Source organism: Bufo bufo, chromosome 2, assembly GCF_905171765.1.
Source record: "Bufo bufo chromosome 2, aBufBuf1.1, whole genome shotgun sequence".
NCBI lineage: Eukaryota > Metazoa > Chordata > Amphibia > Anura > Bufonidae > Bufo > Bufo bufo.
In genome coordinates, this window is record NC_053390.1 from 255,328,374 (window position 1) to 255,400,462 (window position 72,089).

The 72,089-nt window shown below is 45.7% G+C and overlaps 2 protein-coding genes across 2 annotated transcripts; one reads left to right on the forward strand and one right to left on the reverse strand.

Moving 5' to 3' along the window:
- Positions 1-12,173: 12,173 nt before the first annotated feature.
- On the forward strand, positions 12,174-23,438 carry GUCD1 (guanylyl cyclase domain containing 1). The gene is made up of 6 exons (XM_040416417.1): positions 12,174-12,294; positions 14,362-14,446; positions 16,994-17,159; positions 17,694-17,785; positions 22,711-22,952; positions 23,028-23,438. Exons 1-6 carry the CDS (start codon positions 12,228-12,230, stop codon positions 23,117-23,119), a joined length of 744 nt encoding a protein of 247 aa, XP_040272351.1. The 5' UTR covers positions 12,174-12,227; the 3' UTR covers positions 23,120-23,438.
- Positions 23,439-32,077: 8,639 nt separating this feature from the next.
- On the reverse strand, positions 32,078-58,639 carry UPB1 (beta-ureidopropionase 1). Its single transcript, XM_040416416.1, has 10 exons — positions 58,484-58,639; positions 56,115-56,286; positions 50,797-50,884; positions 47,739-47,833; positions 43,293-43,454; positions 41,825-41,994; positions 40,386-40,467; positions 40,225-40,267; positions 38,279-38,433; positions 32,078-32,219 (listed from the first exon to the last, which is right to left on the reverse strand). The coding sequence occupies exons 1-10, from the start codon at positions 58,582-58,584 to the stop codon at positions 32,136-32,138; spliced, it is 1,152 nt and encodes a 383-aa protein (XP_040272350.1). The 5' UTR covers positions 58,585-58,639; the 3' UTR covers positions 32,078-32,135.
- Positions 58,640-72,089: the final 13,450 nt, after the last annotated feature.

The following is a 72,089-nucleotide window of genomic DNA, read 5'->3' on the forward strand; positions in this document are numbered from 1 at the left end:
GGTGGTTGCGCTGCAGACCGAGTGAGTCTCTGTGTCTTTTCTGCTGCCACCATCTTGCCTCTCGGCTGGCGCTCTTCACCCTGTGAGAGACGCGCTGGTGTGTTCGAAATGCCGTCTTTTTTCAGGTACTTCTCCATCCACCTTACTTACAGCTCATGCGGAGGTTAGAAGAGGATAAAATCACCCCTTAAGGGTCTAGTGGTTCGATTTACGGGCTTTGGGTATCGGAGCTCCGGTCTTCCTCACCCTCACATGCGCGCGCCGGAACCGGAAGTCCCCTCCCACCAATTTGGGCGCCTTAGTAACTTTAAGATTAACCTCAATAAAAGTGAAATGCTGAACATCACGTTATCAGAAAGTGAAGCCTTTACTTATACAGTCTAACTTCTCTTTCAAATGGCAGACCACAAGCATTACATACTTGGGTCTACAAATCCTGGCACAACTTCATCTCCACTATCCACTTAACTATCTGCCTCTTCAAAATAGAACGGTAGCAGATTTGGGGAGGTATTCTCTTAAGACTCTATCGTGGTTTGGTAAACGTGATTAAAATGGATATACTCCCAAGATTCCTTTACCTTTTTCAAACCATTCCCATTTGTGTACCCGGGAAATTTTTTATTACCCTGACCAAAGCTATGACACATTTCATATGGGGTTCTAGCAAGTCTAGATTGAGCAATCGGACATTGACTAAAGCCAAACACAGAGGAGGCATGGGCATGCCGGACCTGAAACTTTATCATGCATCGGCATTACTCATGTGGATCCTGAATTGTTCTGAAGGACCAGGTGCAAAGCTTTGGGTTCAATTGGAGTTTGATCTCTCTCCCTTGGATCTAATAACAGCTCCCTGGATAAGGGTTGCAGATAGACCTCAGATGGAGGAATGGCCCTTTTTAGTGCGACATACCCTCACTCAATGGGATAGATGGCTCCTAAATGCTCAATTATCTCATAGACCAGGTCCAATGACTCCTCTTATGGGCAATCCCGCCTTTTCCCCGGCATGTCAAGTGAATAGATTTCTGAATCCGGCAATGTCGGATTTCGATTCCCGTTTTCTCAAACCCGTCACACATGACAAACTGCTCTCACAGCTATACAAAATCTTACTGAAACAATGCAATGATGATTTAGCGCCCCATTTCCAAAAATGGGAAATGGATCTCCGATTGTCCTTCTGACCCGAGGAGGTTGGCAAAATGTGTACTTCTCTCATGGATTGTCCATAGCAACTTCAGCCCAGGAAAAAAACTTCAAGATACTTTCTAGATGGTATTACTGGCCATTGACCCTTCATAAAATGTTTCCTTCTACTTCCAATTTATGTTGGAGATGCAAGGCAGATGAAGGTACTTTGTTACATATTTGGTGGGCCTGCCCAATGATCAAAAACTTCTGGGACAAGGTGCTACAGATCTATAAGAAGTTCTCTGGGAAGGAAGTTGCGAATACTCCCAAAATTACCCTTCTTTCGCTGGTGCCTGGTTCTTTGGCGCAAGTGAAGAAAAACTCACTAAGATTCTTCCTCACGGCAGCTCGCATGACGATCCCGAGACATTGGAAATCTATCAAGAGTACCCTCTCTGTGTGAATGGGCTAAGGAACTTAGGCATTTACTGAGAATGGAAGAACTGATCACTCTTTCGCATGAACAGGGAGAGAGATTTGAACAAAGGTGGTGTTGTCTTTCTGAATTCCTTAGCTCCTCTGAATTCTCAGTGGCACTTGATGATGAGGCAGAGGCTGTCACATAGCTCACGAAACCTTCTCTAACTCTAGATGAGGGTTAGTGCTTCAATATTTGAGATGATTCAATTGAGACTCAGACCATTCTTACAGAATACCTCTTCATTACCTTCCCCTCCCTTCTCTTTACCTTCACCGCCCCCCCCCCCCCCCCTCCTATTTGTCAGTTTATGTGTAAATGCCAGACTATTATGACAGACCAGGCTGATTTGAAAAGTGAGTTTATTATTGTTCGGAGTTCACAGCAATTTTCTTAGTGGTTTCAACTGCAGAAGCTTAAGTTGTGGGGATCCTGCGTGATCCTATAGACTTATCTATACATTTTCAAGAGATTGTCTTGCCCTTTTTGTCATTTTATGAAAATAATAAAAAACAGAGTAAACATAAAAGCAGCGAAATTGAAATGTTTTAAATTGCACATTTTTAAAAATTTTTGGTAAAGTTGATATTTTTTTTATAACTCATGAAGTACAATATGTGATGAGAAAACAATCTCAGAATGGCCTGGATAAGTAAGTTATTACCACATAAAGTGACACATGTCAGATGCTAAAAATGGCCTGGTCCTTAAAGAGTACCTTTCATGGGTCCATACGAAAAATCCCAGCAGCAGTGTCTTCATAAATGTATATACTTTATTCTAGAATAAAGTATATACATTTATAAAGACCCTGCTGCTGGGATTTTTCGCACGGTACTGGTGGGGTTCGCTCCTTTACTTGGCAGCATGCATATACGAGTGAGTGCCGGCTTCGTTATTTATCCTTTCATGGGTCCAAACATTATAAACTAAGTATCAGGATGCGTAGGACATAGTGCAGGGATCTAAAGGCACTTACTATTTTTCCTGAGCAAAGCAGAGAGCGTCACAGCCAGGGAGAAGGTGAGTTTTTTTTCTCCCTGGCTATAACGCTCTGCGATTGGACCGCAGCACAGCCAGGGAGAAGGAGACGCCCACGGAGAAAGACTCAGTCTCCTCCTCATTGCTCTGATGCTAAAATTAGCATGCAAGGCGGGAGAATACAACTGGGGCCACAGCGGGCGAACGGAGCGGCGCCCAGAAAAAGTAGTAAGTGCAGTTAGATCCCTGCACTATGTCCTACGTATCCTGATACTTAGTTTATAATGTCTGGACCTATGAAAGGTCCTTATGGAGTTAAAGAATATGCAGGATTTAGCATTACAGCATTATACATTGATCAGAAAAAAGTTGCTTCCTTTGTAACCATGTCCATCTTAGGCCTTGCGGTATTACCATATATCTGTCTAGCATTACGATATCCCAATGTACTGTACTCTGTAGTCTGGAAACCAAGGGTGTCATTTACTAACAGATATACGCCACTTTTTGGTGTATATGAGTAGCATGTTTATGGCGCAAAGGTTATTTGCGCCGTCATTTGCTACTTTTCCCTGCTTGCGTCAGGTCATTTATCATTTTTTACAGCTGTTTAGCCGTAGAAAATGGTGTAAATCTACGCCAGCTCCCTAGATTTAAACAGGTGGTGGATACACCGAAGTTATGTAGAGGCTGGTGCCTCTACATAAATTTAGCGCATCCACCGTCCGCTAAAGGGGTATTAAGACCAGCGTCTAAGGCTACTTTCACATCTGCGCTTTCCCTTTCCGCTATTGAGATCCGTCATAAGATCTCAATAGCAGGGGAAAACGCTTCAGTTTTGTCTCCATTCATTGTCATTGGGGACAAAACTGAACTGAATGAAACGGAGTGCACCAGAATGCATTCCATTCCGTTTGGTTGCGTTCCCATCGCAGACAGAATAACGCTGCAAGCAGCGTTTTTCTGTCCACAATGTGGTGCGGTACAAGACGGATCCATCATGACTCACAATGTAAGTCAATGGTGGCGGATCCGTTTACTCGGACACCAAAGAAAACAGATCCACCCCCCATTGACTTCCAATGGTTTTAGAGATGGATCCGTCATGGCTATTTTAAAGACAATACCGCCAGATCCGTTCATAACGGATGCAGACGGTTGTATTATCATGACGGAAGCGTTTTTGCTGATCCATGATGTGTCCAGCAAAAACTCTGTTGTGAAAGTAGCCTAAAACACTGGTCTTAAGAAATGACCTCCCCAAGTCTTTACCCTTTGTAAGTCTGGTGTGTCAGGCTTTTCATATATTTTTTGTCCTCATATTGCATCAATCTTTATATTTTGCAACACTGATTCATACTTATAACCCTGTTGTTAGCCCAGCAGTCCGTGCGACTCTGCCTCCCCTACCCGCAGGCGCCGGGCTCCCTCTTTCCCTCCTGCTGCCAGAGTTTACTTCCCGCTGGAGACCTGTACTGTTGTTAGGGCATGCACGGGAGTGTCTTTCCTCCCTTGTGAGGCGTACACGCCCTCTGTCTCACCAGGCTATGGCTGGATCGTAGGAAATATTTAAAAGCGCTTCCTTCCACAGGAAGATGCCTGAGCAACTCATGGTCATTAGCTTGTCTAGTTCCAAGTGTGAAGGTGGTTTTCCAGTTCTGCTTTGCCGTGTACCGGACCCTGCTTTTGGAATTATCGGATTTTGCCTGTTTGCCGCCTGCCTCTGACCTTGGACTTCGTTTACGGACCTTGCTTGTTTGCCGCCTGCCTCTGACCTTGGACTTCGTTTACGGACCTTGCTTGATCTCTGCCTGCCCTGACCACGTACTTCCCCCTCGGTGCTTGCACCAGTATCTCTGACCCCTGGTTAGCTGCCACTGACTCGGGGACTGCTCTGGAGTGGCACCTGGCAACTACCCTAACTGCCCAAGCCTATCCTCACTATCAGAGGCTCTAATGAAGACCAGGTAGTTGCTTAGTCACACCCCTCCAGAGTATAGCCAGTCAGTGTCGCAGTGGATCCACACCTGTTACAATTTAAAAAAAAAAATTCTCAATAAAAACTGTTTGTAAAAAAAATTGCAGGATTTACTGTACTTGGTTTGGGCCCCTTTTGCATCAATTACTGCCTCAATGTGGCGTGGCATTGATGCTATCAACCTAAGGCTATGCTGAGGTGTTATGGAAGACCAGGATGCTTCATTAACAGCCTTCAGCTCTTCTGTATTGTTCGGTCTCATGTCTCTCATCTTTCTCTTGGCAATGCCCCATAGATTCTCTATGGGGTTCAGGTCAGGCGAGTTTGCTGGCCATCTGTAGATATCGGACCGCGCTGCTTTAAATCCACCGGAAGTATTCCTCTTTAGTTTGAAGCCATATGCACCATCAGATATAGAGACCATCCAGAAATAATGCTCTCTTAATCCTTGAGCCACTCTGTAAATTAGCAAGGGAGTCGCACACCGTCAGCCAGGGACTATTATAAAAAGATTTATTATACTCACCAACATATCTGAATTAAAACATCTCATAAAAGATAGAAGTCCTCTTGCTCCACCCGGGTTTCGCTTGACGCTTCGTCAGGGGCGAACATTCATTCCTATTGTGGGCTGTCCTTTTAAATCCACTTAAATCCCACCCCTCCATTACTTGAGGTGACGTAAATATCTATAAAATTCACATAATCAAATATACAAACATAATTCCACCTAAAAACTAAAATACATTTAGAATTACTAGCAGTTATTCCAATCTCCATTCATTCTCCTCTATTCCTCTAACCAGTATTAGCACAACCTCCATTAGCATCACGTGTTATTTCCCAACCTATCAGAGATTACAACCGACTTCATTGATAAATCCTCCCCACGCTCATCTAATACACTTATACCTCATCATACTCCAGCTCTTGTAACACAGCTCTCGACCAACACACTATCTTTCACACTCAAGGCTAATTATATAGAAGGATAAAAATACCATTATAACCAATTCCTCCTAGTTGTTCACTTTGGTACATGTTCACACAGTCGGCAATATAAAACGCATCTCCCATGTGCTATAGTATAACTTCCAATGCAGTTCGACCTTATTAATAATAGTGATTCGCATCACACAACGAGAACCTTCCCATAATATCAATATACAGCTTCCGATCTCAAGTACATATAAATTGTTAGCAACATAACCTCCACCGTTCCCTTATTAGCCCCATAATCACGGACCCAAACATTGCCGCTATATTAGACAAGGTTTTAAATCAAATTCAACATTTAGTCCCTGTGGGTCGAATTGGACCACTGAGCAACAGACCAGTTCTTTTTTTCTTTAGCCCAGACGCTTCTGACATTGTTTATTATTCAGGAGAGGCTTGTTTCAAACAGCAGAGACATGCGGCTAATTAACGTGACCGGGAATAATGCCGATCGCGGTAATTAAATGCTTTAGATGCCGTGACCAAGTGAGATCATGGCATCTAAATGTGCTTTCGGGCTTCCTACTGATGCCCCGTGTGGCCAATTGGGGCAATGGTACTTGCGCTGAACACTTTCAGCCTCGCTGACGAGGCTGAAAGTGTTCATGCTGCAATTCTAATTTGGCCACCAGATGGCAGGCCAGGATAAGAAATGAGCAATATTGAGTTTAAAATGAAAAATGAAAAACCATAATTTATAGGCTCATTTATGAGCCACAAAATTATCACAAAAAATAAAAAAAAATATAAATAAATGTTAAAATATATATAAAAAAAATATATAAAAGTTTAAATCACCCCCCTTTCCCTATAATTAAAAAATAAATACCTAAATAAATAAATATGAACATCATGGGTATCACCGCAACCGAAAACACCCATAATATTAAAATAGAAAAAAAATTCCAATACGGCGAATGGTCTAACGGAATAAAGCGTCAAAATGGCCAATTTGCCATTTTTTCATTGCTTCTCTAAGGCTACTTTCACACTAGCGGCACGGACCTCCGGCAGGCTGTTCCGTCGGATGAACAGCCTGTCGGATCCGTCCTGCCGCTAGTGACCGTGTGCCTCTCCGTCCCCATTGACTATAATGGGGGCGGAGTTCCGGCGAGAGGCTGCCATAATAAAACGACGTCATGTCCGACATTTATTCCGGCAGCCTCTCGCCGTGCCTCATCGGAACTCTGCCCCTGCCCCCATTATAGTCAATGGTGATGGAGCGGCAGTCCGGAGGCACATGGTCACTAGCGGCAGGACGGATCCGACAGGCTGTTCACCCAACGGAACAGCCTGCCGGAGGTCCGTGCCGCTAGTGTGAAAGTAGCCTTACCCCAAAAAAAATTATAAAATGTGATCAAAAAGTCATACACACTCCAAAATGGTATAAAAAAAACTACAGATTGTTCCGCAAAAAAATGAGCCCCTAAACAGCTCAGGGGATATAACTATAAAAAAAGTTATGGGGGTCAGAATATGGTGATGTAAAAAAAAATATATAATGATCAAAGTAAAAAACTAATTTTTACACTATTTAGACATAAAGAACCTATACAGAAATCGTACTGACCCAGAGAATGAAGGGCATGGGTCAATTTTGCCGGAACCAAACCTGTAAAACGGTGGAGGAATTGCGTTTTTTTTCTAATTCCACCCCATTTGGAATATTTTTACCGCTTCCCACTACATTTTATGCCATAATTAAAGGGGTATTCCCATCTCAGACAATGGAGCATATCGCTAGGAGACGAGAATGAAGCGGGGAGCGCTCTGGTCGGTGGACCCTGGATTTCCCGGGCTCCATCCACCACCAAGCGCTGCTCCCATAGAAGTGAATGGGAGCGCACTGCGCATGCACGGCCCATGCTCCCATTCATTTCGATGGGGCAGGCGGCAATAGCCTATTTTCGGCGGCCCCATAGAAATGAATGGAGGGCGACTGCGCATGCGCCCTCTGTTCATTTCCTGGCTCCGTTCTTATTGTAGGAGCGGGTCCTAGCGATATGCCCCCATTGTCTGAGATGGAAAAACCCCTTTAATGGTGGCAATAGAAAGTACAACCTGTCCCGCAAAAAAAAAAGCCCTCATACAGCTATGTGACCGGAAATATAAAAAAGTTATGGCTCAAGGAAAATAGTGAAGAAAAATGAAAAAGCAAAAACGAAAAAACCTTCGGTATCCTAAGGGTTAATGGCTCAGGAACCCTTTGCAGGTATTATGGATTAATTAGCTGACCAGAGTGTGACACTTTGAGCCTAGAATTAGAATATTTTCACAAAATTCTGAGATTGTGACTTTGGGGTTTCATAAACTGTAAGCCATAATCATCCAAATTATACCAAATAAAGGCTTGAAATATCTCGCTTTGCATGTAATGAGTCTCATATGTTAGTTTCACCTTTTAAGTTGCATTACTGAAATAAATGAACTTTGCACGATATTCAAATTTTCCGAGTTTCGCCTGTATTTTGCAGAGTGGATGCATGTTTTCTACCCACCTTGGGCTCTATACCTGCTCCAAGCTTGGTCACCACGCCCAAGGAATTTGGGATGTTTGGACATCAGTCACACTTGAAAGGTTTTTTCAGATGCGGCAATATGCGACGCACTTTGTGCAAACACACACCAAATCAAACGCACACAAAAGAAGAGGGAACATATACAACTTAAGAGTTTTCTGAGCCGCAGTACAAGCTATGCTATATCCTGCATACTGTGCCCTCATGTAGGCTGCACAACTTAAAGGGTTGTCCGGGTTCAGAGCGCCCAGGCAGCCCCCCTGAAATGAGACATACTGCGACAGTCGCACAAAAATCCAACTTGGATCAATTTTTTTGCAACTGTCATGTCGCAGTGTGACACCGTAGACATTACAATAAATGTCATGCAAAATTGGTGCGATATGAATGTCACGTGACACGTCACCGTGTAGCCCTAGCCTTATGATGGGGTGCGCACCTCATCATTTATTAGGCACAGCTCTGGTAATCCTTGCGCCTGCCAAAACATCTACCCCAGCACATGGATGGGGTCGTTTTTTGGCAAATTTTAGGCCCCTTTCACACGGGCGAGATTTCCGCGCGGGTCCAATGCGTGACGTGAACGCATTGCACCCGCACTGAATCCTGACCCATTCATTTCTATGGGGCTGTGCACACGAGCGGTGATTTTCACACATCATTTGTGCGTTCCGTGAAAATCGCAGCATGCTCTATATTCTGCGTTTTTCACGTAACGCAGGCCCCATAGAAGTGAATGGGGCTGCGTGAAAATCGCAAGCATCCGCAAGCAAGTGCGGATGCGGTGCGATTTTCACGTACGGTTGCTAGGAGATGATCGGGATGGAGACCCGATCATTATTATTTTCCCTTATAACATGGTTATAAGGGAAAATAATAGCATTCTGAATACAGAATGCATAGTACAATAGCGCTGGAGGGGTTAAAAAAATAATAATAATTTAACTCGCCTTAATCCACATGATCGCGCAGCCCGGCTTCTCTTCTGTCTTCTTCTTTGCTGTGCATAGGAAAAGGACCTGTGGTGACGTCACTGCGCTCATCACATGGTCCATCACATGATCTTTTACCATGGTGATGGATCATGTGATGACCGGAGTGACGTCACCACAGGTCCTATTCCTCAAAGAAGAAGATAGAAGAGAAGTGGATAAAGGTGAGTTAAATTTTTTTTTATTTTTTTTTAACCCCTCCAGCGCTATTTTACTATGCATTCGGTATGCAGCCATGTTATAAGGGGAAACAATACAGTCTACAGAACACCGAACCCAAACCCGAACTTCTGTGAAGAAGTTCGGGTTTGGGTACCAAACATGCCGATTTTTCTCACGCGCGTGCAAAACGCATTACAATGTTTTGCACTCGCGCGGAAAAATCGCGCATTTTCCCATAACGCACCCGCATCTTATCCGGGCCAAAAACATGACGTCCGTGTGAAAGAGGCCTTACACCTTTTTCCTTTTTTAGTATTTCCCATGATTGATATGCTATGTGCAACAAGGACAAGTTTGGTAACTGAGGTGCAATGTGTCCACCTCCTCTTACATAACGGCCCAAACATTCAAAAATGGCGTGAAGAAAAATAAGGCTACTTTCACATCTACGTCTTCCTTTCCGGTATTGAGATCCAGCATCGGATAACTCTTCAGTTTAGTCCCCATTCATTGTCACGGAACACAGTGCACCAGAACGCGGAATTCTGTTCCATAGCGTTCCCATGACGCACACAAAAGCGCTGCAAGCCGAGCTCTGATTGGTTGCTATGGGCAATGAATACAGATTTATTATCAGACAGTTTGATTTGGAGATATTGAAGGTACAATACTACTGCACTGTGTGACATATCGGGCCTGTACCGCTAATATCACACACCATAGGCTTAGATACAGCGGCTCAGCAGACTGTATCACACATGACAGGCTTAGATACAGCGGCTCAGCAGACTGTATCACACATGACAGGCTTAGATACAGCGGCTCAGCAGACTGTATCACACATGACAGGCTTAGATACAGCGGCTCAGCAGACTGTATCACACATGACAGGCTTAGATACAGCAGCTCAGCAGACTATCACACATGACAGGCTTAGATACAGCGGCTCAGCAGACTATCACACATGACAGGCTTAGATACAGCGGCTCAGCAGACTATCACACATGACAGGCTTAGATACAGCGGCTCAGCAGACAGTATAACATATGACAGGCTTAGATACAGCGGCTCAGAAGACAGTATAACATATGACAGGCTTAGATACAGCGGCTCAGCAGACAGTATCACACATGACAGGCTTAGATACAGCGGCTCAGCAGACAGTATCACATATGACAGGCTTAGATACAGCGGCTCAGCAGACAGTATAATATGACAGGCTTAGATACAGCGGCTCAGCAGACAGTATAATATGACAGGCTTAGATACAGCGGCTAAGCAGACAGTATAATATGACAGGCTTAGATACAGCGGCTAAGCAGACTGTATCACACATGACAGGCTTAGATACAGCGGCTCAGCAGACTGTATCACACATGACAGGCTTAGATACAGCGACTCAGCAGACAGTATCACATATGACAGGCTTAGATACAGCAGCTCAGCAGACTATCACACATGACAGGCTTAGATACAGCGGCTCAGCAGACTGTATCACACATGACAGGCTTAGATACAGCGGCTCAGCAGACTGTATCACACATGACAGGCTTAGATACAGCGACTCAGCAGACAGTATCACATATGACAGGCTTAGATACAGCAGCTCAGCAGACTATCACACATGACAGGCTTAGATACAGCGGCTCAGCAGACTATCACACATGACAGGCTTAGATACAGCGGCTCAGCAGACTATCACACATGACAGGCTTAGATACAGCGGCTCAGCAGACAGTATAACATATGACAGGCTTAGATACAGCGGCTCAGAAGACAGTATAACATATGACAGGCTTAGATACAGCGGCTCAGCAGACAGTATCACACATGACAGGCTTAGATACAGCGGCTCAGCAGACAGTATCACATATGACAGGCTTAGATACAGCGGCTCAGCAGACAGTATAATATGACAGGCTTAGATACAGCGGCTCAGCAGACAGTATAATATGACAGGCTTAGATACAGCGGCTAAGCAGACAGTATAATATGACAGGCTTAGATACAGCGGCTCAGCAGACAGTATAATATGACAGGCTTAGATACAGCGGCTCAGCAGACAGTATAATATGACAGGCTTAGATACAGCGGCACGGCAGACAGTATAACATATGACAGGCTTAGATACAGCGGCTCAGCAGACAGTATCACATATGACAGGCTTAGATACAGCGGCTCAGCAGACAGTATCACATATGACAGGCTTAGATACAGCGGCTCAGCAGACAGTATCACATATGACAGGCTTAGATACAGCGGCTCAGCAGACAGTATCACATATGACAGGCTTAGATACAGCGGCTCAGCAGACAGTATAATATGACAGGCTTAGATACAGCGGCTCAGCAGACAGTATAATATGACAGGCTTAGATACAGCGGCTAAGCAGACAGTATAATATGACAGGCTTAGATACAGCGGCTCAGCAGACAGTATAATATGACAGGCTTAGATACAGCGGCTCAGCAGACAGTATAATATGACAGGCTTAGATACAGCGGCACGGCAGACAGTATAACATATGACAGGCTTAGATACAGCGGCTCAGCAGACAGTATCACATATGACAGGCTTAGATACAGCGGCTCGGCAGACAGTATAACATATGACAGGCTTAGATACAGCGGCTCAGCAGACAGTATAATATGACAGGCTTAGATACAGCGGCTCAGCAGACAGTATAATATGACAGGCTTAGATACAGCGGCACGGCAGACAGTATAACATATGACAGGCTTAGATACAGCGGCTCAGCAGACAGTATCACATATGACAGGCTTAGATACAGCGGCTCGGCAGACAGTAGCTGTGATTCCTGTCACCTCACTGATTCTGTCTTCCATGTAAGGTCATTGGCTGCTCCGGCAGGGGGCGTTGTCTCCCCCGGATGGGGTTCCCTCAGTGTCCGCTCCGCCCCGGATACACAGGGACAGGACGGCGGCTGTAGTCCGGTATGAGGGAACCCCGCCTGCTTCACCGCCATGAAGAGCCCGGGAACCAGTGATACGGAAACCGACAAGACCGCGCTGCAGAGGCGGCCAGACAACCGTTAGTGACGAGCCTGCACAGGCTGTTATGTCTCCATGTAGCTAGAGGGAATGTGGTGGCAGAGTAGGGGACCAGACTCACAACCCCCATCATCCACTGACTGGATATCAGCTTTGTACCCCATGTCCTCTGCTCCTATCTTCAGCTAACTGCATTGTCTTCCTTTATACTCTGTAATATCTACTACTGCCTGCATTATTGTATCTGTACCCCCATCCTCCACTGCCTGCATTATTGTATCTGTACCCCCATCCTCCACTGCCTGCATCATTGTATCTGTACCCCCATCCTCCACTGCCTGCATCATTGTATCTGTACCCCCATCCTCCACTGCCTGCATCATTGTATCTGTACCCCCATCCTCCACTGCCTGCATCATTGTATCTGTACCCCCATCCTCCACTGCCTGCATCATTGTATCTGTACCCCCATCCTCCACTGCCTGCATCATTGTATCTGTACCCCCATCCTCCACTGCCTGCATCATTGTATCTGTACCCCCATCCTCCACTGCCTGCATCATTGTATCTGTACCCCCATCCTCCACTGCCTGCACCATTGTATCTGTACCCCCATCCTCCACTGCCTGCATCATTGTATCTGTACCCCCATCCTCCACTGCCTGCATCATTGTATCTGTACCCCCATCCTCCACTGCCTGCACCATCTTACCCCATTACATCCACTGACTTCACCTTTACATTTATACTCTGATCATCCACTATCACACCCCCATGATGTATAATGCCCTGGAATATTCTGCCCCCGTAGTGCCTCCATAATATTACTTACCAGTGCTGTTTGCGGCTCTCAGCCGTCTCGATGAATTGACTACATTGCACCCGCACCAAGCGCTGACAGCAGTGGTCACAGGGTGAATTGTGGAGCACATAGAACTGGTGGCTGCCCTAAATCCAGGATTGATCTGGGATGGTTGGAAGCCATGCCTATGCTCTCCACTGGCTGCACCTTCGACTTTGTTCAGACTTCAGTGTTTTGCATCAGTGCTTGACATCCAAAACCAGGAGGTGGGCTAAAACCCTGAACCTGGGCAGATCTTGGCATTATACCTTGGTGGAGGATCCACTCCTGGTTTTGGACAGCAATCACTGATGCAGAATGATGTCATGTGAATAAGGCCTATGTCACACGAGTTTTGGTCAGTACTTTCCGTCAGTGATTATGAACCAAAACCAGGAGTGGAACCTACACACAGATGAGGTATATTGGAAAGGTTTGCACCTGTCCTGGATATGGCTCCCAATCACTGATGGAAATCACTGATCAAACTCTGTGTGAACTAGTCCTAAGGCTTCATGAAGTGATCTGTGACGTTTTCCAGGAGCTTTGGCATGCATTTGAGCACTGGGGGAGATTTCTGTAGCCTGATGGGGGATTAGGTAGCATGCCACTGGTTGTACCTGATATTCTTCATCAAACACTTTCTCTCTAGAAAATTAGCTGGAAGCTTTGATAAGGCCTCATGTACACGGCCTTGCCTGTATTGCAGTCTGCAATATCCGGGCACCGACCGTGTGCAAACTTTATCACAGATGCCGACCCATTTACTTGAATGGGTCCGAAATCCGGGAGATATGGTGCGGAACGGAGGCACGGATCGGAAGCCCTACAGAGTGCCTCCGCACCGCAAAAAAGTAGTGACGGTGGTCAGTGCATGTGCATTGCGGACCACAATTTGTGGTCCACAGCGAAGGGCAACGCCGGTACGCGGTCATGTGCATGAGCCCTAAACCAGGTGCCTGCAGAAAGCTCTAAAGGGCACAACACACTTGTGTCGTTGAAGTTGGCAACGGTTTTCATTAATATAATGTGCGGTGCAATCGGCGACCTTTTCACCCTGGTGTCATTTCATGAATGCGTCTCCATTGCTCAACATGAGATGATTTGACCTGTTCCCCTCCGAGTCACTGCGCGCTCCAGTAAATAAGGTCATTTCTACACATAACTACTTGAGAATGTGGCGTGTCAGGATCCCCTGTGCACTGGATGGATTGTTGTAGACGTCTGAGACTAATATAAACGGCTAAAAGTCCTATCATATTATAGGTGATCAAGTCCAGCTGAAAGTGCCTCTCATCCAGCAGTCTTACCACTGGGATTGTGGCCTGGCATGTGCCCGCATGGTATTGCAGTAAGTAGTCCCTGGATGAACCACTTTGGGGGGATTTGGGAGTGAAGCTGATGCTGTACTGGCATATCATGTATTTATGAAGGAATCTGAGCATGCGTGATGTACATTTGATTACTTCATGTTGAAGAATGTATGCTTATTTTCGGTATAGAGCTGAGGACATGGGTTGCTAGATGGCCGCTAGCACATCCGCAATACCCAGTCCCCATAGCTCTGTGTGCTTTTATTGTGTAAAAACAACAATTTGATACATATGCAAATTACCCTGAGATGAGTCCTGTCCCTGACTCATCTCACGTACAGGACTCATCTCAGGATAATTTGCATATGTATCAAATCGTTGTGTTTTATTTCCACGATAAAAGCACACAGAGCTATGGGGACTGGGTATTGTGGATGTGCTAGCGGCCATCTAGCAACCCATGTCCTCAGCTCTATACACAAAATCCCGGTGACAGGTTCCCTTTAAATTAATAGGTGGCTTATTAAAGCGGTAAGGCCCCCTGCACACATAGCGTGCATGCTGCATATTTTCTGCATGTACCGGCCATGTAGATAAGATTTGTCAAACAACTGCAAAGAATTTTGGCAGAGAAATTGCCCTGCAGTGTGAATTTTTAAATCCACAAAATGTAAATTTCTGCTGTGGACTTTCACAGCCTCAGGTGTGTGGAAATCATATCGCCCAACGCCCGGGACATGCAGTTCCGGGCGTCGGGCAGGTAGTTTGTACCAGTAGCTTAGCCCTGCTGCGGGCAAGTAGCAGGGCTGAGATGGCTTTGTTTACCAGAGCAGTGGATCTGCGACGAGCTGGGCGTGGAGAGGCGTTCCCATGGTGATGGGGACGCTTGAAGTTAAAATATACCATCGCATTGGAGAAAACTCCGATCCGATGGTATATTCTAAACCCGAGGTGTTCCCATGGTGATGGGGACGCACCTCTGACGGGGCGCTGCCATCCGCGGCACCTGAGGGGTTAATTGCGCGGACGGCAGCTCCCTGCCTGTTCAACTCTTTTTTTTCAATTGATGTGAAAATTGGCATGAAATCTGCAGCAAAATAATAGATTTGCGGCTGAAAAAGTCCACGCAGTGTGCAGGAGGCCTTAGGCTGGAATCACATTTGAAGTATTTGAGCCAAACTGAGGAGTCAATTAAAAAAAAAGAGGAGTTTTAGACTTTTCAAGAACTGCATCAAGAACTACAAGTGCATTACCAGCACAGGCGCTATACAATGGACGGCGCTGTGCTTGGTGAGCTGCGAGGAGGCCGTGGTGCTCACCGGAGCACTGCAGTCTCTTTGAACAGCTGGGAGCCCGGAGTTAGACCCCCAGAGCAGAGATTGAGCCATCAATATGAAAATCCCAGAAAACCCTTTTAAACTTTTCCCACCTTATCCCATACACATAGCTGTCCCATTTTTAACCCTTTGGCACCATGATGGGTTGCAGAGGCTTCCGCTGAATACTGTTTGCCATCCTGGTACACTTGTCTGCCAGGGCTGGAGATTGTGCACCCAGACATTAAGTAGTAATGCGCTACTGGTACATAACTTATCAATGCTATTGAGAACACTAGAGATGAGCGAATTTCATATTTTGAAATTCGTTCACGCTTCGTTTACTGGTAAGGCTATTTTCACACTAGCGTTTTTGCGGATCCGTCATGGAACTGCAAAAACGCTTCCGTTACAATAATACAACCGCATGCATCCGTCATGAACTGATCCGATTGTATTATGTCTTCTATAGCCAGGACTGATCCGTCTTGAACACAACTGAAAGTCAATGGGGGACGGATCCGTTTTCTATTGTGCAAGATTGTGTCAGAGAAAACTGAACCGTCCCCATTGACTCACATTGTGTGCCAGGACAAATCCGTTTGGCTCCGCTTCGTCAGGCGGACAGCAAAACGATGCAGGCAGTGTTATGGTGTCCGCCTCCAGAGCGGAATGGAGACTGATCGGAGGCAAACTGATGTATTCTGAGCGGATCCTTATCCATTCAGAATGCATTGGGGCTAAACTGATCCGTTTTGGTCTGCTTTTGAGAGCCCAAGACGGATCTCGCAAACGGAAAGCCAAAACGCGAGTGTGAAAGTAGCCTAAAAGGTGAATTGCGTTATGGATTCCGTTACCACGGACTAGAACGCAATTATATGACGGAATGCATAAAGGAATGCCTTTAGAGGCATTCCGTCATAATAGAAGTCTATGGGCTGCAAAACAGATCCGTCCCATTTCCGTTATGCAGAGGAGTCCTCTAAAGGCCTTCCGTTATGCATTCCGTCATACAAATGCGTTATGGTCGTGGTAACTGAATCGATAACGCAATTCACCTTTTACCAGTAAAGGAAGTGTGAACGAATTTCATAACTGGAAATTCGCTCATCTCTATAGAACACTAAATAGAAGGAAAAATAGGATGAAGATTCTCTTAGGAGATGAAGAAATGTTAAATACATCTACACATTATAACCGCTAAAGGTTTGGTAGATGTAGCTGTAAATGACCACCAGCCTTCATTATTTCTTCTATCCTTCCTTGTAGGTACCTCAATCACCTGAATGAAGATGAGTTCCAGAAGGCAATGCGGGAGCTGCGGCTCACCAAAAGTATTTGGACCATTGACCTGGCTTACCTGATGCACCACTTTGGCGTACAGCACCAGTTCTGCACACAGACCTTGGGTGTAGACAAGGGATACAAGAACCAGGTATGACATCTGTACTTTCTGTCATCACAAAGTGATCTGTTAATATAAAGTTTCTATATCAGTTATACCCAACACTGCAGATCCTCTTGTCTGTTACTTCCTGTCTTAAATGTGTAATCGTCCAGTAAGCATTCCATGGCCAAATGTGTAGCTTCATTTTGGTCTTTTTTATGGCATTTTGGTTGCTGTATGAGTGCAATTGTGGTAAATTTTTATGAAAAAAAAAAGCTGTGAGAAGTCCTGGAAATAAACTCTTACAGTTGTTTGTGACCACAGTGGTTTCATGATGGAACATTTTACGCCCCCCTACGGTGCACAGTCATCGCTGTGACGTGAACTAGATAAATGTTGCTGGCTGATATCAGGCATGACTGCACCAATGTAAATTGCCGTCTCTAGATCTGTCAGGGTGTAAACCCTTTTGCATACACATTGCTAAATGTTGTAGATCATTTACAGGTAACCATATAAATGATTTATATTGCTTTGCTACGATGGACAGACCCGCTGATAATAGGCGTTGTTTCTCCATAGTCTTTCTACAGGAAACGTTTTGATGCAGAGGAGAACAGGGTAAACCAGCTATTTGCCCAAGCCAAAGCTCACGGTGTCAATGTAGAAAAAAGGTACATGCATTCTATTTTGAGTGATGATATCCGGATATGTCATCATTCCAGCATGTATAAACATGTCGGTAGCTAAATCGAAATCTTGAATATGCTCTTTATATCAGTGCTCCAGACTAAAAAAAATAACCAGGAGCCATTGGCTCCTAAACTAAAAAATTTAGGAGCCAAATTAAATTTTTTAGTCGCCACATTTAAAATGCATATAATTAAATAAAAAACTTGACGGAGAAGATGAGACACAGGTCACAGTAGTGAGCCAGCACTACCTTTAGAGAATACAGCACCACATACCTCTCACATCCAGGGATATCTTTTGGGGGACAAGGTGACTATAAATGGCGAATTGCGCGGTTTTGATTTTTTTTTCTATTACGGCCTTCACCAGAGCGGAAATATTTTTTAATATATCACACTTTTTCGGATGTGGCGATATGTAATATGTTTATTTTTTATTGTTTGTAAATTTTATATGTAAAATTGGGAAAGGGGGCGATTTAAAGTATTTTGGTGTTTTATTAACTTTTTTTTTTTTTACTTTTTATTTAAATAATTATTTCCTCTCTTAGGGGCTATAACCTGGATCTTTTCATCCCTTGACCTATTCACCCTGATAGAGCTGTATTAGGGTGAATAGAACTTCACACTCTCCCTGCTGCCCCGGGCTTTGTCCACACAGCAGCAGGGAGATTACCTTGGCAGCCAGGACTTCAGTAGCGTCCTGGGCTGCCATGCTAACAGATTGGAGCCCCAGCAGTGTAATCTGCCACTGCCACCAATGGAGGGGAGGGGACCCTGTGGCCACCATATAATAATGAGGGGGGGAGGCTGTGGCCACTGGTCCACCAATGATACTATTAAAGAGGACCTTTTTATGGGTCCAAAGAATATGAACTTATTAGTAGGCTGCATAGAGCGGCGCCCAGGGATCACCCTGCACTTACTATAATTCCTGGGCGCCGCTCCGTTCGCCCGCTGTGGCCCCCGATATTTTCAACATTCAGAGCAAGGAGGAGGAGGGCAGAGCTCAGAGCCAGGGAGAAAAAAAACCTCCCTGGCTCTGAGCTGCGATTGGACAGCGCTGCTGTCAGGGAGAAGGAAAGACACTGGAGTCTCCTCCTCCTTGCTCTGAATGTTGAAAATACCGGGGGCCACAGCAGGTGAACGGAGCGGCGCCCAGGAATAATAGTAAGTGCAGGGTGATTCCTGGGCGCCACTCTATGCAGCCTGCTACTAAGTTCATATTCTTTGGACCCATGAAAGGTCCTATTTAACTCATTTATACAAGTGTCGGCAGCAGTATCACAGACCCGGCCTTAATAACAGGGCATGCGATCCACTGCAATTAACCCCTCAGATGTGGCACCTGAGGGGTTAATTGTCGCGTATCGCATGCCCTGTTATTGAGGACGGGTCTGTGATACCGCTGCCTATACTTGTATTAATATGTTTTACATTCATTGGTGGCGCAGTGGCCACAGCTCCTCCCCTCCTCCATCTCCCCATTGGTGGCAGTGGCGGCCGTGTCACAGTGGGGAGGGAGGGACTCCCTCCTTCTCCACTGTGCTAGTGAAGAGAACATGGTGCGTGCCATGTTCTTTAACTGATACTAGGCTGCACAGCAGCGCGGCGGTCCAGTCGCAAATGGCGACAAGACTAAAAAGTCTTGTCGCCATCTGCAAATTTTAAGGCGCATTGGCGACCATTTTGGTCGCCATCTGGAGCCCTGTATATGCATTAACCAGCTAACTGTTTTGCCCCAGTCCAGCTCCAGCAGTGGGAAAAGTAGCTAACTGGAGGGAGGAGGGCTGCTTTAGATGCTGCTATCTCCTGAATGGTAGCAGCTAGAAACATGCAACTGGTCTTGTCTGAAGGCATTCCAAGCTTTCAGACAATACCAGAATGACAGCAATCTGTTCAGTACAGGGGAAGATATCACTGATAGAAATCGGGATGCTGTGAATGCCTCTGAAACTGAGAGTAAAAGCAGGTTTTACCCACGATTATTCACAAATCGATTTCTAACAGTGATTTCTCCTCTGTTGCTTGGACTTTAGCTGTCATTTTGGTCTTGTATGACCAGTTGCATGTTGCCAGCTGCTACCATTTAGGAGATATCACCATCTAAAGCAGACCTCCCCCTCCAGTTAGCTAAACAGTTAGGTGGTTAAAGGAGATGTCACAAGGAATGAAAGTTTACCAAGACTGGTATTTCCTACTCCGTCTAAAATTTGTGGAATAGAAATGTGCCACACCTCTTAATATATAAGGCTGCTTTCACACTACCGTTCAGAGCGGGTCCGTCTGCTGTCTGCACAGACGGATCCGCTCCTATAATGCAGACGTTTGTATCCGTTCAGAACGGATCCGTCTGCATTATAGCTTAGAAAAAATTCTAAGTGTGAAAGTAGTTCAGACGGATCCGTCCAGACTTTACATTGAAAGTCAATGGGGGACGGATCCGTTTGAAGATTGAGCCATATTGTGTCATCTTCAAACGGATCCGTCCCCATTGACTTACAAGCGGAGGCTGACTTGCTGAGCGGAGGCTGAACGCTGCCAGAATGATACATTCTGAGCGGATCCGCGTCCACTGAGAATGCATTAGGGCTGGACGGCTGCGTTCGGGGCCGCTTGTGAGAGCCTTCAAACGGAGCTCACAAGCGCAGCCCCGAACGCTAGTGTGATCTGATTTATGCCACTTTCTGGCATAAATTACAGTATATCTTTTGGGCTGCTGCTGCCCCCACACCCTTTTCCCATCAGTGAAGTTTAAATATGCAAGCATCATAATTAGCAAAAGCATAAAGCCTTTGATAAAACTGCCCTATTATGTTGATTTAAATACAGCAACAGACTATAACCCCGAGCTCTTTTTGGGGTTTGAGAAAAGGCACCCTCAAATCTCAGGCTTCGTAAAAGCTAGAGATATGGGACTGGTCTTGTTGGAAAGCTGACAGCCAGAATGGCAGTAAGATCTCCTCTACATTTGGAGATATAGCAGTTAGAAATCAGTCGGGAGTGATGGCAGCTGAAAGTGAAAGCCGGTTTCAGCTACTTTCACTCCTGACCCAGCCCTCTCCTCTTCAACTGGCTGTGATCTTGGCAGTGAGGGTGCAGACAGGTTGCAGTGCCGATTTTTACTTATTAAGCTTATGGTATTGTTCTTCTGTGCTCCAAAACAGCATTCTAAACATACCTTTATCAGCTTTTGTGCCAGTTTCTTGCAGAAAGAAAATAATAATATGCAAATTAGGCCCCAAGTGCCCAGGGGGACGTTCTGTATCCTGCATGTCACCAAGCCCACCTGTCCTAAATGTACATAGCTTCTCCCTTCTCCCTGCAATGTTATTCATCCCCCTCCATGAAATGCTGCCCAGCACCTGCGCATTACAAACGCCACTGTGGGCGTCAGCTCCACAGCTCTTTCTTCTTGCTTGACGGTGAATCCTCATTAAAAACTGGTACCATTTTGGGATTTATACAACTTCTTGATCACTTTTTATTCTTTTTTTTGGGGGGGGGGGGGGGCAACAAAGTGAACAAAAATTTTGAAGCACAGGTATTTTTTTTTTTCTGCGCTTACACCACGCTGGAAAAATATTTTTATATTTTAATTGCTCAGACATTATTGGTACAATTGGGAGTCTTTCAATTTAAAGGGAGTCTTTCACTGAGATTTCAGACGGAGAGGGGGTAATCAGATTAAACAAGGGCGGGCCAGAGGGGTGAAAGAGGAGGGGTTTGGTAAGCAAAGCGCAAAGGGGCCTGGGCACCGGCCGCATGAACGCCGCCCCTGTTCACCTTCAGAACCTAATTACCATATGTTATAAAAGTGTTTTTTGGAGCAAATCGGCGATGGACTGTAATATGAAAGGTACCATAGTAATCTGGGGAAAGTAATGGAGAACCTGATCTGAGTGGTTTGTAATGGCCATATTTGGTGAAATACTCCCTTTGCATTTTTTTTTAATTTTTTTTTTACTTTGACAGTCATTTTTAGTCCTCAACTCCAGTCCTCAGGGTCCACCTGCCGATCATGTTTTTGGGATTTCCTTAGTATTGAGCAGGTGATATAATTGGTGTCCATGCATCAGGACTCATCACAGGTATTCATTCTGTGGGATATTCCCAAATTACGGGTGCAGTGTCCAAGTACGGTAAAAGGTGCTTACCCACTTTATAGAAGACAAAAATCGGACTGCACTCCAAGCGACTCTTCAGAAAATGTGTTTTATTCACCCATATGGTGGCAAAAGCGACGTTTCGGCTCAAGCATGAGCCTTTCTTTTCGCTTTTGCCACCATATGGGTGAATAAAACACATTTTCTGAAGAGTCGCTTGGAGTGCAGTCCGATTTTTGTATATATATATATATATATATATATATATATAACAGTTTTATATATTTTGTAGCATGACTATTGGTAGGATTATGAAAAGACATGGAGGGAGACAAGTGCCAGGGATATGTGAATTGGAATCTGGTTTATTTAGGTAATCACACTGGGGCTACATGGTGGCATTGACCACAGCACAGTGTAGCGCTGCAGCATTGCAACGGATAAAAGTGAATGGTGTTGCGTAGCGACCTGTAATTCACAGCAGACCGAAAGCTGGAAGAAATAGCAGGTTTGGATTTCTTGTGACTGTTGGGTCATGAATGCACTTTCATTATTTGTGATGCTGCCATCTTTGGCAATGCAACATGTGTCGCAGACAAAGTCGCCGTGTAGCTCCAGCTTGACTCTAATTTTTGTTTTGTTTCAGTGATAAATCAACCCCCGTTGTTTTTTTTAACAATCATTGTACTCATGCCCATACCTCATCATCATACATTGAGCAGCTAGTATGAAATCAGTATGCTATAATATTGAATGTGTTTATTACAGTATTGGCATTCTGTATGTCCTCTATACTTGCAGAAGTGTAACAATACAAGAACTACAGGATCATCTTTCCCAGGGGCACGTGGCCATCGTACTGGTAAATGCGGTTCTGCTCCTGTGTGACCTCTGTCCTAGCCGTGTGAAATACTGCTGTTTTCTTCCTATTGGACAAAAGTGCTTCTGCAAAAGCAGCGAATATCAGGGCCATTTTATTGTGCTTTGTGGCTATAACAAATCCTCTGGAAGCCTTTTCTATAATAATCCTGGATATGCAGATAGTGAGTACCTCTATTTTAACTCTAATTGCGGCCCGTTACCTTGCAATATATATCTAACAGTTCCTTTTTACCTAGGGTTGTGTCGGACAAGCATCACCAACTTTGAAGAAGCCCGTAGTAGTTATGGTACAGATGAGGATATGCTCTTTATCTATGTGGACAGCTGACCTCAGAATGGAACTTGTGAAGAAGCAGATATTCCTTGTGTGCAGACCAATTTCGGCAGACCATGCACTATAGAGACATTTCTATGTATAGAGTTTGCAGTAAAAAGAAAAATATGGATGATGGGTGCATTCACTCGCCATCTAGAGAGGACACTGTCCACTACCAGAAGGACCTATACTTAGTATATTAGGCTGTGCAGTGACTTTGGTCATTGAGATGTTGGCCTTATTACATTCAGGTGAAGGTATGTTTGGACATGTCGACTATATGGTAAAAGGAAAATGTGAACACATCTCATTTAAAAATCATGGGTTTATGGAGCTGGTCCCTCATTTTGCTATTATGATAGCTTCCACTGTTCTGGGAATGCTTTCCACTAGATTTTTGAAAATAGGTGTGTATTGGCCTCCGTTCAGCTGCAAGAGCCTTAGTAAGGTCAGGCACTGGTGTTGGACAGTAAGGTTTACTGCAGAGTTTTCATCTCAGATGCTTACAATAAGGGCTCATGCACACGACCGTATGTATTTTGCGGAACAGAACAGCTGGCCCCTCATAGAACAGTACTATCCTTGTCTGTAATGCGGACAATAATAGGACATGTTCTATTTTTTTGCGAACCTATTGAAATGAATGGTTCCGCGTATGGTCTGCAAAAAAAAATGGAACTGACACGGAAAGAAAATACGTTTGTGTGCATGAGCCCTAAAGTAGAGGTCAGAGCTCTGTGTGGGCTTTGTGTCAAGTTCTTCCACCCTACACTTGGCAAACCCTTTTGTAAAGATCTTATTTTCATATTGAAACAGAAGGACTTAACTCAGTTTGCGCTACTCATCCTCTAAATCCAGATTAGTCCTCCAAACTAGCAGTTGATGGTGAATTTTTCTCATCACTCCTCCTTGCCATTGTGCGTGGTGGTCTCATGTTTGGGTTGGGGTAACACACAGTCTATGAAGCTTCTCACTAACCGTTCTAGTGCTATAGCTTCCAGACGTGGTTTGGGAATCGGTGGTGTTGCAGATGTTTGTCCTATCACTACGAGGCTCACCTTCTTCTGCTCCTAAACATTTCCACTTCACAGTTGACTAGAGCAGATCTACATACATGCAGTGTAACCTGCACTATGTTTATTCCTTGGATAATCCTACAACGGTGCTGACAAGGAGGCCATGGGCTCATCTGTGGTACGGATGTTTGGTAAATGGTAGTGGGTCATTTTTTTTACTACTTCGTCCATCTGAGGACTAGATTGCATAAATAGGAACGATGTGTATATTAGGAGAATCGACCAGTAAGGAACAGTATTGAGTAAAGGGCATTTACCTTTTGTCTCTTTGCTCCGTATTTTAAGAGCAGCGGCCAGAGGGTCATCACTAGTGAAACAAAAGCTTTTATCCACCTGTAATAGATATTTCATCAGCCAGTTCACTGCCCGAGTCTTCTCTGCTGGCACTGCCGGGCATGTATACTATTCATATCACTTTCCATTGTTCTGTGACTAGCAGTTCATGACACCTTTGCATACTGGATGAACTTGCCCCTCAACGTTTGTACCCCAGTATGCAGTGTCTTCGTTTTTATTTATTTGAATTATTCATACATTCAGCTGCAAATAAATCTTATTTTAAAGATTTCTGGTGTTTTGTTCTTATACGTACACAAACATCTATGGGAAAATTACCGGTTTCATTTTTGTCTGCATAATCATATTGTGTTCGCTGTATCAATATTTCTCACTCAAGCTGTACTACTTGTTTAGGCCCTCCACTCCTGCCCCCCATAAAAGAGGAGGGGGGGGGGACTTAAAGGGGTTGGCGAATTTAGACAGAAATTTCTCAAAATGCCAAAAAGAGTCATGTATGCTCAATGCAAGCATCTATGACTTTGTACTGCCTTCCTCCTAGCTGTTCTAGTATCAGTGGTATAAAGACCAGGCATCTGCCATGTCCATAGCCTACAGGATGGTGGCGCTTCCTTGGGTGTTGTTGGCCTCCAGTAATTTAGCACAGTTGCTCATTGGCAAGTGGATGTGTCCAGCACGTGTGCAGATACAGGCCAGTATCTGCACATGCGCCACTTGCATTCAGCTCCTGGGTAGAACTACTAGAGGCCAGGAACAGTCTTAGGAAGCAGTCACGTGAACAAGTCACATAACCACTGCCATCTTGCAGCCTATGGCCGCAGAGGATGCCCAGTCTGTATGTTTACACTGCTGATGCCGGCCGGGGGCCATCACTATCGCAGCTAGGGGACAGTACACATTTATATCTGCTTGCATGTGAGCATACATGACCATTTATGGTATTTTTAGAAAGTCTAAATTGGCCAACTCGACAATAGAAGTGACCAGGAGCATACATCTGTTTACCATGAAGAAGGGGTAATAAGGCACAAGCTGACGTCTCTGCCAGAAGCTTATCTCCTGCAGTACCAAGGAATCGGGCATGCAATATCCCTGATCCTTCCTTCAACTGACATCCGCCTACTGGGGAGAGGTGGCCAGTCCCACATGGTTTAATTCCCTTACAATGGATTGTCCAACTGTAAAAAAAAATAAAAAATATTTGTTTAAAAGGGTAAGAATGGCCTAAAAAAATTTAAAAAAAAGTCAGCTCACCGATTCCCCTCAGTCCCTACTTCCTGGTCCTTCTTGACAATGTGACAGTTCAGCTCATCACTGAGAGGGGTCAATGTTGCCCCCAGTGTTTGGCTTTGTGGTCACATTTCTTGTTTATTCTTCCTTTAGGTTTTTGTGTAAAATGTTTTTATTACTTATTTCTCACTGGGTGCGACAAGTGCACAAAGGTAGCTGCTTATGTTTCTCGCCCATATTCCTTGGGGGACACAGGAAACCATGGGTATAGCTCTGCTCCCTAGGAGGCGTGACACTAAGCGAAAGCTGTAAGCCCCTCCTCCATCAGCTATACCCTTCAGCCTGGAGAAGAGACTGCCAGTTTTTGCTTAGTGTCCAAGGAGGCAAGACACCCCCTGCTTATGCAGGGTTGTTATCCTATGATTTTTATTTTTTACGTATTTGTTATTTTTAACTCGGTTTTTTTCTACCTACAGGGACAACAGAGGCGCATTGGACCCCTCTGTTTCTCCCGGGGTTGAGTTGCGCCAGTGCCGGTAATTCCGCACTGCCGCCTCCCCCACAGAAGACAAGGTGGACCAGGGCAGCCTCGCTCCCCTGCGTCCCGCCAGCTCAGGGTCGCCCGCACGCCAAGTCCCTCCCCCGGCTTCCTGCCACCGCGGTGCCAGGAGCTGAAGGGGCGACCCCCGCTGGATGGACTGAGGGCGAAGACAGCGTATGGTGAGAGTGGCTGCTCCAGCCTCCCCTTCCTCCCTCCCACCGCTGCTACCAACATGGCCACTGTTACATGACCACTACTACACCCCCCGCCCCCCCCCCCCCCCCCCCCCCCGCATATCGGGACGTTACCGGGCATAGTGGAGGGCAGTCTATCTGGGCAGGTCCTAGAACGCTGCCTTACAGGGGACGGCTGCAGACATGCAAGCCGTCTGCTACATCTAGGCGCGGTGGGAGCCGTTTTTCCTGGCATGAACGGTGCCATGTCATGGCCGGCACTTCAACATCCTTGGGGGTTAAAATCATTTTGCCGCGCGCGCGGCTCTGCTCGGCTTCAGCGCGGCAGAGGGGGGGCGGAGCTTCCTTACACATTCAGCTCCGTGCTGCTGCGCTCCGCTACTTCCGGGTTCATCTCTCTGCCGTGCGATACTGAAGCCTTTCAGCTCCGTGCTGCTGCCTCTCCTCCACAGCCTCCTCAGTCTGTTCCCCTTACAGCTGCCGCTTGTATCATCGGGTCTGGTAGGACTGTTTAACCCCCTCCGTGCCACAGTACTGTTGCTTTAAAGTGCAACATCTTTCCACCATGTCAGACCCTTCTGCAGCCGCCAAGCCATGGTACCATGCCTGTACCGCTTGTAGGGAACCCTTTCCCCGGGGGCAGTCTGATCCGCACTGTACTGCATGCCGAGCTCCACCGCAGCCTCAGTCGCCCGCTGTGTCGCTCCCTGCTTCCTCTGACCCGCCTGACTGGGCTAGATCCCTGTCCCAGGCCGTGGAAAGCCTCACTCATGTCGTGGGCCGCCTAATAGACAGGCCACCTACCCCGCAGGACGCCACTCTGACTGTCGCGCCCTCCGGGTCCACTGCTTCTGCCGCTGCAGCGGGTTCATCCTCTCCTAGTGACCCCTCCCGAGCTAGGCACTCTCAGAAGCGTATTAGAGTAGAGCGAGCCTCCTCCTCGGATGCCTCCCTCTCCCCGCCACGCGTGCGCACCCAGACGAGCCTCTCCTCTCCAAAGGATTCGCTCTCTGAAGGTGAATTGGCGGCTTCAGATTTGGAAATGGACTCGGCCCTGCCGTCCAAGCTAGCCTCAGCGATGGGTCAACTCATCTCTGATATACGTGACACCTTTAAGGTGCAGGATGACCCCCCTAGCTCGGACGCAGCTAGCGTCTCCTTTATCAGACCCAGGCAGGCCTCAAAAGTCTTTCCAATCCACTCTGATTTCTCCTCCGTGGTGTCTAAGGCTTGGGCTCGCCCGGACGCCCGTTTTGTCAACCCAAAGAAGCTGGACATTTGCTATCCTTTTCCAGCCGATGTCGTGGCCACCTGGTCTTCCCCACCCAAGGTAGACCCCCCTGTGGCCCGGCTGTCAAAGAACACGGCCATCCCTGTTCCCGACGGGTCCTCTCTTCAGTCAGCGGAGGACCGTCGCATGGAGACCCTGTCCAAGGGCATTTTTGCTGCCTCCGGTTCTGCCCTCAGACCGGTTTTTGCCTCTGCTTGGGCAGGGAAAGCAATCTCTGCTTGGGGTACGCAGCTGGAACAGGAGTTGGACTCGGACATCCCCATCCAGGACCTACGTTCCTTGGCCCAGCTTATTATTCGGGCCGGGAATTTTGTCTGTGAGGCCTCCCTTGATGCGGGAGCCCTTATTGCGCGCTCCTCCGCCCTGGCAGTTGCCGTCAGGAGGGAGCTCTGGCTGAAGGTCTGGAAAGCGGACGCTGCCTCCAAACGTTCCTTGGCGGGGCTACCGTTTGCGGGTTCCCGCCTCTTCGGGGTCCGCTTAGACGAACTTATTTCAGAGGCCACGGGTGGTAAAAGCACCCATCTTCCTCAACCCTAAGCCAGGGGCGCCCCCCGCGGACGCCCTGGTGCGTCTCGTTTTCGGTCCTCCCGCAGGGCCTCTGGGGCTCCCACCACAGCTGCCGCTTCGGCTCCTCCCCAGGACAAGCGTAGGAAGCCGTTTTTTTCGGGCGCAGCCCTCCTGGCGCAAGCCGCAGGCTGCCCGCACACCCGCAGCAAAACAGTCCTCTGCCTGAAGGCGCGCCCCCACCCACCCGGGTGGGGGGCCGGCTCCTCCTTTTCAAGGACGTCTGGATGGCTCACGTCTCCGACGCCTGGGCCCTCGAAATTGTGTCCTCCGGATACAAAATCGAATTTGCATCCTTCCCTCCGGATCGGTTCTTTCGCTCCCGCCCCACGCGAGACCCGAAAGACGCGGCCGCGTTCTCCGCGGCCGTTCAAGCTTTATTGGACAGGGGGGTGATTACCCCCGTTCCTCTAGAGGAAAGATTCCAAGGGTTCTACTCGAACCTCTTTGTAGTTCCCAAGAAGGGAGGTTCGGTGCGGCCCATTTTGGACCTCAAAAAGCTCAACCGTTTTCTCCTCCTTCGACGGTTTCGGATGGAGTCCCTCCGCTCCGCGGTGGCTTCCCTGGAGCAGGGAGATTTCATGTCTTCCATCGATATACAGGATGCCTACCTCCATGTTCCGGTAGCCCAGTGTCACCATCGCTTCCTTCGATTCGCCGTGGGGGACCTCCACTTCCAATTTGTCGCCCTTCCCTTTGGACTGGCAACAGCCCCCCGGGTGTTCACCAAGGTCCTGGCCCCGGTTTTAGCCTTACTCCGTTCCAGGGGTGTTTTTCTGCTACCGTACTTGGACGATATCCTCATCAAGGCTCCGTCCCTTTCTCAAGCGGTTGCCAGCGTGGATCTCACTCTAGAGACTCTGGCGAGGTTTGGTTGGGTCATCAACTTCCCCAAGTCCTCCCTTCCCCCCTCCAGACAACTGGTCTTCCTGGGGATGCTTTTAGACACGGGAGCGGCGGAGGTACGTCTTCCCTCGGAAAAACGTCTGATCCTCCGTGGGGCGGTTCGGGGTCTCCTTCTCCACCGTCGACCGTCCTTCCGCTTCTGCATGCGGGTATTGGGGCAGATGGTTGCCTGCTTCGAGGCGATCCCATTTGCGCAGTTTCACTCCCGCCCTCTCCAACGGGCGATCCTCTCCTCCTGGGACAAATCGCCGCAGTCTCTGGATCATCCCTTCCATCTGTCGCCTCCGGTGCGGTCATCTCTCCGCTGGTGGTTACAGTCCCCTCTTCTGGGCAGGTCCTTTCTGCCACTCAACTGGTTGGTGGTTACAACCGATGCCAGTCTCTCGGGCTGGGGAGGCGTGTTTCCTCCCCGATCCGTCCAGGGCATTTGGTCTCCATCGGAGTCCAAACTCTCGATCAATGTCCTGGAACTGAGAGCGGCCCTTCTGTCTCTACGACACTGGACTCATCTGCTGAAGGGTCATCCAGTTCGTGTACAATCAGACAACGCCACGGCCGTGGCGTACATAAACCACCAGGGGGGCACTCGCAGCGCTGCAGCGATGCGGGAGGTCACCAGCATTCTCCGTTGGGCGGAAGCCCACGTCCCGGCCCTATCTGCAATTTTTATTCCAGGGGTGGACAATTGGGCGGCGGACTTCCTCAATCGCACCACCGTCGACCCCGGCGAGTGGTCTCTTCACCCGGAGGTATTCGAGGCCATTTGCCTTCGTTGGGGCATTCCGGACGTGGACCTCATGGCCTCAAAATTCAATCACAAGGTCCCCGCCTATCTGTCCAGGGCCAGGGATCCGGGAGCTTGCGGAGCCGACGCCCTCGTTCTTCCTTGGCGAGGCTTCGCGCGCCCATACATATTCCCTCCCATCCCTCTCCTGCCCAAGGTCCTTCGGAAGATCGCGGCGGAAGGCGTCTCGGTGATTCTGGTCGCTCCGGACTGGCCCCGCCGGTCTTGGTATGCCGACCTCATGCTGCTCCTGGCAGACGCGCCCTGGCCACTGCCCGCCAGGGAAGATCTTCTCTCTCAGGGACCGATCTTCCACCCGCGTTTAGGGTCCCTACGTTTGACGGCGTGGTTGTTGAGACCACCGTCCTGACACGTAGGGGTTTTTCTGCGGATGTCGTCCGCACCATGATCCGCGCCCGTAAGCCGTCCTCTTCTAGGATCTATTATAGGACCTGGAGGACTTTTTTGGGGTTCTGTGCCGATCTGGGGATTCCTCCGCTCCGCTTTTCTCTCCCCACCGTTTTGTCCTTCCTGCAGAGCGGACTGGCCCAAGGTCTAGGCCTTAGTTCTTTGAAGGGTCAGGTATCTGCGCTGTCCATTTTGTTTCAGCGCCCACTGGCCCCCCTTGGTCCTGTCAAGACCTTCCTTCAGGGCGTGGCTCACGCGGTTCCCCCGTATCGCCCTCCGGTACCGCCCTGGGACCTGAACCTGGTTCTCTCAGCGCTCCAGGCTTCTCCTTTCGAGCCTCTGCGGACGGTTTCCTTGCGACTTCTGTCCTGCAAGGTTATTTTCCTGGTAGCCATCACCTCTCTTCGGAGGGTGTCCGAATTGGCTGCACTCTCCTGTCTGGAACCTTTCCTAGTGTTCCACCAGGACAAGGTGGTTCTTCGTCCGGTCCCTTCCTTCCTTCCTAAGGTGGTCTCCGCCTTTCATCTGAACGAGGACATCGTTCTCCCCTCTTTGTGTCCTTCCCCTTCCCATCCGCGGGAGAGGAAGCTTCATCGCCTGGACGTTGTCAGGGCGCTCAAGATTTACCTGGAAGTAACCAGCTCTTTCAGGCATACTGACTCGCTCTTTGTGGTCCCGGAAGGGTCGCGCAGAGGGATGGCGGCATCCAAAGTTGCTATCGCTCGTTTTGTCAAGATGGCTGTTACTGAGGCTTATCTCGCCAAGGGCAGGGTTCCTCCCCTTGGTGTTACCGCTCACTCCACTAGAGCGGTCGGGGCTTCCTGGGCTCAGAGAAATCGGGCTTCTTCGGAGCAGATTTGCAAGGCGGCCACTTGGTCCTCCTTGCACACCTTCACCAAGTTCTACAGGATGCATACTCATGCGTCGGCTGACGCTGCTTTAGGCCGTCTGGTGTTGCAGGCGGCAGTTGATTGATGCCTCTGGCGTTGGTTGAGTTTGTTCTGGTCCCTCCCTTCTGGGACTGCTCTGGAACGTCCCATGGTTTCCTGTGTCCCCCAAGGAATATGGGCGAGAAAAGGAGACTTTTGTATTACTTACCAGTAAAGTCTCTTTCTCGCTCTTCCTTGGGGGACACAGCACCCGCCCTTCATTGGGTTACAGTTGTGGTTCCGGCTTGGTTGCCCCCGTTGGGGCGCGACAGTTCTTTTTCCGGTTGGTGGTTATTTTTCACTACTTGGACACGCAACTGGCAGTCTCTTCTCCAGGCTGAAGGGTATAGCTGATGGAGGAGGGGCTTACAGCTTTCGCTTAGTGTCACGCCTCCTAGGGAGCAGAGCTATACCCATGGTTTCCTGTGTCCCCCAAGGAAGAGCGAGAAAGAGACTTTACTGGTAAGTAATACAAAAGTCTCCTTTTTATCCTTTGTAAACTTGTAGTATAGTTAATATCTAACTTTTTATATGAAGCATGGTGTGCCTATAGTATGTAACCTACAGTTATCCAGCGATGTCCTTGTTACATTAGAGAAGAGACTCTGCAGACTGTGTGTGATCTGTACTAAAGAAAGAGACCTGCTGTTTTATACTTTCCCCCTTGTACAGAAATTGTCACTGACTGGAAGAACTGGTGGTCCACTTCCAGCACCCAGAAGGTTACTTCATCATTAACGGGAAGCAGCATACGCTGTGGGCACATTTATTATGATGTATGTATTGTGTGACTACAGGCCACTGTTCTTTACTCCCGTATAATGTTAGGCTGGAAATCTGGTCTCACAGCTTCAGTCAGTTCAGCAGCGTACATTTCATGGCGTCCAGTCATCTGCATGAGGGGGGAAAAAACGAAATCATAAGATTCCAATGTTTTCATGACTTGGAAAAAATCTCAAGAAAAAAACCCCACAATGGAACCGCACTCTGCACACTAAATAAAGTACAATAATGCCATAGTTATAGAAAATATTCTGGTGCTAATTTTGTAAATATGAGATTCTTGGCAAATACATTTTGTACAAAATTATTTGGGCCTGTCTGCCAAATGTAAAGGCGATCTCTGTACGACACTAAATACTACCTGTTATGTGCCATAACGGCCACCATAAAATTCCGGGAATTCAGGTTACACATGCATGCTGTGTCCACTCTATTTCCCATTTTTGGTGCCATAATGGCCTCCATTAACTTCAGGGAATACAGGTACCAACATGCATGCTAAGCCCACTCTATACCTCTACTGGTGCCAAAAGGCTTCCAGGGAGAGCAGGCTACAGCTTTATACTTAGGCCACTTTCACACAAGCGAGAATTCCGCACGGGTGCAATGCGTGAGGTGAACGCACTGCACCCACACTAAATCCGGACCCGTTCACTTCAATGGGGCTGTTCAGATGAGCGGTGATTTTCATGCATCACTTGTGCGTTGCGTGAAAAAAATCGCAGTATGTTCTATATTCTGCGTTTTTCACGGAACACAGGCCCCATAGAAATTAATGGGGATGTGTGAAAATCGCATAGCATCCGCAAGCAAGTGCGGATGCAATGCGATTTTCACGCATGGTTGATAGGAGATGTTATTAAATTGATAAGTCAATTTACTGTATTATTTTCCTTTATAACATGGTTATAAGGGAAAATAATAGCATTCTTAATACAGAATGCTTACTAAAATGTGGCTTGAGGGGTTAAAAGAATTAATAATAATTTAACTCACCTCATCCTCTTGTTCGCGCAGCCGGCATCATCATCTTTCAGGACCTTCAAAAGGACCTTTGATGACGTAATCGCGCTCACCACGTGGTCCTTCTATCTTCATTTAGCAGGACCTACGCTGACGTCACCACGTGGTGAGCGCGATTACGTTATCAAAGGTCCTTTTGCAGGTCCTGAAAGATGTAGAATTTTAAAGGGGATGAAAATCACTCCTGAAAGATGAAGAAAGAAGACTATGCCGGTTGCGCGAAAAAGAGGATGAGGTGAGGTAATAATTTTTTTATTTTTAACCCCTCAAGCCACATTTTTGTAAGCATTCTGTATTAAGAATACTATTATTTTCCTTTATAACCATGTTATAAGGGAAAATAATAAAATCTACAGAATACCAAACCTGAACTTCAGTTGAAGAAGTTCGGGTCTGGGTACCACATTCAGTTTTTTCTCATGTGCGTGCAAAACACATTGCACTCGCGCAGAAAAAAACTGAACATCGGAACACAATCGCAGTCAAAACAAAGGTCCATTGTTGGGTTAAAAATACAAAAAATGTAACTCACCTCATCCACTTGATCGCGCAGCCGGGCTCGTCTTCTTCTTCTTGCACGACCTGGCTGGAAAAGGACCTGCGCTGACGTCATCGCGCTCACCACGTGGTGAGCACGGTGACGTCAGCGCAGGTCCTGCTGAATGAAGATAGAAGAACCTTCTATCTGCAAGAAGAAGAAAGAAAGACGAGTCCAGCTGCGCGATCAAGTGGATGAGATAAGTTACCTTTCTTTTTTTCTTTTTTTTTTAACCCCTCAAGGCACATTTTAGTAAGCATTCTGTATTAAGAACGCTATTATTTTCCTTTATAACCATGTTATAATGGAAAATAATAAAATATACAAAACACCGATCCCAAACCCGAACTTCAGTGAAAAAGTCTGGGTTCGGGTCTGGGTACCACAGTCAGTTTTTTCTCACGCGTGTGCAAAACACATTGCACCCGAGCGATAAAAACTGAACATTGGAACGCAATCGCAGTCAAAACTGATTGCAATTGCGTACCTACTCGCACGATTTTCCCTGATCGCAGACGCAACGCATCCGGACCTCATATCATCTGCAAAAAGATTTACTTTATATTTGAGACCCAATCTTCACACCTGCAATCTTTGAACTGCTCAATAGCTAAAGCAAAAAACGGCAGGGAAAGGGGGCAACCCTGACATGTGCCTTGACTAATGTTAACATCTGTGAGTGACTTAAGATATGCAGTTAGGGTTAAAGGGAACCTGTCACCGGGATTTTGTGTATAGAGCTGAGGACATGAGTTGCTAGATGGCCACTAGCACATCCACAATACCCAGTCCCCATAGCTCTGTGTGCTTTTATTGTGTAAAAAAATCGATTTGATACATATGCAAATTAACATAAAAGAGTCATATCTTGCTTGTGTGACCAGAGAAGAGTCATATTTTCAAGCTCTGACTCATCTCAGGGTAATTTGCACATGTATCAAATCGTTTTTTTTTTACACAACAAAAGCACACAGAGCTATGGGGACTGAGTATTGGGGATGTGCTAGCGGCCATCTAGCAACCCATGTCCTCAGCTCTATACACAAAATCCCGGTGACAGGTTCCCTTTAAATAAAGGGTTTGTTTGGAACATAGAAAAAAGAAAAAAATTCCCATAGTGGTCAATACTCGGTAAAGGTAAGACCAAGAAAGGCTATCAAAAGTGTTCTCGATGTCCAAGGCCAATAAGGAGATTTCATATTACACACCTTCCTCACATTATCCTGTACTTGCTGACCCGGGATAAACCCCACCAAGTCAGAATGTATTAGAGTGGAGAGGTAATGATTAAGGAGATTAGCTGATATGGGCGTAAAAAGTTTTAGGTCAACGTTAACCCCTTCCCGACTGCCCACTGGGTATATACGTCCTATTTGCACATGCTCTGTGCAGATAGCACGTATATAAACGTTAAGGCAGCGCTTTAATCCCAGCTCTGATCAGGAGCAGGTTGGGTCCCGGCTGTGAGACACCGCGGGGACCCTGAGGAGAAGACAAGAGCGGTTTATTACCACTTCTGCCTTCTCCAGTCCCGGAAGGAGATCGATGAAGGAGCGGTGCGAGGAGAGCAGGAAGCCGTCGAGCTGCTTGCTTTGTTAGTCCCGGCGGGGTGTCTGGCGCAGGAGCACAGCTGCAGGGTCTAAGGAGACCCTGATCAGCCCTGCCTATGTGTAATGCTTCCACAGGGGGCTGTTTTCCCCTGTAACTGGGGCTCCTGTGGATGCCCCAGTTACAGTGGAAACAGGGTAAAAAAAAAAAGGTCTTTTAAGGACCTCCTAGGGGACATATGTGCCCAAAAAAATAAAAATATAATAAAAAAATAAAAAATAATAATAAAAAATAAAATAAAATGCAGTTGCTAACAGAAACCGTCACCATAGTCGCCCCGTTCGCTCAAACCTATACATATTACATATGAAAACGATCGTCACAAAATAGGGAACCCATTGCAATAATTCATTTTTGGGTCAGTTTTAATATTTAAGAAATAAAATGCTATAATTAAAAAAAAAAACTTTTTAATAATAATTTGTTTTCTTCCAAACTAAACCTAAAAAAGGGAAAAAAATCTCTAAAAGAACATTCTAATAAAAAGTCCTAAGCGTCAAGTAAACAAATAAAATAAAAATTGCAAAAATTATTTTGGTAGTCAAAGAAATAAAAAAGCTATGGTCACTAAACCACCACGTCAACAAAATCACTAAAAAATGCATGGACATTCAGGCCTTTTTGGGGCCCAGTCATGAAAAGGTTAAGGAGTGAGATGGGATGGCAATTCACAGGAGTGATCCTTATCGGTTTTAGAGATCACTAATTTAAAGCAGTGAGCATGTCTGGAGGCGATGCGCCACCTTGAAGAATATAATTGCATAAGCATTTTAATTAGGGCGCAATATATCCTTAAAGGGGTTTTCCCATCACAGACAATATGGGCGTATGGAGCGGGGAAAGGTGGGGGAAGGCGCACTGCACATGCACAGCCGCCATCCATTCATTTCTATGGGGCCACCAGCACTCGGCTATTTTCGTTGACCCCATAGAAACAAATGGGAGCAGTGGCCGCGCAAGCGCGGTGTGCTCCCATTCACTTGTATGGGGAGAGTGCTTGGCGGTGGCCGGACTCCGGGAAACCCGGGGTCCTCCAGTCACCACTCTGCTCTCGCCATAGGTGCGTGTCCCACCTCTGGGACCCACACCTATCAGACAAATAGAGGCATATCCTAGCGATATGTCCCCATTGTCTGTGATGGGAATACCCTTTAAAAAAAAATTAAATACATTGCTGAAAATCCGTCCAGTCCTCGAGATTTACCGTGAGGACATTATTGCAGAGTCTATTTCCTCAACAGAAATAGCACAATTTAAGAAACTCTGCATCAGATGATGATAATCTCGGAAGACGTGAAGCTTTGAGAACAGATCTTATGTCAGCAATAGGGGGTTGTGAGGCAGTGACAGGTCTCATATATGAAGATGGAAGATGTGTCTCCTAGAATGGTGCAGGAAACCTACTGGAGGAGATGTATGGTATGATTTCCTGTGTTTTCCCCACGATCACCTGGCCTGAGGTGAGGCCAGGTGCGATAATCACTTGGGGATAAAGCAATCCTCAGTGTGTGAGACGAGGCGTTAGGCCCCAGGGAACAGACCTGGAGAAGGCCTTTGTGGTCCCAGCCAGAAGGGCTGGGGGGCCACAGTGCTGAGGAAGCCTGAGTTTGAGGGAATTGAAAAGGAAGCCTGCAGAGGCTGTGTGGTTCCAGCCAGGATGGCTGGGCGGCCACAAGGCTGAGGAAACCTGAGTTTGGAGGGACCCAGCGATGCCTGAAAAATGGCAGGTGTCGCACGGTCAGATTTGGGAGGACTGCTGGACCATATCCCCCCAAGGTATTTTGCTGCTCCCACCAGGAGGACTGGTGGGTTGCACTGGTCACAGCTAGGCGTCTGTCTGACCGAAGCCGAATACCACAGTGTGAACACTGAGCTAGAGGTGAGTTGGGGAGACCTCTGTATAGTGAGTGCCTAGCTGGGTAAGGGTTTATTGTTTTGTGTTGATGTAACATTGTGAGGTGCAGCTGCGACTTCATGGTGCCAAGTGATGCCAAACTTGGAAGTGTGATGTGCTGTGTGACAAATAAAGTACTGTTTGAGCTTGAAAACCCCCTGTTTGATGAGAAGTCTGTCATTGCCGACCCCTGAGAGAGAGCAATCCCTTAAAGGGGGAATATTATTTTTGATAGAAAGCATGAAATTGCTGATACATTTTTACGGGATTTGAAGTAACCTGCCCACTAGCATCCCTAATTTGATAGACCGTATTAGGCCTCATGCACATGACAGTTGTGTTTTGCGATCCGCGGATCCGCAAAACACGGATGGCGTCCGTGTACGTTCCGCAATTTGCGGAACGGCACGGACAGCCATTAATATAACTGCCTATTCTTGTCCGCAAAACGCACACAAGAATAGGACGGGTTATATATATATTTTTTTTTTTGCGGACCACGGAACGGAGCAACGCATGCGGACAGCACACTGAGTGCTGTCCGCATCTTTTGCGGCCCCATTGAAGTGAATGGCTCCGCATCCGAGCCGCCAAAACTGCGGCTCGGATGCGGACCAAAACAACGGCCATGTGCATGAGGCCTTAAGACGTTGAAGCGTGTGCAGTCTAGCAGCAAGCAATTCTAAATCTTTAAAATGCTGTGTGATCCTGTCAGAGGACCGGAGGTCAGGACGCGTATCGTGTTTCTCGCACTGAACTCTCTCGTGTGAGTCTGGCCTAAAGGACAAATAGTACTCTTTTAGTCCAATCCTACCTAATTTTAAAAATACATTGAAAAGCGTAATCAAAAGCTAAGGAAAACCGTATCTTACCTCATATATGCATAGTGGTTGTTGTGCGATTTAATTTTTGCAGCTGAACCATTTAACATTTTTCACCTGTAAAAACCACAACTGCGTAGGCAAAAATGCATGTGTTTTTTCCAATGTGGTTCTAACCACACCTCAACTCCTATGTGTAAATATACCCTCACATGATTGTCTGTAAAGAAATGCTGATATTTATGGGGGCGGTTTTGCATATTTTTGTTACTGCTGGTACTAACCTTGAAATTCCACTTATCGTTAGTTTGTCGACAAAGGTTAAGGTCCATCTCGGCAATCAGAAGGCCATCGCATATCCTGCTTAGCCCAGGAGTACGACTACCATCAGGAGCTGCTACGTAGCTAGATCCATAAAAGTAGCCAAAGTCATTATGGGCTTTAGAAAAGTAAAAAACATTAATTAACATGGTTGTCATAGTAAATGCCATACAGATGAGTAATACAGCAATTACACAAGATGGGTTGCTGTTTTGGGTCACGTAAATAACATCAATTTATGGAGCACAACTTCTCTTTCAGGATATCTAAAAATATAATTTCATAAAACCACTAAGGCTGGCCATACACATTAGATAAAAGTCAGCCATACCCACCACTGTCAGATCATAGGGAAGGGGGAGTAAGATCAGGCTTGTTGGATTTCAACATATTTGATCCTTTGTTTTCGTGGGATATAAGCCACTGCCAGAGGAGTATGACAGTGGCTTATTTGTCAGAAATTTACCCAGAGAAGATACTGTGCATGGATTTGCTGGGAGGGTGGCCATGCTGACCAGCCAAGCATCGGATAGTCAACCTATTAGGTTTCTGGCTCGATGTCCAATCGCAGAGCTAGGTGGGGGATTTAGGTCTGAATCTCTGTGACTGCCATTTTACAGTGACTTTGTACGCTAGCTACTGCGTGTTTTGCTACTCACTACTATTGCATTTGAACGTTTGGTATCTGATTATGGCTTGTTTCTGGATGAACCTCTCATCTACTGATTTGGCTCCTATTGATTCTCCTGGTAATCTGACTGTGGCTTGTTTCTGGATTTACCCCTCGTCCACCGTTTTGGCAGTCTGTCTCTCCTGGTTTTGACCCTGCTTGTATACTACTCTTTGCACCCCGGTCATCCTGGTCGGTCTGCTTCCAGCGAGCTTGCACCAATTTTCTGTTACTTTACATCACAGATATAACAAGGACTCTAGCAACCAAGTCTATCCGGCTTCACAGCAGGCTTTGGGGGTAGGGGTAGCCATAGCTTCCTACCAACCAGAGCGGGTATGAATACTGGTCATTTTTTCTGAATTGTCTGGCCGTGGTTCTGGACGGGGATCATAATATTTCCTTAAATTATACTCCTCTCCTTATTGAGTCATGCTTGGTTAGGCTGAGGTGAAATAGCTGTCAGTTGGACAAGTATTTAGACAGTCGTTGCATGTATATGGCTAACTTTAAAGAGGTTGTCCAAAGATTTACACTTATCACCTATCTGCAGGATAGGAGGTAAGTTTCTGACTGGTAGGTGTGGTCTGACCACTGGGTCAAGCATGCATGCAGCAGCTCCACTCATCTTTATGGGTCTGATCGAGATAACCAAGGACTGTGCTTGGTTTCTGTTTAACAGTACTATAGAGATGAATGGAGTGGCAGGGGAAATGGCTATCTTTATTTGGTGCATCTCGGTTTAGAAAAAACACTCCACCTAACTCAACAGTGGAGAGTGGCTTAGTGGGAAAAGAGCATAGTTTAGTAGAAAAAAGTGCAAGAATTGTACCAAAAATGTCTTGTAATTTCCCCAAAAGTTTTGTTGTGACTTCATGGGGACATACTATGTTAAAAAATATATGCAAATTTTTTTTTTTTTTTTTTTTTAAATGTATAAAATACAAATAATGAAAATAGAAAAGTGCAGAACCGCCCGGTAACTGAAACTATACATATTAAATATAAAACAATAAAATTAAGGAAATTAGGGAATCTATTCTAATAATTCACCCTAGTGTGAATTATCAAATTTGAAAACCCACAAAAATAATTTTGGTAACCTAATAAATAAAAATGATAGCACTCTCTTAAACTACCACGTGAACAAATTTCATTAAGCATTATGATGATAAACGTGTTTCAGTCCCCATTGATTCACACACACAAATGTTAACATCAGTAATCTTATCCTGTCACCTTTCTTGCCATCTCCGGAAGTGAACTCATTTTCAAAGTGTTCCTGAAAACAAATATTCAAAAGGATTTCATCAAAAAATTGTACTTTGTAGTTTCTTTAATACAAAAATGATGAAAGAGAAGAAGAGGCTCAAGAGGATGAGCTAATGTTTTATACTCACATTTCCCACGCGATTGATGGGACAGGTAAAACAATGATTGGCAATGGCGGCATTTCTTGCCTCTATGGGCCACAGAGACTCACTGCAAACAGATTGGGGCCATATAACATTACCTTTGCAATGGGACGTTTGAAAAATTATAATGTAGAAAAAGTAAAACTTGTATTAAAAGCATTCCAACCTGCAGCCACAATAAATATCGCTCTAACCTATGGTAAATTACATCCCAACAAAAGCATGACAAAGGCTTCCTATTGTCCATACAGATAATGGTCTATAGTACTCCTGTACTATAATAGGGTACTATTTACAGTCAGTATCTTTTGCTGTGATTTTTGATTAGTCTTTAAGTAGTGGCACCTTCAGGTGTGAATGCGCTTCTATTTTGTGAGCAGCATTTTTGTGCACTTTTGCCCTGCCTATCCCACGGGCGACCTTGATTAAGGTAGTACATGTAGCTGTGCGTGCTGCTTCTCTCATTGTTGCTGGATACACATAGAGGTGACTAGGAGCAGCACACTATATGTGCAGGGTATGCTCTCCTGAATGTAGATCCATACGGCATAGGTAGGTTTAGAGTAGGACCTGCCTGATTAAGATCACCTTGGCGCTGGTAGGCAGGCACAGATGAGTTTTGATCAAAATATATTGGCTGAGAGTCTCAGATTTTATTAGAGTGAGGGCTTAGTCCATATATTATGTTTGCATCTATTGTTTTAGTGCATTATTCTCTGTGATTTTATGATTTTACTATTACAGTCACACTAGCCACCCAGTGGTCTCTGTACACTCAGCCTCCAGCAATGACAGGCCAACCCCTGTGACCTCTGCAGTAATTATGTGTTGACGCGATAGGTCATCACTGGAGGCGGAGAGACAAAAAACATAGGGAGACCATGGAAGCACCAGGTGTTTGGAAGGTGAAAATATAACTTTTTAAAATTTTAAACGATTTTATGCCCCTGTGGTTTTTGTTATGGATACACCTGTAATTCACAGCAAAATCTTCGAAAATAGTTTTTTAAAGGGAATCTGTCACCCCCAGCAAGTGCTAATCCAGAAATCTCATCTACTTTGCTGCCACTGTATTTCATTACAGATTTCCCCCCCGCAAATCTGCATGGCAAACCCTCAGCAATTCTGGTATGTGTGGACATACCTTTAGGGTATATTCACATAGGACCCTGCAGCAGAAAATCTGCAGTGTTTCTGATGGAAATCCATAGCACAAGAAAAGTGTACCGCATGGTGCATTTTTTTGCTGCAAATTTCATTGTGGAAATGCTGCAGATTTGACACTGATTTCACTCTTTGCATTGCAATAACAATCCTCAGCATAAATTGACATGCTGCAGATTTAAAATCTGCACCACAGGTCAATTTTAATTTCTGCTGTCCATCATTCATTATAATGTAATGTGTCGAAATAGATTGATTACCTGAGCTCTCCAACAGTGGCTGAAGGGTTGAAAATAATTTCTGCTCCATTCATACTATACATTAACCAGTTCAGGGGATGATGTCGTCCATAGCAGATGTTCACAGCAATCTTTCCATATGCAGTTTGAAACACTCTGTGTCCTGTGTTCCCCTCCATGTAATAAGTGGACTTAAATACAAAAAACACTGAAACATCCAATACACTTCAGGGGGTATGTCATTTTTTTGTACAATGACAAGTTATATAATTTCCTAACATATTTTCTGTATCAATTTCTCACAGTTTACAAGATCTCTGCTTGATGTAATTCACTAGGAACCTTCATTGTTTTCTTCCAGTAGATTAAATATGTGTCCTGATGATGTGATGGACACACATAAGCCGTGCAACCATGGAGAATGATGGCAAGCAGAGTTTGTGAAAAAAAAACAAGAAATTGAACTATAAATAATATTAGAAAATCATATAATGTATAGTTTGTCATTGTGTATACATATAGGGTTTTTTTCCCCCTTTCAAAATAGAATAGCCCTTTAAGTGTTTCCATAGCCTGTAAGGGTCCACAAATCAAATGATGTATTCTGTTGCAGAGAACAGGTTATTGTTGGGGTGCCAGATGTCAGACCCCACCTATTGGAATATTAGGAGCCTACAAAATCCCTTTAATGTTGGCATGGGGACATCAAGGGTTCCTTGATGGATGATGTCAGACGAAATATGGATTGACCATGTTGGACCTTTCTCCAGCTACTGAAATATCTCCCTCTCCCCTAAGCTGAACACTAAGCTGAGCTGAACATAAGGCTAGATGAGCGTTAGGCCAACAGCTTTCCTATCTCTATGACCAGAATAAGAAATGTCACTATATAAAAAACAAGGGGGATCAAAAACTTTATGTACTGTAGATCTCAATATGTGGCCATGAAAACAACCCATGTCCCTTCAGGAAAATTTACAGCAACTTAAGTGCCATTTGACGTGTATATGTGTTGTCCTGTGTCCCTGAGTAAATGTACAGGGTTATAAACAAATAGTCATTGTTAACGCACCAGAGCTCTTATTTTGTTTGGCTGCGTTCACATCGGCTGGACCAATAACCACTGCAGGCAACAGTTTTTGTCCAGCCAAAACCTGCAATTTATGCCGGAAAGCAGCCGTATCCCACTATAGTCCATAGGGATCCGGTGAACTCAGGCAGGCTGTTCTTTGCCGGAACCGTTCACCAAAGATGTGAACATGGCCTCAGCCAGGGAAAGAAAGTCACTAGTGACCACCAAGTCTCTCCATGTCAGATATGGACAGCTGAAACGGCTCTCCATTCTGGAGATCCCAGCTTTAAATGACATTGCCTTGCAAGCTTTCGGATTCAGATGACTGGATATAATAAATAAACCAGTATTACACATTTCTTCTGTTTTTATAGCTTCCAGATTTTTTAAGCAGATGTTACTAAACTGTTCTCTCACCTCATTGAAATCTCCCACCCTTGGGATGTGGTTTTTGCGGCTCTTGCCAAGGACAGCTCCTGTATTTGATATGACCACAGCTGTGTTCCACAGCGTTTCTCCGTGCAACTCATCCCTCTCCAAGATTGGAGATACAATTACCATGTTATACTTCTTTGCAAGCTGAAAAAAAGTCAAAGGGAAAAGGGATTACATAAAACGTAATAAAAAAGTATCACTTGGCCTCAGCCCCATGAATGAGCCCTACCTGTCAGTTTGCTACTCCCATGTGAAAGGGGTTTGTCAGGGATTAGAAGGGTCTGTCTATGGCTTGTGTCTGGTTTGGCAAGTTTTGGAAGGGGATCAACTGAAATACCAGATGCCAAATACCAGGGTTGCCACCATTTCTACCTAGGATCACAAGAAAGCTGCTGACTGCTCCTGCCAAACTTAAGTCTGAAGTCCCCATATGAAAAGGAAACTGCCCACATACTGTCCCTGATTTATCATAGACTGGCAGCATACACCGGTCCATGATAACCCCAAGCGCTGCAGGAGGCCGCGCCTAATTTCTGACGCAGCATACGGCCCTGGCTCTGTTAGAAGATTAATGCAGATTCAGACTTTTGTGATTAGTCCCACTGACTTTTATATGCTAATTACTAGCAATTAATACTGCTGATAAATTAACCAGAGGCACCAGACCTCTAGAATTAATGCCGGTTAAACTAATAATTTACCACTCAGGTACCAATCCTAGGCAAAACCCAGGCAAAAGCAGACCCTTTTTTTTGTAATCCTGGACAGCCCCTTTATTTAACTATATCAGATGAGAAGGCAGGTGTGTCTCAGACTACCTCAGACTCCCTGTAAGCACACCTCTGCTCTAGGAAGAAGATTGAATGTGCCACTGTAGCACATATGACCGCTGAGGCCAGTGATTGGTAGCAGCAGTCATAGAATGTCACCCGTATTGGTATATAGTTGCATACATTGCATACCAAAAGTAAAGCAGCACATGCGCAGTCAGCATCCGTACTACTACATTAGCAGCTGCAGAGCCTCTGTGCTTGTGCCGCCACTTGGAGCAATGGTGCAGGCACGAGACTGACAGGGCCAGGTGAGATGTCTGGTGCTGTCAATCAAGTGGGTGGCAGGAGCCTCTTAAGCAATGAGGCCAGCCCCTTGCTGCTCAACAAATTAGTTTGATGAAGGAATCGACTTGTACAAATCCATCCGCTCATCTCTAAAGGCAACTCTGTGATCAAACACAGTGTGAACTTAGGGTCCATTCACACGTCCGTAGAATGGGTCCAGATCTGTTCCGCAACGTTGCGGAACGAATCCGGACCCATTCATTCTCTATGGGGCTGGAAGAGATGCGGACAGCACACAATGTGCTCTCCACATCCGCATTTCCGGAGCGCGGCCCCGATCTTCCAGTCCGCGGCTCCCGAAAAAAATTGATGTTCTATTCTTGTCCGCAATTGCGGACAAGAATAGGCATTTCTATGGGGGTGCCAGCCGGGTGTATTGCGGATCCGCAATACACTACGGACGTGTGAATGGACCTTTAGCCTAAATGAAACAATCAGTATTCCAGTCAGTATTCCACCATTTTGAATCTTTATGCCAAGTTTTGAGAACCTTTAAAAGACCTCCCTGGCAAATAAAATGTAAGGTGAAGATACACAAGCTATAATGATATGTTGGAGAATTATGGGGCATTCACATGTGGCAGATTTTAATGCAGAAATTTCTGCGAAAGAAATTCAGTTCCATTCATCTTAATGGGGTTGTTTTGGCGGCAAGCGCGTTGCTTTCTGCAAGTCCCATTCAGATGAATGGAGCTCATTTTTAGTCACAGAAATGTCTGCGCCAAAATCTGCCGAGTGTAAAGGCACCCTTAGATAACACAGCAAAACTATTGCGTTTATTCACAGGTTTATGAATGGAGTGGACCTGTTCCCACAGATCCACATTGCTGCCCTACTGTCAGATAGCTCCAGCTCATACATGAAGTGACTCAGAGAATACACATATATTAGAAAACTGCTATGTATACAGTTCCTGAATAGGTAAGTGAACGCTGGGGTTAGGTTCACCAGATATCAGGCTAGGTTCACATCTGTAGTTTCAGTAGTTTGTTCTGGCAGCGGAGTAGACTACCAGAATTATCCGGCGCTGTTAGATACTGCCGGCTCTCATTCACTATAATGGGATCGGTCAGGTTTCCGGCATTAATAACGGCTTCCTACTGGAAGAATACCACTGCATGCAGAGGTATTTTTTTCAGCAGAAAGTTGGCATTCATGCTGGAAACCTGACGGATCCCATTATAGTGAATGGGTATCCAGTGGCCCGGCGGTGTCTGGCTATGCCACATATGGTAATTCCAGTAGTCTGCTCCTTTGCCGGAACAGATTACCAGAATACCGAAACACAGATGTGGACGTGGCCTTACTTGTGTCTGACACCGAGAAGTGGGGTCACTTGAATGTTAAAGGGGTTGTCTCATCTCAGACCATGGAGGTATATTGCTAGGTTATGCCCCAATTGTCTTATAGGTGCACGTCCCACCTCTGGGTCCCGCACCTATATCGGGAACAAAGCCCTGCAAAGTGGTGGCTGGAGGACTCCGGTCCGGCCACCATCAAGAGCTCTCCCCAAAGAATGGGAGCGGACCACACATGACCGGCCACCGCTCCCATCCACTTCTATGGGTCTGACGGAAATAGCCACAAGCTTGGCTACTTTCGGCGGCCCCATAGAAAATGAATGGAGGGTGGCTGCGCATGCACAGTGCCTCCACCACTTTCAGGGCTCCGGTCTCGATATAGGTGCAGGTCCCAGCGGTGGGACCCGCACCTATCAGACAATGAGCACATATCCTAGCGATATGCCCCCGCTGTCTGAGAAGAGACAACCCCTTTAATGTGCCTGGTGCTACAATTCAGTGAAATGAAATGCAAACCATCTTTAATATACACTGCTCAAAAAAATAAAGGGAACACTTAAACAACACAATGTAACTCCAAGTCAATCACACTTCTGTGAAATCAAACTGTCCACTTAGGAAGCAACACTGAGTGACAATCAACACAAGTGGCTCAGGTAGAGCAGCTTATCCAGGATGGCACATCAATGCGAGCTGTGGCAAGAAGGTTTGCTGTGTCTGTCAGCGTAGTGTCCAGAGCATGGAGGCGCTACCAGAAGACAGGCCAGTACATCAGGAGACGTGGAGGAGGCCGTAGGAGGGCAACAACCCAGCAGCAGGACCGCTACCTCCGCCTTTGTGCAAGGAGGAACAGGAGGTGCACTGCCAGAGCCCTGCAAAATGACCTCCAGGAGGCCACAAATGTGCATGTGTCTGCTCAAACGGTCAGAAACAGACTCCATGAGGGCCCGACGTCCACAGGTGGGGGTTGTGCTTACAGCCCAACACCGTGCAGGACGTTTGGCATTTGCCAGAGAACACCAAGATTGGCAAATTCGCCACTGGCGCCCTGTGCTCTTCACAGATGAAAGCAGGTTCACACTGAGCATGTGACAGACGTGACAGAGTCTTGAGACGCCGTGGAGAACGTTCTGCTGCCTGCAACATCCTCCAGCATGACAGGTTTGGTATTGGGTCAGTAATGGTGTGGGGTGGCATTTCTTTGGAGGGCCGCACAGCCCTCCATGTGCTCGCCAGAGGTAGCCTGACTGCCATTAGGTACCGAGATGAGATCCTCAGACCCCTTGTGAGACCATATGCTGGTGCGGTTGGCCCTGGGTTCCTCCGAATGCAAGACAATGCTAGACCTCATGTGGCTGGAGTGTGTCAGCAGTTCCTGCAAGACGAAGGGATTGATGCTATGGACTGGCCCGCCCGTTCCCCAGACCTGAATCCAATTGAGCACATCTGGGACATCATGTCTCGCTCTATCCACCAACGTCACGTTGCACCACAGACTGTCCAGGAGTTGGCAGATGCTTTAGTCCAGGTCTGGGAGGAGATCCCTCAGGAGACCGTCCGCCACCTCATCAGAAGCATGCACAGGCGTTGTAGGGAGGTCATACAGGCACGTTGAGGCCACACACACTACTGAGCCTCATTTTGACTTGTTTTAAGGACAATACATCAAAGTTGGATCAGCCTGTAGTGTGTTTTTCCACTTTAATTTTGAGTGTGACTCCAAATCCAGACCTCCATGGGTTAAAAAATTTGATTTCTTATTTTTTTATTTTTGTGTGATTTTGTTGTCAGCACATTCAACTATGTAAAGAACAAAGTATTTCAGAAAAATATTTAATTAATTCAGATCTAGGATGTGTTATTTTTGTGTTCCCTTTATTTTTTTGAGCAGTGTACTCCAAATATATGAAATGTTACAATTTGGCATTATCACTTTGAGAAAAAAATTGAATAAAAACGTGACCTCTATAAAACATCCAATGCATGCATCTGGTTAGTAACATTTGTACCTCCTGGCAGAACTTAGTAGTGACTCCATTTTCAGCCGATTCTGCAAACTCTGTCCATGGCAATCGCTCTCTTGTACAGAAAGCAAAAGGCATCGCTGAAAGGATATCATGGGAGAATTTAGGACAAGCCAACTGAGCAAAAGTGAGAATTCTTACTTAATAATGAATTTATGCTTCCACGATTATCTTGGAATTACCCAGAAGGATTTAGCTACTGAGTTAGGCCTCATGCACACGATCCGCAAAACACCGAAGCCGCCCGTGTGCCTTCCGCAATTTTTGTAACGGAACAGGCGGCCCATTGTAAAAAATGCTTCTTGTCCGCAAAACGGACAAGTATAGGACATGTTATATTTTTTTGCGGGGCCACGGAACGGAGCAACGGATGCGGACAGCACACGGAGGGCTGTCCGCATCTTTTGCAGCCCCTCTGAAGTGAATGGAGCCGCAAAAACTGTGGCTCGGATGCAGACCAGAACAACGGTCATGTGCATGAGGCCTTACTTAGTTGTTGATTAAGAACTTGTTTCAGGTTTTTTCTCATTTGACATTGATCTGTGGATTTCAAGTGGTTCATGGTCAACTATATTATTGGCGCAGACTATAATATGTATTTCTATGGAACTAACGGGTATTTGGGGTCATTCAAAAAGAAATGAGCCCTCGAAGCTGTATCAGGCAAGTTTCACATGCACACAATGCAGTCACATTTTAGCATTAGCAGTTCTGCTGTGGCTGAACTTAGATAACCATAGGATGTGATTTACTGGATGCGGTTATCTCAACAAACAGGCTTTTGTCCTGACCATGTGTCTTAAAATTTACTCTGAATTCACTAAATCTTAAGGCTGTATTACACAGCCCGACGTGGCAGACTATTGTCAGGAGCGTTCCTTCCCGGCAATCTCCGGGAGGAGTGACCGCTATGCTGTTGCTCGACCCTATGCTCTATAGTGGTTTGCCGGCAGCAGATCCGGATTAGATGCCATAATCTGCCGCCTGCAAACAATCATTTTTCAACAAGTTAAAAGATTTGGATTGGTCGATGATCAAGCGTTTGCTCGTTCATCGGGGAATCGCGGCGGTATTACACTGGAAGATGATTGCTAACGAGCGTTCATGCGAATGCTTGTTAGCAATCATCTGCCAAAAAATCGGGCAGAGTAATACAGGCTTTACTCAGTCTGCTAAATCAGCTCACTGAGGGATCAGGTTATATGCTGCCCATTGATGTCTATGAAGAGGGAAGGGGGAGGAGGGAGCACGAGCTGCAGAGTGAGAGAAAGAGGCTCTGAGATGCTGCTGCTGGCTTTAATAAGTGTTATATCTGACCCCATTGCAGCATTCACTGCCACACTGCTGAGTACTACTGCATAATGTCATTCATGCTGCTGCTGTGGGACTGCTTCAGAGAGACAGGGGAGCAGGATCTTCTCTGTGTGTGCAGTGTATGGGAGACATCATATCAGGCAGATGCTGCCCACTTGTTATAGCAGAGGCCAATGGCTGCCACACTTGTCATCTCCCCCGGCACCTCTGGGCAGCTCAGACCCATTGGCCTCTATTGCATCGTTCCTGTTGGGCCCGGCCGCTGGACTAGCTCTGTCCCTCCAGTCTATTGTGTCTATGGCCCATGGAGGCTGCTGTAAAGCATAGCTCTAAATGCTGTTAAGAACAGCTCAGCCAAGATGGCTGCCTCCATAATCCTGTCCAGGAAACAGAATAAAAAATTATAATCAGAAAATAAAATCAGATTATAAAAAATTAAGTATACGTTTTGCTATCTGTTTTTAACTGGCAGAAAAAAATAGGTGACACATTCCCTTTAAGGAGAGCCTGTTTCATTCAGCAGCAGTTTCTGCGGACATAACAAGCACATAACTATCTGCAGGACGTGCCTCCTTGACCCTTTGCACCCAGTAGGTTTACTCTGTTACAGAATAACTCCACGTTACACATTCACTTCACAGCAATCCCTCTAACCTGCATACCACAGATTGCTCAAGAGAAAAGTTAAAGGGGTTGTCTCATTTCAGCAAATTGCTTTTATCATGTAGAGATTCATTTTTCCATTACATTATAGACGGCTCGTATCCATGGTTACGACTAGGGATGAGCGAATCGACTTCGGATGAAACATCCGAAGTCGATTCGCATAAAACTTTGTTTGAATACTCCATCCGTACAGTATTAGAATGTATTGGCTCCGATGAGCCGAAGTTATTACTTCGCGAAGTCTTGCGAGACTTTTTAACTTCAGAAATTGATTTATACTGTAAAAAAACATTTCCCGAACTCGGGTTCTGTTCCAAGGTACCACTTGAGGTATTAACTTCGGCTCATCTGAGCCAATACATTCTAATACTGTATGGAGCGCTCGCTCCGTACAGTATTCAAACGAAGTTTAATGCGAATCGACTTTGGATGTTTAATTCGCTCATCCCTAGTTACGACCACCCTGAAATCCAGCAATTGTGGCCGTGCTTGCACACTAAAGGAAAAAGCGTTGGGGTCTCTGGTGGCCGGGACTGCAGAAGTGTGTATATGATGGTGATTTTTCCTGTAGTGTGCAAGCACGGCCACCATTGCTGGATTTCAGGGTGGTCATAACCATGAATATTGCTGTAATGGCTAACCTCCCGCACTCCAGCTGTAGTAAAACTACAACTCCCAAGATGTACACTTGCAGGGCTGGTCTCAGAACTCCATAGAAATGAATAGAGCATGCTGGGAGTTGTAGTTGCACTGGTAATGTGATGGAAAAATGAATCAGTTCAGCAAAGTAAGCAATATGGACAATCACAATACATTAGTAAGTGCCTTGTATTGACTTTCTCTACATGATAAATGTCACTTGCTGAAGTGAGACAACAACTTTAACTATCATAAAAGTTATATTTCTTCCAGAAGTCAGAAATTCCAAAAAGTTTCTGGGATGTGACTGAGCGATGTCCTGCAAGGTGTTTGGTTTATCAGTTTACTAGCTGACGTCACCCATGAAGCATTTACATAGCACGAGGCATAGACAGCAGAGATATACATGGGGTTTGATACTTACTCCATGCCTCCTGAAAACATATAATATTCACATCACACAGAGCCGCTACTTCCACAATGTCTGCAATGCGCCTGTGAATGGCATTCACCTGTTGAAGCAAGTATAACATACAGGATGTAAGAGGACACCTATATGTCAGAGACAAGTAATGGCAACAGTCTTAACACCATAGAAGATAATTGCCCCTTTTGTACAACATATAGCATGTGCAGCGTGCTCTCCATTCATCGCTATGGGAGTTATTAAAATAGCTGAGCGAGTGCGCTGTGAATAGAAAACACACTGCACAAGCGCGGCCACCACTCCATTCACTGCTATAGGACTACAGGAAATAGCCGCGCCATTGCTCAGCTGTTTTGGAACTGCCATAGCGGTGAATGGAAGGTGGCCGTGAATGCGCGGCTGCTCTTTGTTCACTTCGAGGGAGTGGGGGGCGAGGGCCCTGTTGTGGAGACAGGGGCAGGTCCATGTCTAGGACCCGCTCCCATCTGAAATTGATGGCGAAACGCCATCAATGTCCCCGATGGAAATACCCCTATAAATCTTCCACCCATGGATAAACCCTTATAACTGTACATTTCAGATCACCAGTGCAAGATCTGCACAGATAGTGAACATGTAGGAGATGCTGGCAGACAGACGTTGCACTGCATTTTCTCCAGGAGAGAAAATTGCATTTTAGAGGAGTATTTTCAGCCAAGGAGGAGTATGAAATAAGACACTGCATGGCTGTTTTTTTTCTGGCCGTAACTTTTTTAAAAAAAATTCTGTCATTGTAGCCATAAGAGGGCTAGTTTTTTTTTTGTGGGGTGAATTGTATTTTTAGTGACACCGTTTTTGGGGTACATATAATTTGTTTTTTGGAGTGGGAATGGGGAAAAAGCAGTTCTGCCATTATCTTTGTTGGAGGGGCAGTCAATAGCAGGCTGCGACAGGAACGAGCCTCCCTAGCATCGCGGGCGACGCTAGGGAGGCATGTTCCCGACACGGTCTGCTATTGAAATATAGCGGGAAAAATTGTAAAAAAATATATAAAAATGTAGCACTATCATCATCGTAGTGACCGACATAATAAACGCCGTAAATAAATTCCACAACATAATATTAAACATGCAGGTTTTTTTTTTCCCCCACTAAAAATAAAATAATAAAAGGTATTTGATACACTATATATACCCCAAAATGGTTCCTAAAAAAAACCTACAACTAATCCAGCAAAATAAAAAAGAATTTAGAAGAAATAATTAAAAAGTTATGACTGTTGGAACACAAAGGGGGAAAAATATTATTGGTCCTTAAATAGTTATCTCACTAAGGAGTTAAAAATGCAATAGTGTCCCCTGAGTTGTGCGCCAACAAGATTTACTGCAGACACACATTAAAAATCTACAACAAAAAAAAGTTACATTTTTGGGAGGGTTTTTGCAATTTTAATGTGACTGTTACGCTGGGTTCACACCTGAGAAGATTTTATCGGGCGTTTACAGACGCGGCTCCGGCAACAAGCAAACGCCCATTGTCGCGCGTTCCCGGAAGTCTATGTACGTGAACGCGTAACCATACGCCCCAAAGAAGCTCCTGTACTTCTTGGGGCGTAGGGCGTTTTGCAGCACGTTCGTACGCGCTGTAAAACGCTCAGGTGAGAACCATGCCCATAGGGGATCATTGGTTCTTGCCTGTTGAGCGTTTTACAGCACGTAGGAACGCACTGTAAAACGCTCAGGTGTGAACCCAGCATCGCGGGAAAAGGTGCGGGTGCATTGCGGGAACATGCACGATTTTTCCACGCGAGTGCAAAACATTGTAATGCGTTTTGCACTCGCGTGACAAAAATCGCGCATGTTTGGTACCCAAACCCGAACTTCTTCACAGAAGTTCGGGCTTGGGATCGGTGTTCTGTAGATTGTATTATTTTCCCTTATAACATGGTTATAAGGGAAAATAATAGCATTCTGAATACAGAATGCATAGTAAAATAGCACTGGAGGGGTTAAAAATTTTTAATAAAAATTAAACTCACCTTAATCCACTTGCTCGCGCAGCCCGGCATCTCTTCTGTCTTCATCTGTGCTGTGAGCAATGGGACCTTTGATGACGTCACTACGCTCATCACATGATCCATCACCATGGTGATGGATCATGTGATGGACCATGTGATGAACGCAGTGACGTCATCAAAGGTCCTATTGCTCACAGATGAAGACAGAAGAGATGCCGGCTGCACGAGCAAGTGGATTAAGGTGAGTTTAATTTTTTTAAAAATTTTTTAACCCCTCCAGCCCTATTTTACTACGTATTCTGTATTCAGAATGCTATTATTTTCCCTTATAACCATGTTATAAGGGAAAATAATAATGATCGGGTCCCCATCCCGATAGTCACCTAGCAACCGCGCGTGAAAATCGCACCGCATCCGCACTTGCTTGCGGATGCTTGCGATTTTCACGCAGTCCCATTCACTTCTATGGGGCCTGCGTTGCGTGAAAAACGCAGAATATAGAACATGCTGCGATTTTCACGCAGCGTACAAGTGATGCATGAAAATCACCGCTCATGTGCACAGCCCCATAGAAAATAATGGGTCAACTTACGCATCGCATCCGCGCGGAATACTCGCCCGTGTAAAAGGGGCCTTAGGAGGTTAAGGGGTATTCCAGTCATGTAAAGGTACCATATCTCCTACCTATTGGATTGGTGGAGCCCTCCAAAATGAATGAAACAGCTGGTCAGGTATGCGTGCAGCCGCTCCATTGATTTCTAAGGGAGATCTGGGGGTAGATGAGTTATTTCTGGGGGCTCCCGTGGATAATGGATGACTTTACAGAACAGGAATAGGCATATTTAGAAATGATTCACCTACTCATCAGGACCATGACCAGAACAAATAGAGGCACTGGCGTAACCCGATCCATGTCATGACCTGCACAGAGGATGGTAGCTCCCTCCTGCTCTACAAATATCTAGCAGGTCAAGGGCAGCACAGTTCTGCAATATTGAGGAACTTGCATACACCATGTAAAGTCATTTGGGAAACCTGCTGCAAAACCACGGCATACAGGGGGGGCGGGGGGTTCATCCATAATGTGCATGATTTTTCGTTAGCGATCAGCTTGCAGTGTAATACTGATGCCTATTGCCCAATGAACGAGCATCGGTATTATTAACCCTTTCTACCCTGGGCCAGTTTTCACCCTCCTGCCCAGGCCATTTTCTGCAAATCCGCCATGTCACTTTATGTGGTGATAACTTTGGAACACTTTTACTTATCCAAGTCATTCTGAGACTGTTTTCTCGTGACACATTGTACTTCGCGACAGTGCTAAATTTGAGTCAATATATTTTTCCTTTATTTATAAAAAAAATCCCAAATTTACCAAAAATTTGGAAAAATTCACAATTTTCTAAATTTTAATTTCTCTACTTTTAAGACAGATAGTAATGCCTCATAAAATAGTTATCAATCAACATTCCCAATATGTCTGCTTTATGTTGGCATCATTTTGTAAATGTCATTTTATTTTTTTAGGACGTTAGAAGGCTTAGAAGTTTAGAAGCCATTTTTTTAATTTTCAACAATTTCCAAAACCATTTTTTTAAGCACCAATTCAGTTATAAAGTGATTTTGAGGGGCTTACATAATGGAAACCAAAAATAAATGACCCCATTTTAGAAACTACACCCCTCAAATTATTCAAAACTGATGTTACAAACTTTGTTAATCGATTTTACCATTTTAGGGTTTTTGATCGCTTGGTATTACACTTTTTGTGAGGCAAGGTGAAAAAAGGCTGTTTTGGCATAGTTTTTTATTTTATTTATTTTTTTACAGTATTCACCTGAGGGGATATCTCATGTAATATTTTTATAGAGCAGGTTGTTACGGACGTGACGATACCTAATATGACTATCATTTTTATTTTTGTTAAGTGTTACACAGTAAATGCATTTTTGAACAGAATTAAATCTTTTAGTGTTGCCATTTTCTAAGAGCCATATTTTTTTATTTTTTGGGCGATTGTCTTAGGTAGGGTCTAATTTTTTGTGGGATGAGATTTTGGGCTAAATACACCTTTTTGATCGCTTGTTTTTTTTGTTTTAATTTTTTACTGCATTCATCTGACAGGGTGGATCATGTGATATTTTTATAGAGCCGGTCGATACGGACACGGCAATACCTAATATGTATACTTTTATTTATTTTTTCTTTTTAAAAAAAATAAAAAATTGATTACTTAATTATGGGAAAAGAACACTTTTTTTTACTTGAAACTTTAATTTTTTTTATTATCCAAAACTTTATTTTAACTTTTTTTTTTTCCACAACTTTTGGGGGTCTGATCCCCTGTACAATGATTTTACAATACTTCTGTATTGTAATGCATTGGCTGTAAGTGTATTACACACTGTAATACACTTACAGCCTTCCTGGGGCTGCATCTCACAGGCTTATATGGAAGGCAGCCCTGATGCCTGCGGAAGACATCGGGCTGCCTTCCCTGCCATCGGGTCCCCGTCACAGCAGTGCGGAGACCCGATGGGGAAGGGGAGGGTGCTTCCACCCTCCACACACCCCGCACATGCTGCGGTCAGCGTGGACCGCGGCAAAGTGAGGGTTAATATGCCGGCGCATACAGCAGGGGTCTTGCTAACAGATCGGGCGGGCGCAGCTCCTGCACCCGCTCGATCAGCGTGCCATGGTATTACGGCGCTGGTCGGGAAGGGGTTAAGAATGCTTAAACATCATTGTTTTCCAGCGGCAGATCATGGTGTCTAATTACAATCTGCCGCTGGAAAACCACTAGACAGCATGGGGACGAGTGATGGCATAACAATATGTGGAGGAGTTTGCTGCATGTAATAGCAGAGGTCTCCTCCGCTAGCTAGCAGGCGATTGCCAGAAGGGAACGCTTCCCTCGCTACAATCGCTTGCTCAATCGGCCTGAGTAATACACACTTCAGGGCAACCCGGTGGCTCAGTGGTCAGCACTGGTGCCTTGCAGCACTGGGGTCCTAGGTTTGAATCCAAGGACAACATCTGCATGGAGTTTGTATGTTCTCCCCGTGTTTGCATGGGTTTCCTCCGGGTACTCAGGTTTCCTCCCACACTCCAAAGACATATTGATAGATTGTGAGCCCCATTGGGGACATTGTGATGCAGAATATAGTAGTGCTATATGTGAGTGTAATAAATAAATACATTTAGGCTGTTATGGAATGTAAAGGTGGCCATATCCATGACAGGAGAATGAATGGCTGCTCGTATTCATGGCTCTCTCCACCCCTGCTCTGGAATAGCAGGGCACACATAATTACCATACCTGCTCTGCCACCGGACTTGTAGTTGGCAGCTGGATTTTATTCTGGATTAATCCCACTCGGACTACCCGAGGCTTTCGGAGTTGTTCACTCGCAGCATCAAACGCATATCCCTTTAACTCAAATCTGTGATGTGAGGCAGAATCCACAGCACGACCGGGGAGCTCTAAAGATCTGGAAATAACGGATCCCTAACATCACATAACGGAATGAAATCCTGCACATGTATGAACACAACACTCCAACTACACGTGTGGAAACTTCTGTGACCGACACAAATGGAATAGAAAGACAGGTGGATGAGAGAGAGAGAGAGAGAGATGAGGTATATGATTGATAGATAGATAGATAGATAGATAGATAGATAGATAGATAGATAGAAAAGATGTAACAAACAAAAGGATGAGGAGGTAGACCAATGTCCAAAAATAAAAAAAAGTAAAAAGGCATCATTCTCCAAAATGAATAAAAAGTGAAAAAGTTTATTCACCTATGTGGACGCGATGTTTCGGCTCAAACACTAGTGGCTTTAGTGTGAAACATCGCGTCCACATAGGTGAATACATTTTTCAATTTTTATTCATTTTGGAGAATGCTGCCTATTTACTTTTTTAGATAGACAGACATACAGTAAGTAGATTAGACAGACATACAGTAAGTAGATTAGACAGACATACAGTAAGTAGACAGACAGACATACAGTAAGTAGACAGACATACAGTCAGTAGACAGACGTCCAGTAAGTAGATTAAATAGATATACAGTAAGTAGATTAGACAGAAATACAGTAAGTAGATTAGACAGACATACAGTAAGTAGACAGATGTCCAGTAAGTAGATAGACAGACATACAGTCAGTAGATTAGACAGACATACAGTAAGTAGACAGACATACAGTCAGTAGACAGACGTCCAGTAAGTAGATTAAATAGATATACAGTAAGTAGATTAGACAGACATACAGTAAGTAGACAGACAGACATACAGTAAGTAGACAGACATACAGTCAGTAGACAGACGTCTAGTAAGTAGATAGACAGACATACAGTAAGTAGACAGACATACAGTCAGTAGACAGACGTCCAGTAAGTAGATTAAATAGATATACAGTAAGTAGATTAGACAGACATACAGTAAGTAGACAGACAGACATAGAGTAAGTAGACAGACGTCCAGTAAGTAGATAGACAGACATACAGTCAGTAGATTAGACAGACATACAGTAAGTAGACAGACAGACATACAGTAAGTAGACAGACATACAGTCAGTAGACAGACGTCCAGTCAGTAGATTAAATAGATATACAGTAAGTAGATTAGACAGAAATACAGTAAGTAGATTAAATAGATATACAGTAAGTAGATTAGACAGACATACAGTAAGTAGACAGACAGACATACAGTAGACAGACAGACATACAGTCAGTAGACAGACGTCTAGTAAGTAGATAGACAGACATACAGTAAGTAGACAGACAGACATACAGTAAGTAGACAGACATACAGTAAGTAGATTAGACAGAAATACAGTAAGTAGATTAGACAGACATACAGTAAGTAGACAGACAGACATAGAGTAAGTAGACAGACGTCCAGTAAGTAGATAGACAGACATACAGTAAGTAGACAGACAGACATACAGTAAGTAGACAGACATACAGTCAGTAGACAGACAGACATACAGTAAGTAGACAGACGTACAGTAAGTAGACAGACATACAGTAAGTAGATAGACAGACATACAGTAAGTAGACAGACGTCCAGTAAGTAGACAGACATACAGTCAGTAGACAGACATACAGTCAGTAGACAGACGTCCAGTAAGTAGACAGACATACAGTAAGTAGATAGACAGACATACAGTAAGTAGACAGACGTCCAGTAAGTAGACAGACATACAGTCAGTAGACAGACAGACATACAGTCAGTAGACAGACGTCCAGTAAGTAGACAGACATACAGTCAGTAGACAGACATACAGTCAGTAGACAGACGTCCAGTAAGTAGACAGACATACAGTCAGTAGACAGACATACAGTCAGTAGACAGACGTCCAGTAAGTAGACAGACATACAGTCAGTAGACAGACAGACATACAGTCAGTAGACAGACATCCAGTAAGTAGACAGACGTCCAGTAAGTAGACAGACATACAGTCAGTAGACAGACATACAGTCAGTAGACAGACAGACATACAGTCAGTAGACAGACGTCCAGTAAGTAGACAGACGTCCAGTAAGTAGACAGACATACAGTCAGTAGACAGACATACAGTAAGTAGATAGACAGACATACAGTAAGTAGACAGACATACAGTCAGTAGACAGACGGACATACAGTCAGTAAGTAGCCTTAGGCTGTCTGCTCTCACCTCAGCTCCCTCCCGTACAGCAGCCTCCACACCTCCGGCAGCTCCGGGGCAGGAATGCGTTTCTCCAGCACATGCTCCAGGGACTGCAGCTCTCCGGACATGGTGCTCCTTACTGACCGAGCTCCGGAGAAGTGCGGGTGGGGCGGAACTGGAGGGACAGGCCCCTTCTCAGCCCACTCCCAGAATGTAGGACCCACCCGGGACACGTCTATTATAGACTTTCTGCTCCTGTAGTATAGAGTATAATAATGGCTAGCCCTTAGCCTGCTCTGTCCACGAACGGCCATACACCAAATGCAAGGTTTAGCAGTAGTTTTTTTTACATATATTTTATTAGTTTTGCCAAGCATCCTTAAACAGGACGTTCACATGGGTCATATATTCTGCAGATTTTAGGGTACTTTCACACGTGAGAGATTTTGATGCAGAACTTTCTGTAGCTGAAAATCTGTTTCATTCAATTGAATGGGATGTTTTGGTGGCAAAATCCTAGATCTCTGCAAGCCCCATCCAATTTTCAGTTGCAGAAATTTCTACAGTAAAATCTGCTGCGTGTGAAAGTATTATAATAAGGCCTCATGCACACGACCGTATGTATTTTGCGGTCTGCAAAAAACGTATCCGGAAAAAATACGGATGACATACGTGTGCATTCTGTAATTTGCAGAACGGAACAGCTGACCCCTAATAGAACAGTATTATCCTTGTCCGTAATGCGGACAATAATAGGACATGTTCTATTTTTTTGCGGAACGGAAATACGGACATACGGAAACGGAATGCACACGGAGTACCTTCCTTTTTTTGGCGGACCCATAGAAATGAATGGTTCCGTATACGGTCCGCAACGTTCCCAAAACGGAACGGACGCGGAATGAAAATATGTTTGTGTGCATGAGACCTAACAGCGACAAACCTCTGCACAGAATCAGCGTGGACATGGACATGCGGTGCAGAGAATCCATAGTGTCAATCTATGGCAGGGGTCAGCAACCTTCGGCACTCCAGCTGTTGTGAAACTACAACTCCCAGCATGTTCCATTCTCTTCTATGTGATTTTTTTTTTGTTTTTAGAACAGCTGAGCAAGTGTGCATGCTGGGCAGGGGAGGGCTGGCAGCCTTAGTCCTGGGGGGCAAATCCAGTCAAGTGGCCCATTTTTATTTAGCAGACTTTTATTTTATTTTATACAGGAACACATTGCATTTACTGCCCCCCAATGTGGCACGTGTAGCGCGCTGTGCCAATTCTTTTGCCCGCCCATTTTTCAAAGTCCCCTTCATATTAAAAATTCGGCACGCGTAGTGTGCTGCGCCGAATCTTTTGCCTGGCCATCTCTAAAAGCCCTGTAGGAATGGAAAAAACCTGTAAAATGTTTAGCCCCGCCCATTATTAAAAGCCCCGCCTATATATAATAGGCCACTCCCAGCAAACACTGTACAGCTGACATTCTATAGTTGAGGCCTGTCTACACATCATACGGAGAGGGGAGGGTCTGTCCTGGCTGCACTGCCTGCTTATACAACAAGCTACAGCCAGGAAGCTCCTCCGCTCTCCTCCCTCCCCAGATCCTACTCAAGGCCTGTGGTTCCCCCTACCATCTGCCACCCGCCCGTGGCCTGCTGCCCCCTTTGGACGTCCTCATCCAGCTCTGAATCCTCCTTCTGCAAATGGCAGGGGAAGGAGCCGGAGCATCTCCTCTCCTACATAGCGCCCCATACCTCTTACATCCAGTGATGTCACCTTTTGTTCTAGACGTTCTCTTTCTTTATCTTCTCCATTCAGACCAGACCGCCATGATGATTTTTTTAACCATCTCCTGTCTTTGCAGACATTGACAAACAGACATTAGTTTCCCACATTTCCATCATCTTCACATCTTCTGAACACCCTTTTCTGCCACCCCCAATACTATACTGCAGAAACAGTCCCCTTGGAAATACTACTACCACAACGGATAGTGCCTGTCACGAGGGTGTCAAGAGCCACGTCTGACTCCGTTATACCCGGGGTCAGGAAGTCGCAGCAGGTGGCTGCGCGCTCTATGTATAAAGATAGTGCTGTTTCTTAATGGTAGCTTTCTGGGTTTGCCTTGTAACCCTTTTTGGCTCACTCAGTGATCCGTAGCTTCTTCTCCTCAGCTGTTTCTTGTCCAGCACTCCCAACCTCCTTATATTCCCCTCTCCCACTTCTCTGGTTGCCAGATATAGAGCATCCTGCCTGGACTTCTGTACTGACCCACTGGAGCTGAGTAGCTGTGATCCCTGGTTGTTGTTCCAGAACGTTACCCTCCGGATCCCTGTTGGGCTTTTGTTGTCTGCTGTTTTCGCCCACCTGGGATTATATGTTTGTCTGTATTGTCTGTCCTCTCCTTGGTGTTTTCCTTTAGTGTCAGTGGTGCGGACTAGTGTTCCCACCGCCCTATTCACTACGTAGGGCGCATCTCAGGGAAAGCCAGGATTTAGGCACATGATCGGCGTACGGGTGAGGAAGGCGTCTAGGGACGTCAGGGCAGTCAGGTGCCAGCCTCAAGGTGAGTCAGGGGTCACCACCTTTCCCTCTCCCTTGGACAGGGCCTTCCCTTTTCCCTCCCTTTGCGTGACGTCGGTCATAACATTATATCTGGCCCTTATTTTGTGTAGGTAGGGAAAAAAAAAAAACTACTTTTTTCTTTCTCTGCCTATTTAGAATCCAGTATGGATCCAATTGCTGCTTTGACAAAGCAACTTCAAGGCCTGTCTTTGGAGGTGGCAGGATTGAAGGCGTCGGTCCTCCAGCAACAGCAGCAATTGCAATAGACCGCAAGCCCAGCGGTTGCTACGGGTAACCAGGTTGTTGCGGAACCCAAGGTTGTACTTCCTGACAGATTTTCTGGGGGAAGGGACAAATTTGTGACGTTCCGTGAGGCCTGTAAGTTATATTTTAAGCTGCGCCCTTACTCCTCTGGTAATGAAGAACAGCGGGTGGGGGTTGTTATTTCCCTGCTGCAGGGGGACCCGCAGTCCTGGGCGTTCTCTTTACCTACTGATTCCCAGGCTCTTCGGTCAGGAGTTTTTCGGGGCCTTGGGTCTCATATATGATGACCCTGACCGAGTCGCTCTGGCTGAATCAAAATTACAGAGACTCCTACAGGGAGAGCGGCCAGTAGAGGAGTATTGCTCAGAGTTCCGTAGGTGGGCTACGGATACCCAGTGGAACGACCCGGCTCTCAGGAGTCAGTTCTGCTCTGGGTTATCCGAAAGGGTTAAGGATGCGCTTGCGCTGTATGAGACTCCCTTTTCCCTTGATGCTGTTATGTCCCTTCCTATCAGAATAGATAGACGTCTGAGGGACAGATTGAAAAATCCTGAGTAATTGGTAACCCCTCCCAAGCAGCAGTTAGTCTGTACGGACTTAGACGAGCCTATGCAGCTAGGAGGAACTACTCGTCAGGTCCGTCCTCCTGAGGCTCGCCGTAGGCGTGGGGTTTCTTTTTTTCTGTGGGGGGAGGGGTCATTTCATTAATGTCTGTCCTTCCTTTCTCAAAAACAAGAGACCGTCAGAAAACTACTAACCCCAGGCTGCAGGGGCGTAGCTATGGGCTCACGGGCCCTGGTGCTAGAGTTCAGCTTGGGGCCCCCCCATTCCCTCAGTGCTTTGTGGCCAGGGGCAGGGAAGCACATAGCCTTCGTGCTGCCTGAGGCAAAAACCTTACCCTCACCCCTGACATGCCAAATTCTTGGCCTAACCCCTTCCCTCCAGCCAGAGGGGTAACTTGACCAGCATGCACTTTCTATAATGCCAGAGTCTTTTTATGTGGCATAAGGGTCTTTGGGCCCATTCAGGCTCCTGGGCCCGGTAGCGACTGCTACCTCTGCACCCCCTATAGCTACGCCCCTGCCAGGCTGTGTGGAGGATGTCAGCCGGGGGGTATACGTTTCCTCCATACGAACATCTCAATTTGTGTTGCCAGCGGTTGTTGTTTTTGGTGTTAAGACGGAGACTATTTCTTTCTTTCTAGACAGTGGAGCAGGAGTAAATTTGATAGATGCCCATTTTTCCCACACTATGGGTTTGTCTCTATGTACGCTACAGAGACCTATTCCCATATTCGCTATTGATTCTGCTCCTCTGTCTCAGAGAAACCTCACTCACATTGTCCATAACTTACACCTTCGGGTAGGGGACCACCATAATGAGTGTCTTTCATGTTATGTTCTGGAGGGGCTTCCCACTCCTGTGGTATTGGGTCTTCCCTGGTTGGTAGCGCACAATCCAGTGGTGGATTGGCAGGCCAGGGAGATATTGGAGTGGAGTGAGCATTGCAGAGAAAATTGCTTAAATAGCAATTGCTTAGTCGCCTCCATAGCTACTCTACCTAAATTTGTTTCGGACTTTGAGGAAGTTTTTTCTGAAAAGGGTTGCCAGAAGTTACCACCTCACCGTCCTTATGATTGCCCGGTTAATCTGATTCCCGGTGCAAAATTACCCAAGACCAGGTTATATAATCTTCCGGGTCCCGAGAGACAAGCCATGAAAGATTATATCTCCGAGAGCTTGGCTAAGGGACACATCAGACCCTCTTCTTCACCCGTGGCTGCAGGGTTTTTCTTCGTTAAAAAGAAAGATGGGGGTCTGCGTCCTTGCCTAGATTTCCGCGAACTAAACCGGATAACCATCCGAGACCCTTACCCTCTTCCTCTCATTCCTGACCTGTTTAATCAGATTGCGGGTGCTAGGTGGTTCTCCAAACTTGATCTTAGGGGGGCCTACAATCTGATTCGTATCAAGGAAGGGGATGAGTGGAAGACAGCTTTTAACACCCCTGAGGGGCATTATGAAAATCTAGTCATGCCTTTCGGTCTGACCAATGCTCCTGCTGTCTTCCAACATTTCGTTAATTACATTTTTAGTCATCTTATCGGCAGGTTTGTGGTGATATACCTAGATGATATTTTAATTTATTCGTCTGATCTGAAAACACATGAGGTGCATGTCAGACAGGTACTGCAGGTCCTACGGACGAATAAATTATATGCGAAAATTGAAAAGTGTGTCTTCGCCGTTCAGGAAATACAGTTCCTAGGTTATTTATTATCTGCTTCAGATTTCCGTATGGATCCTAGGAAGGTCCAGGCAATTTTAGATTGGGATCTTCCTGAGAACCTCAAAGCACTGCAACGGTTCTTGGGCTTCGCAAATTTCTACAGAAAGTTCATTAAAAATTATTCGGTGATTGTCAAACCCCTTACTGACATGACTAGGAAGGGGACTGATTTTTCTAAATGGTCTGACGCCGCTAAAATTGCTTTTTCCTCTCTAAAAGAGAGGTTTACCTCGGCACCTATACTAATCCAACCTGATGTCTCCCAGCCTTTTATTGTTGAAGTAGATGCGTCAGAGGTGGGAGTGGGGGCTGTACTGTCTCAGGGTCCGTCTCTTGGCAAATGGCGTCCTTGTGCTTTCTTTTCTAAAAAACTATCTGCAGCGGAGAAGAACTATGATATTGGCAATAGGGAACTATTAGCTATTAAACTAGCGTTTGAAGAATGGCGTCACTTTTTAGAGGGGGCAATCCACCCCGTCACGGTGATTACAGACCACAAAAACCTTCTGTACCTCGAATCAGCTAAGCGTCTCACCCCTAGACAAGCTAGGTGGTCGCTATTTTTTACCAGGTTTAACTTTTTTATTACATATCGTCCTGGGGCAAAAAATACCAAGGCAGATGCATTATCGCGTTGTTTTCCCTGGACGGGGGAATGTGAGTGATCCGGTACCCATTCTACAAAGAGGAGTGGTTGTCTCTGCGGTACACTCTGTTCTGGAGGGGAAGGTGTTAGAGACCCAGGGGGACGCCCCGGTCTCTTGCCCCTCAGAGAAATTGTTTGTACCGTTAAACCTGCGTCTCGAATTATTAAAGGAACATCATAATTCGGCACTTGCTGGGCACCCGGGTAGTAAAGCAACCTTGGAACTATTGTCTCGTCGTTTTTGGTGGCCAAGGTTGCGTCAGGATGTAATGGATTTTGTGTTCTACTTGTGCGCGCGCGAAAGTCTCTCATACACGTCCTGCAGGGTCTTTATTGCCACTTGTCATTCCCAATAGGCCATGGACACATCTGTCAATGGATTTTATTACTGACTTACCTTTGTCTGCGGGTAAAACAGTTATCTTGGTAGTAGTAGACAGGTTTAGCAAGATGGTACACTTCATTGCGTTACCCGCACTACCTAATGCTAAGACTCTTGCTCAGGTATTCATCAGTGAAATCGTGAAGCTTCATGGGGTCCCTTCCGATGTTGTTTCGGATCGGGGAACCCAGTTTATTTCTAAGTTTTGGAAAGCTTTTTGTTCCCGTTTGGGGGTACACTTGTCCTTTTCCTCAGCTTTCCATCCTCAGTCGAATGGACAGACTGAGCGTACCAACCAAAACCTTGAGACATATCTAAGGTGTTTTGTGTCTGAAAACCAAGAGGTGTGGTCATCATATTTACCGTTAGCCGAGTTTGCCATAAATAATCGCCGTCAGGAATCCACTGGCAAGTCACCATTTCTTGGTGCATATGGTTTTCATCCCCAATTCTGTACTTTCAAAGAGGGGGGGTCTTCTGGGGTACCCGAAGAGGAACGGTTTTCGTCATCTCTTTCATCTGTATGGCAGAAAGTGCAAGTTAATTTGAAAAATATGGGAGGTAAATATAAATTCATGGCTGATAAGAAACGGTCGCTAGGTCCGGACCTAGGTGTGAATGACTGTGTGGTTATCTACTAGGAATATTAAATTAAAGGTTCCCTCTTGGAAACTGGGTCCTAGGTTCATTAACCCCGTGGCTTTTTGCCTGGAGCTACCTCAGACTTTTAAAATTCATAATGTCTTCCATAAGTCGTTACTCAAAAAGTATGTTCCACCTCTAGAACCATCACCGCTGCCACCCCCTCCTGTTATTGTGGATGGTAATCTAGAGTTTCAAATATCCAAAATTGTTGATTCTCGTCGGGTCCGCCGCTCTCTTCAATATCTGGTTCATTGGAGGGGTTATGGTCCCGAGGAAAGAATGTGGGTTCCAGCGTCTGAGGTAAACGCCGACAGGTTAGTTCGGGCTTTTCATGCCTATCATCCTGAGAGACCTAGTCCTGAGTGTCCGGAGGCCCCTCATGGAAAGGGGGGTACTGTCACGAGGGTGTCAAGAGCCACGTCTGACTCCGTTATACCCGGGGTCAGGAAGTCGCAGCGGGTGGCTGCGCGCTCTATGTATAAAGATAGTGCTGTTTCTTAATGGTAGCTTTCTGGGTTTGCCTTGCAACCCTTTTTGGCTCACTCAGGGATCCGTAGCTTCTTCTCCTCAGCTGTTTCTTGTCCAGCACTCCCAACCTCCTTATATTCCCCTCTCCCACTTCTCTGGTTGCCAGATATAGAGCTTCCTGCCTGGACTTCTATACTGACCCACTGGAGCTGAGTAGCTGTGATCCCTGGTTGTTGTTCCAGAGCGTTACCCTCCGGATCCCTGTTGGGCTTTTGTTGTCTGCTGTTTTCGCCCACCTGGGATTATATGTTTTGTCTGTATTGTCTGTCCTCTCCTTGGTGTTTTCCTTTAGTGTCAGTGGTGCGGACTAGTGATCCCACCGCCCTGTTCACTACGTAGGGCTCATCTTAGGGAAAGCCAGGGTTTAGGCACGTGATCGGCGTACGGGTGAGGAACCCGTCTAGGGACGTCAGGGCAGTCAGGTGCCAACCTTAAGGTGAGTCAGGGGTCACCACCTTTCCCTCTCCCTTGGAGAGGGCCTTCCCATTTCCCTCCCTTTGCGTGACGCCGGTCATGACAGTGCCCCTTTCAACAATTGGCACACAGTGCTCTAAAAAATAACTGCGCCCAGACACTAATAGTATAAAGATAATGTCCCCCAAAAATAATTGTGCTAAGCTGATACTGTGCCAGGGTGCCCCCCAAAGTAACAGTGCTCCCCAAAATCCCACCAATAGAAATAATTCTCTGCCAGAGCACACTTAGTAGTAATAATGCCCCTATTGTGCCCATACTAGTAATCATGTTCCTCATAGCCCCCCAGTAGTAGTAAAGCTCTGCATAATACCCCCTAGTAGTAATAATTCTCCCTATAATATGACAGTACATGAAATACCCCCGCTTAGTGCCCGCAGTTGAGCTAATGTCCCCATAATGTATGCCAGTATAAAATACCCCTATATAGTGCCCCAGTAAATGCCCTCATAGTGCTCCTCTCTCCCTTCCCCATAGTGTCCCCCATAATATGCCAGTAAAAAAATGCCTCTTCTTAGTGCCCCCAGCAGATGCCCCTATAGTGCTCCTCTCCCCCATAATGTTCCAGTAAAAAATGCCCCTTCTTAGTGCCACCAGATGCCCCAATAGTGCTCCACTCCCTTATAGTGCCCCCAAATAATGCCCCATAGGGCCGCTCTCCCCTATAGTGCCTCCCATAATGTGCCAGTAAAAAATGCCCCCTTAGTGCCACCAGATGCCATAGTGCCCCGCATAATGTGCCAATAAAACAAGGCCCCTTTAGAGCTCCCACTTCCCCATAGTGCCCCAAAATAATGCCCATATAGTGCCAACAGATGCCCCATAGTGCCGCTCTCCCCTATAGTGCCCCTCATAGTGTGGCAATAAAAAAAAAGCCCCTTTAGAGCCTCCAGATGCCCCCATAGGGCTCCTATCCCCAACGCCCCCATTACTCCTAGAGGCTCATTTGCATATATTAAACCATCATTTTTCTCCGCAATGCAGGCACATATGAACATCGAACCAACACAGGTGCCTTCATATGCCAAGCGCACATGTAGCAGGTCAGCCCGTGTGATAGGTGCCCTTTAAGGCCCCTTTCACACGGACTAGTTTTCCGCACGGGTGCAATGCGTGAGTTGAACGCATTGCACCCGCACTGAATCAGAACCCATTCATTTCTATGGGGCTGTTCACATGAGCGGTGATTTTCACGTATCACTTGTGCGTTGCGTGAAAATCGCAGCAAGCTCTATTTTGTGCGTTTTTCACGCAACGCAGGCCCCACAGAAGTGAATAGGTCTGCGTGAAAATCGCAAGCATCCGCAAGCAAGTGCGGATGCGGTGCGATTTTCACGCACGGTTGCTAGGTGACGATCGGGATGGAGACCCGATCATTATTATTTTCTCTTTTAACATGGTTAAAAGGCAAAATAATAGCATTCTTAATACAGAATGCATAGTAAAATAGGGCTGGAGGGGTTAAAAAAATAATAATAATAATTAAACTCACCTTAGTCCACTTGCTCGCGCAGCCCGGCATCTCTTCTGTCTTCATCTTAGCTGTGTGCAGGAAAAGGACCTTTGATGACGTCACTCCGGTCATCACATGATCTTTTACCATGGTGATGGATCATGTGATGGACCATGTGATGACCGGAGTGACGTCACCACAGGTCCCTTTCCTGCAAAGAAGGAGACAGAAGAGAAGCCGGGCTGCGCGATCAAGTGGACTAAGGTGAGTTTAATTGTATTTTTTTTTTTAACCCCTCCAGCGCTATTTTACTATGCATTCTGTGTTCAGAATGCTATTATTTTCCCTTATAACCATGTTATAAGGGAAAATAATACAATCTACAGAACACTGTAAAGAAGTTCGAGTTTGGGTACCAAACATGCACGATTTTTCTCACGCGAGTGCAAAACGCATTACAATGTTTTGCACTCGCGCGGAAAAATCGCGCATGTTCCCGCAACGCACCCGGACCTTTTCCCGCAACGCCCGTGTGAAAGAGGCCTAAAGAACAAGCTATTATGTGACGTGAGCGATTTGTGGATAAAGGTTATTCTGGATCTCTCCCCTCTATTAATAAGTAAAAAAAACAGGAACACAGGCTGATTGTCAGTAAAGAAAAATACAATGGGCAATTGAACTGCCAGTATAAATTTTATTTTATTACTAATTATAACGTTGCACACAAACAGATTAGGGATATTTAATCAAAACACTGGAACATTTTAAAATGTGAGCCCGTATTTAAGGATTGTCTCTTTGTCTCTCCAAATATCACTTTTAGGGCAAAACAGACCCTAAAAATAATCTATTAGCACCAAGTAGTAAGAACATTTCCAGTCGGGGAATTTTACTAATACAACACCAATGGCTTTTCTTTCACATTATGGGGGAACAGTTTAATATTAGGCAGTGTTTGGCTTGCTCCTCTATGTCTGTAATTTAAAGGGGTATTCGGGTAAAGTAACTTAATTTTTGAAAAACTATATTAAGGGTCCATTCACGCGTCCGTAGTGTAATGCGGATCCGCAATACACCCGGCCGGCACCCCCATAGAAATGCCTACTCTTGTCCGCAATTGTCCGGAAAATTGCGGAACAGATGCAGACCCATTCTACGGACGTCTAAATGGAGCCTAAGGCTGCAAGGGCAGTGTCCTGAAACACACTGCTTAAGGGCTCATGCACACAACCGTATGTATTTTGCGGTCCGCTAAAAACGGATCCGCAAAAAATACGGATGACGTCCGTGTGCATTTTGCGGAACGGAACAGCTGGCCCCTAATAGAACAATCCTGTACTTGTCCGTAATGCGGACAATAATAGGACATCTATTTTTTGCGGAACGGAAATATGGAAACGGAATGCACACGGAGTAACTTCATTTTTTTTGCGGACCCATTGAAATGAATTGTTCTGCATAGTGTCCGCAAAAAAAATGGAACAGAAATGTAAACGAAATACCTTCGTGTGCATGAGCCCTAATACTGTGATTGTGTTTCATGTAAATTGTGCTTGTATAGGAGTTCCAATAAAGTTATATAGGGAGGGGGAGGTTCTAACAAGCCTCCCAGGGCTGACTCCGCCCTGCACACAGTACAGAGGAGAAGGAGAAGGAGGTCAGTGTGTGTGTGATGTCTGAGGACAAAGCTGCACCTCAACAGCCATTTTGGAAAAAACTCTATAGTTAATTCCATGCACCAGCTCATAGAAGGGAAAGATTACAGAAGAACCAGGCAACTCAGAGAGGGAGGGAGAATATTGGCAACGGAAGGTAACTGTCGTTTATCAGCCTCTAATCTCGTTTGCATTAGGTGGAGAGATTCGAAGCTACAAGGTGCCCACCATAACCAAGGACAGAAAGGCCATCTGTCAGAACATAGTAATCCTAGAGAGGATACAGAAGTATATGATGATACAGTACAGCAGAGATAGTCCATCCCTCCAGCCTGGAGAAATAAGGGAGAAAGATTGTCATAGAAAACTGCCCCTTATGCAACTTCTGGGAACTAATCTGAATCACTGTGAAAGCTGCTATAAATGTCTCTTGCGCACATTGATGACCTTTGGATCAGCTTCAGTAAAGTACTTGGAGTTTGTTAAGAAACTTGGTCTCCTTATTCCACATCATCTCCTAATTGCACCTTATGGTGATGGCATCATGAACACAGGGGCCCAGCCACCATAGCACCCTAAGCATACCTACTACCATCAAGGGCACCTCAACTTCCATCTGGCTGGTGTTCCCTGCAGTAGAGAGTGCCCCAGAGGATTTAGTGCTGTCTTCCTCATCTCTGCACGCCGACTCTGCAAAACCGTGAATACGACTACTACCCTCATCAGCCCACCATGCACTCACATACTGCCCCTGCGGTCCAGTCCGCTGCACAAGTCTTGACCCAACCAGAACCCATACCTATACATATAACCAGAGTTTCATTTTACCTTGAAATCCATTTGTCTAGCTCCTGTGTTAGCCTGCAACTCACTGAGAGTATCATGGCGTCTGATCTTCCCTCACAAAACTACAATCCCCACAATCCCTAGCTTTCCTGCTGTGAGGCTGCCTGATATACAGTCCACAGTAATCCAAATCAACAGCTCACGGTCCTGTCTCGGCTGCACGGGAAAGGGGAGGAATCTCCACCACGAAATCCAAATCAAAAATTCCCAGCTGCCGTACTTGCTTGAATCTTATATCTTTATTATCAAAAAGTAGTTTCGACACATATAGCCTTCCTCAGCCATATCACAAATGACAATACATTCCATTTTATAGGTATCCAATCACATCACATGCTTATGACATCATTAAATTACCAATCTATTGAACAAATGCAACCTGGCGTGAAACATCACATGACCAAATCATTTCACCTGAACTCTGATTTCATATAGAAACATCATTCCATTATCGTAATGTTGCGGCCTGTGAAGAAAAGACATCATAATAAATATTAAATCCATAAAAGAACCTTAAAGGATAACTGTCACACTTAGACCCTAATTTCAATTTTCATATATGTAGTTACTAATAACATGATATTCCAGAATCAGTTACTATTAGACTGACTTACCCCATATTTAATAAGATTCAGCCCTTAGCAACCAGTCTGCATAAAACTGCAATTTCACTATTCAGTTAAGATGGCCGCCACTGCCCTCACCCTGAGGCTAATCCCGCCTGCCCTCACTAGCCAGTAACAATAGCCCCCCAAAAGTGTCAGTAACCAGAGCCCTCCCCCTAAAGGGTTAATCTCCTGCAGCACAAAGGGGTCCTCTTACCACATGTTGCTTTCATTTATACACTGAGCAGATGGCAGATCTCTCTTCCCTGGTGTGCGCTGCTTCCACTCTGAATTCTCCAGCTCTGCTGAGTGAGGGAGCGTCTGCCAAGCGCAGGGACAGGGAGAAGTGCACACAGCCCAGGCACTGTTATCAGCTGCTGGGGAGGACCTGGCTTTAATCATTTACTTACAGTCCCTGGCTGTCAGTAATCTGACCTAGCACGCGTCCTCCGTCCTTCAGGACGGACCATGCCTAGCAACCCTATTTTAAGCACAGGTAAAAGCAGGCAGTACAGGGAACAAAACTGTGGAATTAAGGGGTAATTGAATACACAGTGAAAAGTTGAAATAGGGCCACCAAGGAGATATTAATCACCACAATCCAATACTCCAAAAAAAAAATATATGACAGTTATACTTTAAAGGGAACCTGTCACCGGGATTTTGTGTATAGAGCTGAGGACATGGGTTGCTAGATGGCCGCTAGCACATCCGCAATACCCAGTCCCCATAGCTCTGTGTGCTTTTATTGTGTAAAAATAACGATTTGATACATATGCAAATTACCCTGAGATGAGTCCTGTCCCTGACTCATCTCACGTACAGGACTCATCTCGGGTTAATTTGCATATGTATCAAATCGTTTTTTTTACACAATAAAAGCACACAGAGCTATGGGGACTGGATATTGCGGATGTGCAAGCGGCCATCTAGCAACCCATGTCCTCAGCTCTATACACAAAATCCCGGTGACAGGTTCCCTTTAAAACACCATAACTTCATAATCCCTATTGAGACCTCTGGGTTGCAGTGTATCTAGAGTGTGGATCCAGAATGCTCCCCTCCTTAATAAAAGTTTTATTATATCACCTCCTCTTCGATAGCAGTAGATTTTTCTTGCGAATTGTTGACTTGTGCTTACAAATTGTAAGCACAAGTCAACAATTCGCAAGAAAAATCCTGTTTCTAATGGTCTGCATGGTCTCTCCTATGTATATAAAAAATGCAAGGGCATTTAATCAGGTATATCACATTAGATGTATCACAAGTGTAGTAACCCCTGATCCTG

Bases quoted from the DNA above. Each gene is read 5' to 3' on its own strand.
- GUCD1 (XM_040416417.1), top strand. From the start codon at position 12,228: ATGAAGAGCCCGGGAACCAGTGATACGGAAACCGACAAGACCGCGCTG. The intron at 14,447-16,993 runs GTAAGTAGTCCC...CCTTCCTTGTAG, and splicing joins TGTGCCCGCATGGTATTGCA to GTACCTCAATCACCTGAATG. The intron at 17,786-22,710 runs GTACATGCATTC...CTATACTTGCAG, and splicing joins GGTGTCAATGTAGAAAAAAG to AAGTGTAACAATACAAGAAC.
- UPB1 (XM_040416416.1), bottom strand. From the start codon at position 58,584: ATGTCCGGAGAGCTGCAGTCCCTGGAGCATGTGCTGGAGAAACGCATT. The intron at 38,434-40,224 runs GTGACAGGATAA...ACTTTTCTAAAG, and splicing joins TTCCGGAGATGGCAAGAAAG to CCCATAATGACTTTGGCTAC. The intron at 32,220-38,278 runs GTTAGTACCAGC...CCCCTCATGCAG, and splicing joins ACGATAAGTGGAATTTCAAG to ATGACTGGACGCCATGAAAT.